Source organism: Leuciscus leuciscus (genome assembly GCF_965113295.1).
Source record: "Leuciscus leuciscus genome assembly, chromosome: 16".
NCBI classification, from domain to species: domain Eukaryota; kingdom Metazoa; phylum Chordata; class Actinopteri; order Cypriniformes; family Leuciscidae; genus Leuciscus; species Leuciscus leuciscus.
Genome location: NC_138740.1, coordinates 17,542,455 through 17,609,228, shown reverse-complemented (window position 1 = coordinate 17,609,228; position 66,774 = coordinate 17,542,455). Strand labels below are relative to the sequence as shown.

Here is a 66,774-nt window from a genome sequence, read left to right as displayed (position 1 = left end):
GCCGATGGTGTTTCGTGTGTAGTAAGAATGCCCACTGCCCAGTGCCCATCCCTACACATAAGCACAGCCTGTCACACAGGGCTCGCGCACATAAAACCGACTCAGATCGGTTGCGCTTCAAACATGGTGAACGTGCCCACTACCCAGTGCCCACTAACACCACGTTATGCATGTCTCACGGTTTCTGTAAAAACGAAACCAACGTGCACTCGCTTCACGCAAGCGAACGATGCTTTCAGTGTGATAAATGTGCCCGCTGTCCCGCGCCCACATCCACACATAGACATGACAGTTCCCGCGGGAACCGCCCAGCCCTCCCCCTCGCGGTTAACCACCGTAGAGGAGTCGAGCGCGGGCAATCTGCCCGCTGTCATCAGCGCGCCCCATGCCTCAAATGTCACGAGCGACACGCTTGTGTTACAGCACACCGAAGCTTCTCCATCGCTGAGCGAGCGGAGCGCGCTTCGTATTCGACCCCTAGCTATCCATGCAGACGCATGGGCAAAGCTACCCGGGGTTTCGAAGTGGGTGCTGAACATCATAGAAAGAGGCTATTCGCTGCAGTTTCGCCGACGCCCTCGCCGCTATGTGGCGCGCGTCGAGACCACGGTAAAAACAGAAGTAGCACATCTACTTCGAGCCGAAGTGACGAAACTATTGAGCAAAGGGGCCATAGAACCTCTCTCTCAAGATCAGAGCGAGGGAGGGCTATACAGCAGATACTTCCTGGTACCGAAAAAAGACGGGGGTCTCAGACCCATACTAGATCTAAGGCAGCTGAACAAAGTGCTTGTGAAGCGACAGTTCAGGATGCTCACGACCAGGCAAATCCTTGTGCAGATTCGCCAAGGAGATTGGTTTGTGTCAATAGATCTGAAAGACGCGTATTTTCAAATACAGATAGCGTCACGTCACAGGCGATATTTGAGATTCGCCTTCGAGGGCCAGGCATATCAGTACACAGTCCTGCCGTTCGGTTTGTCCCTAGCACCCCGTACATTTACGAAGTGCATGGACGCGGCGCTCGCACCCCTCAGAATGAGAGGTATGCGAGTGCTGAACTATTTGGACGATTGGCTGATTCTAGCGCAATCTCGCGCAGTGCTCATAGAACACACGACCATTTTACTCGATCACCTCGAGGATTTGGGTCTGAGTGTCAATTGGGCGAAGAGCTCCCTGTCACCCAGTCAGAAAATATCTTTCCTGGGCACAGAACTGGACTCACTGTCCATGATAGCGCGACTATCACAACAGCGCGCGGTAGACATTCGACGCACAGCGAACTCTTTTCGCTGCGGCGCGTCTGTCCCGCTCAAAAGATTTCAGAAGATGCTAGGTCTCATGGCCTCAGCATCGTCAGTGCTCCAGCTGGGTCTGCTACGCATGCGCCCGCTGCAGTTTTGGCTGAAAGCGCGAGTCCCACGCGAAGCGTGGGCACCCGGTTTGCTTCGCCTCAGGGTCAATCAGAAATGCGTTACAGCTCTGAAACCCTGGAAAGCGAACGACTGGTACCAATCAGGTGTAAGCCTGGGGACTTCCTCGAGGGTGAAAGTGGTGTCCACGGACGCGTCCACCTCGGGATGGGGAGCGCTGCTCGAGGGCAGACCGTTCTTCGGCCAGTGGTCAGAACGGGAGAAGCTCCTGCACATAAACTGCCTCGAAATGCTGGCAGTAGACAACGCGCTGACGCGTTTTTGTCCCCAAATAAAAGGTCACCACGTCTTGGTCCGTTCGGACAACATGTCTGTGGTGTCCTACATAAATCGCCAGGGCGGCATCAGATCCGAGAAACTGTACAGGCTGGCAGAACGCCTCCTGGTATGGGCTCAGTGCAACCTGCGCTCGCTCAGAGCAGCGCACGTGCCAGGGATCATGAATATAGGACCAGACAGACTGTCCAGGAACAATGTTCCGGCAGGCGAATGGTCCCTACACCCACAGACAGTCCAACTGCTGTGGAAGAAATTCGGCAGAGCGAAAGTGGACCTGTTTGCGTCTCAAGAAAACGCTCACTGTCAAGAATTTTTCTCCAAGAGCAGGAGCGCGCTGTCCCATGTGTGGCCCCGCCGCCCGCTCTATGCTTTTCCCCCCGTCTCTCTCCTGCCTCAGGTGATAGAACGGATCAGGGAAGAAGGATGCTCAGTACTGCTGGTAGCACCGTTCTGGAAAAACCAACCTTGGTTCCCAGCCGTGATGCAGTTAGCAAGTACTGCCCCGTGGCCAGTACCAGTGAGGAGAGATCTCCTCTCACAGGCCCGCGGCTCGATCTGGCATCCTCACCCGGAACTATGGTCCCTTCATGTCTGGGCCATCAACGGGTACATGTTGGACTCCCTAAAGGAGTATTAAACACGATCACGCAGGCTAGAGCTCCGTCTACAAGACGACTCTATTCTTCGAAATGGTCAGTGTTTTCGGGCTGGTGCACAGCCCGTGGTGTGTCACCCACAAACTGTGATGTGACGGAGGTGCTTTCCTTCCTACAAGAGCTGTTGGATGGGGGCAGGGCCCCCTCCACGCTCAAAGTTTATGTGGCGGCTATAGCAGCGTTCTCAGAAACAACGCTTGGTCAGTCAATAGGAAGGAACGATTTAGTCATCCGCTTCCTTAGAGGAGCTAAGAGACTGAATCCTCCCAGACCTCCCTCAGTCCCCGTATGGGACCTTTCTACGGTTCTGGAAGCCATGAAAGGTGCGCCATTTGAGCCTTTGCAGTCAATCGATTTAAAACACCTGTCTTTCAAAACAGTGTTTTTGCTGGCTCTCGCTTCAGTGAAGCGCATAGGGGATCTGCACGCGCTCTCTGTGAGCGCGGCGTGCATGGAGTTTGGGCCCAATGACTCAAAAGTTATACTCAAACCTAAGCACGGTTATGTTCCAAAATCCCTCAACACACCGTTTAGGGCGCAGATTATCTCTCTGTCAGCCCTACCGGTCCCTGATGAGGAAAGAGACGCGAGCCTCCTTTGCCCAGTCAGGGCATTACGAGCTTATGTGTCTCGCTCGTCTGTTTTCAGACAGACGGAACAGCTCTTTGTTTCGTTTAGCGGACGTTCTAAGGGACTAGCCGCGTCGAAACAGAGCCTATCCAGATGGATAGTTGATGCTATAGCGCTGGCATACGCCTCCAAGGGCATGCAGTGCCCTTTGGGTGTCAGAGCGCATTCCACGAGAGGCATGGCCTCTTCGTGGGCCTGGTCAAGTGGGATTGCCTTGCAAGATATTTGTATGGCGGCAGGCTGGGCCTCCCCGTCTACATTTATAAGGTTTTATAACCTAGAGGTTCCCGCCCTGCAGGCCAGGCTGCTGTCGGTCTAAACTACCAGTATTATCTGACCTGATGCGTTCAGCTCAGAATGCTGCGTTTGCTGAGCACAGCTCGATGTTCGACAGTTTAAAGCTGGGCAAACTGTGTAAGACCCACATTTTTTCCCATCAGTTCAGGCCGTACCCCGCCCTGTCTGTATGATGAAATTTGCGTCCCTTCGACGCTACTTTATGTGGAAAAGTGAGGCTGCACCCCTCCTTCTTCCCGGACTCTCTGTGAGTTCACTGAGTGATTGTGCACTATATGTACCCCGGGCTTTCGCCCTTGGGTCTTTGGTGTCAGATCTCAGCATGCACGGCGTTTTACATTGGGTCCCCTAGCGTAAGATATCTTACGCAGTACGAGAGACCTCTCGTAAGAGAACGTACTCGGTTACTAACGTAACCTCGGTTCTCTCTAGAAGAGGGAACGAGTACTGCGTATCTTGCCGTGCATGCACACGCTCTGGTTGCTTCGATGATGAAAAACCAGATAATAGCTGCCTGCGAGCGATATTTATAGGCCTAGACCACGCCCATTTCGGCGGGACGTGACGCAGCGGGCGCGAAGTGCCCTGATTGGGTCTGGCGTCACGCCAGGCCTCGCTCGATAGGCTGCTGCAGTTGCCGCAGAGCAGCCAATAGGCGCGCGAGCTGTCTCGCCTATGTCTGCATTGCTGCTGCAACGCGTTTTGCATTATTACAAAATTAAGGATAATTTTTGGCTTCAATATCTCGCGGAAAAGGATTTTCCCCTAGCGTAAGATATCTTACGCAGTACTCGTTCCCTCTTCTAGAGAGAACCGAGGTTACGTTAGTAACCGAGTACGTTTTTATGCTAGCATGCTAGCAGGCTGAGTAATGGCAGTTTAAAATGGCCGACCGTCAGGCCCTGTCACATCAGGCCCTGTCACATTCCTGTGTGACACGGCCTTACAAATTAATGTTATTGTTATTTTTCATTACATTTATTGCATATATTATGTATTTAACGCATGCAATAGTAAAATGAAGGCAGGTGCTTGATTTTTATACAACTGTAGCCATGGAAGTGATTGGAACACCTGAATTCAATTATTTGGAGGGCTGTCCCAATACTTTTGGCAATATTATGTATGTCCTTGGCTGAATTTTACCATAGTATAATATTACATTAACATTAAAATTATAATAATACTTTAAAAAAGAAATGCCAATCAAAACTTAAAATAAAGAACACAAAACATAACTTTTTCTGCATCATCAAAATCCATAAAGTCAATCCTGTCACAGTACCGTCAGTCCTGTCACGCCATGGTCAGTCCTGTCACACAGGAAATTATGACAAAAGTGTACTATTTGAGGAAATATTAATTAATTAATTAATCTCTTTAACTGTGTAGATGAAGGTGGGGGTATATATCCACTACTATGTTTTTGTAAAAATCTCCTATGTAAAGGTAGTTATTTTACAACTATATGGGTGCCTGGCGGGTATTCTGTGATTTTGTGTACTACAGTTGACGAAAAGTTACTTATATTTCTTAAAGGAATTATAAAACCATGTTAGATACAATCAGGGACATGTGATCAATAAGAAAATGCTATTTGTATCAAAGAAGTTCATTAGGAAACCATTCTAACATATACAAATTTGTCTGTGACAGGGCCTGACATTTTAGGGGTGAGATGCGTATAAAAATGTATTTTATTCAATCATAAAAACATGCTGAGATGGCATGATATGTGTTTCTCATAGTTTAACATGTCCTCCATATGACTCAACGTTCAGATTTAAGAAAAATATATATTTCCCCCCCAAGATTTTTAGAAGTGGAAATGTACGTTTCTGGTAGAATGTCCCTCAAACAGCTTGCCCTTTTGCAGCAGATAGTCACAAACAACTGACAGTCAGGCCTATGTAAATGTGATTTTACAATAATACAATAATAAATCCTAAAATTCTGCATAACTTACTTTTCGTGGCATCAGTTGAACGTTGAATATGAACAATACAAAAATGTTACAGTAGCCTAGTATTAATGCTGAAGTATACACATCAATAACTGAGACGCAGACTACCACCCACTGTGTTTGTATGAAATGAGAGAGAGAGAATTTGCGGTGTGATATGGGAGACATACGGCAGCTTCACATGCCACATACAGTCTGTTATCCACCTTATTTTTTACAAGAGCGGGAGCGGCCATTTGTAAATTTAATACCTATAGCTTTTCAGTGTCATCCACTCATAGGCGTAATTTGCGGGTGGGACGGGTGGGACATGTCCCCACCACTTTTTGCTAAGGTCGATATTGTCCCCACCACTTTTGAAACATCTCGCTCACTTTTTAAAACAAAGTTATGCCACTGCATTCACTGCAACAGCTCATTATGCTGCTTGATATTGCAAACTGTTATTTCTTAGTTAACATATTATTTTAATGTATTGTCTCTTAATTATAAACACTGGTTTGTAGCACAAAGTTTTACCGTTTACTGCACTATTCTTATCGGCTAATGAATCTGAAGACTGGCACATTCAGAAAATACGGTGGATACGGTGCTCATTATGAGGAATGATAAGACCTCGAATGTCATAACAAACCAATCACAATCAAGTATTCTAGAGAGCTGTGCAATAACTGAATATATACTATTTACTAACTAGAAATTAAAATAAATGTTAAACATTGTTAACTCATTCCCCACCAGCGACAGCGTTTAAAAACAAAAAGATAAAAGTTGCCAGCCCTGCCAGCGTTTTTCATCATTTTCACAAAAATGTCATGGCCCACAGAATATTTTGTTGAATGAATGTCTGAACATGCAATATATCAAAAGAAAGAACAAACCCTCTGCGTTTAAACAAAACAAAAACTTTCAGAAGATGCGTTATAGCGCCCCCTGGTGTATAACAGTGAAAACACGGAAAGCCAGAAATTCCGTCAATGGTAGTGAAAGACTAAAAGAGTTAAATGTGAAAATGGCTTGCCATAGAATATGAGCAGGGGGGTCAAAGCGGTCTGTCTATTTTCGAAGTGGCTGTCGGTGTCGGGCTATTTCTCTCAGGCCGGTGACAGGGCTATAGATTGCAGTGAGCACTCACTGAGGCACAGCATAAATCCCTGCATTTTCCTCTGATTTAACCCTCATCCTTCTCTCGCACTGTGTGACAAATCCTTCCCTCGCAGGTCAAAATGACTCGAAACCCTAAAATTATACTTATTTCTTTTGTCCAGAAAGCTTATTCCATTTCATTTTGATAATTTTATTTCTATTTTTAATGCAATTTTTTGGAGATATTTTTTTTTTTTTATTATTTACCTTTAAATGACTATATTTTATCAATAGATAATAATTTAAGCACACTCTTCACATTCTTTCAACTTAAATTCAAAATACAATTTCATGCATAACCATTTTAATTCAGCTCAAAATATCTTACATTGGGTGTCTCTGCTGACCTCTTGTGGAATAAAAAAAAAAAAAAAAAGATATTTCATGACTCTTGTCACTAGATGGCCTTATAGCTCTATAAGGAGCAAATGAACTGTTCTACTGGATCCCAAAGACAGTTTCATTCAGTTTTTTCCCAACAGTATGCATTCACATATCTATTTAGACATTATAAATTAATATTCGTTATTTTAATTCAGAATAAAAAAAATGCTGTTATAATTTCACCATTTATTTTGCGTGTGGGGTGGTGGGGTTGGGCTGGGGGTGTTCTGCATTGTAAATGTGTTAAAATATAACCACTTCATATCTGTGAGCAGTCTGCATTGCGACTAACTGATTTTTATTTGAAAAAAAAGGAAGAATAAAAAAACATTGTTTTTTGATGTACCCCCAATCACTTGAATGGAAACTCCTAGGTGTGTGTGTCAAGCATCTGTTGATTGAACTATGCTGCTTTAAATGCTTCAAATAATTGTATGTATCTTTTGACAGTTAAGTATTTTATATTAGCAGCGTCAGTATAAAATTGCTTAGTAACTAATTCCACAACTATTCCTATTATCATATAACAAATAAATTAATAAACAATAACCTTTTTTGTAATTTGTAATTGACAGAATCTTCACACTAGATTTCTAAATGTTGGACTAAATAAAAAATCTCGGTTGAATGAACTATGAAAGTAGTTGAGCAAACATATTTTAAAATTGAAGTCAATGGGCCAACAAAAAAATAATAGGCTATGTATTATTTTTGATAATATATTCAGTGTTGGAATTGACGATGATGAATGAATACAAACAAATAATATTTTATATTGACTACTAACAAATTATATTTTTATTTGTGCATAATTTGCATCATAGATAAAACAGCAGAATAAAAATATTGTATATGTGAAATTGGCCTGCTTTTTATGTTCACCTCATTTCATTTTGTTGGCTCTTTGGTAACTCACTGGAAAATAACTTTTGAAGAAATAATCTTCACTTGATAAATAGGCTATTAAAATGTTATATGTTTATTTATTTTCGGTGTATCATAGTTTTAAGAGGAATTGTCATAGTTTTAGATTGAAAGTCTAGAGCTGGCAGGGTAAATCAAAATCTCTATATAAAAGTCATTTAAAACATTTACACGTGATAAAAAAAAAAGAAAGAAATAAAAAGGTTTATCTAATTGTTTGAAGCAACAAATAGAACATAAATTCGCGACTTTAAATAAATAACTATTTCCATCCTCAGGAATTCTGACGCGGTGACGGCGCCGTTGTGACGTCTAGGCTATGTTCACACTCCGCCGGCGTCTTTTTCTGCAGCTCAGAGCGTCTTTTTAAGTTGAAAAAAGTTCAACTTTTCTGAAAAGAACGCCCTACGTCAAGCGCCTTTTTGACAGCTGACCAATGACAAGCGAGTAGCGAGACCTGTCGTTTCCATAACAACAAGAACAACTGTCTGTCGTGCACCCACAAACGTCTTTGTGAACCGACATTCTCCTCCCCGGTAACTTCAAAAGCCAACGCAAGAGCCAACTTTCTCTTTCTCGACATTTTTTGCATCACACAGCACTAGGCTACTGTTCCAGCTCTTGTTAACTTATAGCAACAAAAGACGCGCTCGGCTGCTATTTGTAACCGAATGCTGCCAGCGTTTTTTTTTTGCTAAAAAAACGCCGTTGTCAACTTTTTCTTGTCAAAAAAGACGCATGAGTTCGATGAGTGAAAGCAGTGTAGAGAAGTGAATCTGCTGCATCGCGCGACGTCAAAGGTAACTGTTTAGGCAAAACTATATTTACATTATTTCGCCATTAGATGGTGGCAAAGACAGACAGTAGTGAACACGGAAAAGCAAGACGCAAATGACTAGAGTGTCGGGGAACGGGAAACCCCATAATTGTTAAAAGTTCAATATATCGCAGCGGACATTCAAACAGATTTTTATTAGGAATATATGACTGAGCTGAAGGAAAATGCTATATCTACTGTAAATGCAGGTAAATTACTCTCGCTTACTTAATCTCTCACAATAATCTACTCTTTAAGCTTCAATGAACATTATAAATGAGAATATATGTTATAAGTTATGTTTACAGTTTACGTTGCTAAGAGTGGTTGCTAGGGTTGTTTTGTAGTGATACATAGAACCGTTGTGTGAAGCGATCATTGCCGTGTTTTATCGTAAATAAATATATATATATATATTATTATTATTATTATTATTTGCGTTATTTTTTTTATTTATTTTTTTGCGCACAAAAAGTATTCTCTTCGCTTTATAAACTTAAGATTGAGCCACTGTAGTCACTCGGACTATATTAACGATCTCTTTAATGCATTTTTCTTGGCCAGCAAGTTATAGTGTCTTAGAAGCCTATGGAGGAGTGAGACAGCTCTCAGATTTAATAAAAAATATCTTAATTTGTGTTCCGAAGATGAACGAAGGTCTTACGGGGTTGGAACAACATGAGGGTGAGTAACGTTAATTACTGACAGAATTTTCATTTTTGGGTGAACTAACCCTTTAATTTAATAGCAAACAGTGCAATATTCATGTTTCAAATCACCATCTTTTCTGAAATAAGTAACACAGGCTACAGTTGGCACTTAAGAAAATACATTTACATTAACGTTACCTAAATTACGTAACATAAAATCCATAATGTTTATCTATCATGTGTGTTATAAAAATATTTGATGAAGTTATGAAACTGCCATGAAGTCTTGTAGTCAGTTTGCTGCCAATACGGTATAATGTTCTCACTGTGCCATATAACTGAATCTATATCGTAGTTGACAGGCTGAGTTACAGTAATGTCTTTACCATGGTAATGTGTTTATGGTATCACATGGCATATTGTAATGAAAAATGCTGTGTTTGGTGACATCTGTCTCCCTTCTTCTGATGCATCTCTGATCAGTCTGATGTTATACACATTCATTGGCTGTTTCCTGTCCCTAGTCTATCCTGCTCTGTTCACAAATTGCTAATCTCTCTGACACACACACACACATACACAATGTAAAAATAAATAAAAAATTTGCCCAGTGATCATGTGAGAAAACACTTATACATAAATTGATCACAAAGAAATCAAAACTTAAGTTTATTTATTATATCTAAATAATTATTTTTTTTCCCCCTTGAATTTCTGTTTATAGTGTACCACACCATACCATCTTCTTCCGCTTATCCGGGACCGGGTCGCGGGGGCAGCAGTCTAAGCAGAGAGGAGCAGCGGCTCTACTCTGAGCTCCTCCCGAGTGACCGAGCTCCTCACCCTATCCCTAAGGGATCGCCCAGCCACCCTGCGGAGAAAGCTCATTTCAGCCGCCTGTATCCGGGATCTTGTCCTTTCGGTCATGACCCACAGCTCATGACCATAGGTGAGAGTAGGAACGTAGATTGACCGGTAAATCGAGAGCTTTGCCTTGCGGCTCAGCTCTTTCTTCACTACGACAGACCGGTACATCGACAGCATTACTGCAGAAGCTGCACCGATCCGTCTGTCAATCTACCGTTCCATCCTTCCCTCACTCGTGAACAAAACCCCAAGATACTTAAACTCCTCCACTTGTTTATAGTGTAAATATACCTAAATTGATAGCATAGGAATCAAGTCAATATTTTGAGAAACAAAAACATTTTCCACCGTTGCATTTGCTTGTGTAAAAAGTATTGAATGCATACAAGTCAAGTCACCTCTATTTCTAAAGCGAGATTGTTTCTAAGCAGCTTTACAATATAACAATTTCAAATTCTCCTGAAAAATGGCTCTAACAAGCCAATAGTGTCATTATTCAGCTCAAGTCAGATCAGTGTTGACTTGAAGTGTAAAGTTAATAACTGTAAAGTTCATCAGCTTGTTGTCAACATGTTTGTGTGAGTGCAATGACAAATTCACTGCACACTGAACAAGCAAAAGTGTTTTCAATTTTTCACATCCGTCTGTAGTTTGACGTGTAAATGGCTAAGCATTAGATTGTTTGTGTGTTGAGTTGCATGTTGTGTGCATGTTTTGTGTAGTTTAGAGAAAAGGAGACTGTTTCATAAATTGTGTGTAAGCTACGGTATTTAAAAAAAAAACTAGTAATAAGAGTTTTGAAAATGTAACACTTGCTTGTGGAAATTGTACCAAAGCAATTAAAAAAAACTATAATTGCATATTGGTTGTTTCTGGGGACTGGCGATGCTGATTGTTGTTATGCTTTTTTCAGTTTTTTTGTTTGTTTTGTTTAGCACTCACAATTGCAGATTGTTATACATGCTAGGCTATAATATTTTACAGACAGACAGACAGATCGATCATAGATGGATAGATCATAGATAGTCCTTCCAAGTTAAAGGGGTGGTGGTGGGCATAGATAGATAGATAGATAGATAGATAGATAGATAGATAGATAGATAGATAGATAGATAGATAGATAGATAGATAGATGGAGAGCGAGAGATATTTTACCATTTAGTAGCTTAGTGGAAATGGATTTGTTCGTATGGGTAAATTGTTTTTGGGAACTCCTAAGATACTGTTTTGAAGGTGTAGAGTTTAGCCATGGCTGAGGAAACACTTGAAAAGTGCACTAAAGAGCAGCTGTTACTGGTTGCTGCTCATTATGATATAGAGCTCACTAGTGCTGATAAAAAAAACTTGGAGTCGATCTTAAAAAGATTAAAGGGCAATTTAGAGAGAAAAAGGTTTTTGGTGCAAAATTACAGGAGCCAGGTATTGTTGTTGGCAGTGAAGTAAAGCTGAAAGAGATGACATTACAAGAAAAAGAGTTCGATTTGGATTTAGTGAAGTGTCGTCTAGAACAGGTGCACATAGCTTTGAAAGAAAAAGAGCTGCAGGGAGAACTTGAGTTGAGGAAATTGGAGGGACAGGAAAGGGAGCGCGAGCGTGCTTTTGTCCTTAAGAAAAATGGAGTTGGAGTTGGCAGGTAGGAGACCTGAGGGTCAACCGCCTGTTTCACCTTTTGTGGTTCCCTCCGAGTCTTCTCAAAGGGTAGAGCAAGTTTTTGATATTTTGAGGTTCTGTTTCAACCTCTCCCAGTAAGCATGATGCAGTTCCTGCTAGGGCAAATATTATGGGCAATATTAGGGCAAAAGTCAGGGCATAAGATATCTGAGTGCTTTGTTCTCAGTAAGAAAGCAAAATCTACCAAGCCAGTTGGGTTAACTACTGCATGCCAATTTCCCTTTTTGACAAGTGATGAGTGTTTTGAGCGCCATTCTCTGAAGTGTGAAAATTTGGAAAGTAGTGATAGTTCCACCAATTATACTCCTTTTTTTACAACTGGAGTCGTGTCTTTATCAGGGCAGGACGGTTGTGTTCCGGTGTGTATTCTCAGGGACGGGGGAGCTGCTCAATCGTTACTTCTTGAGGGGGATTTACCTCTGTCTGACCAGACTGATACAGGAGCTCAAGTGTTGGTAAGAGGGGTTGAAATGGGTTGTACCATTGTCCCTCTACATCGCATTGTGATAAAGTCACCCTTGGTCTCTGGTCAGGTAGTAGTAGGTGTAGGACCTTCTTTGTCAAGTGAAGGGGTTTCCTTCATTTTGGGCAACGATTTGGCTGGAGTCAAAGTCATACCTAGCCCTCAAGTTACGGAAGTGCCTATGTCAAGTGAGAGCTTTGATGGGCTGTCTTAGTCTTGTCCTAATGTTTTCTCAGTATGTGCAGTGACACGTGCTATGTCTAAACAGACTTCTAAATCCACAGATGAAAGGGGTAGGAATTTTAATTTGGCTGATACCTTTTTGAGGGAGTGTGATTGGAAGGATGTAGATAAAGATGTGCCGGTTGAACCTTGAATAGTGATAGGTAAGGAAGAGTTAGAAACATCTATATAGAAACATACATAGATAGATAGATAGATAGATAGATAGATTATTATAGACAGACAGACAGCTTTTTTTTCTTTCTTTTTTTTCTTCCATAATGTTTAGAATTTACAGTTGCAGATTGTCATTTCTAAAATTGTCAGATTGATTGACTGTTGTTATGCTATGCTTTTGTGTGTGTATACAATTTTGTGTGTTTTTACAATACAGGGTGTGTGTGAAGCGTCTAGTGCAATAGTAGCAGCTGTTGCCGCTGGCTAGCCTTCTTGATAGAGGGTGAAAAGAGGACCAGAGTGCGTAAGCCTCCTCCTGCCAGTACAGAGCCTCTCCCCCACCAACGCCCTGGCGCCCGTCAACCACTGTCCCAGCTATGGGCAAATAGCCCCACTGCCTTGTGGTTAGTCTGTTGAGACAAGTGCTCGCACAGGTGTAGATAGATAGACTCCTTCCAAGTGAAGGGGCTGGTGGTGTGCACAGACAGACAGACAGACAGACATCTAATTTTTGTTTTACTTTATTTTTTCATCATGTTTAGTATTTGCAGTTGCAGATTATTATGTGCTATAATATATATATATATATATAGATAGATAGATAGATAGATAGATATAAACTTATCATAAATAGACAGACGGACATTTTATTTTATTTTTACTTTTTTATTCATCATGTTTAGTATTTACAGTTGCAGATTGTTATGTGCTATAATAGATAGATAGATATAAACTTATAAATAATAGACAGACAGACTTTTTATTTTTGTTTTACTTTATTTTTATTCATAATTTTTAGTATTTACAGTTGCAGATTGTCATTTCTAAAATTGTCAGATAGATAGATAGATAGATACCTATCATAAATAGACACAGACATTTTATTTTTGAATTACTTTTTTTCTGTTAATTGTTTAGCATTAACAATTGCAAATTGTTGTGTGCTATTATAGATAGATAGATAGATAGATAGATAGATAGATAGATAGTTAGATAGATATAAACTTATCATAAATAGACAGACTTTTTTTTTTTTTTTTTTACTTTTTTTTTATTCATCATGTTTAGTATTTACAGTTGCAGATTGTTATGTGCTATAATAGATAGATAGATAGATAGATAGATAGATAGATAGATAGATAGATAGATAGATAGATAGATAGATAGTGTGTGTGTGTATTTACAATACAGGGTGTGTGTGAAGCGTCTAGTGCAATAGTAGCAGCTGTTGCCGCTGGCTAGCTGGCTAGAGGGTGAAAAGAGGAGCAGAGTGCGTAAGCCTCCTCCTGCCAGTACAGAGCCTCTCCACCACCAAGACTCCTGTAGTGCCTCCTCGGGGCCACACATGGAAACTGGGTATCATACGGTCCCAGGCTAAACTACAGGGGATCTCGGAGCAGCAGTGGGCCCAAGAGACGCGGTGCGCAGGCCCACCACTGCGTGGAAATGCCCTGGCGCCCGTCAACCACTGTCCCAGCTATGGGCAAATAGCCCCACTGCCTTGTGGTTAGTCTGTTGAGACAAGTGCTCGCACAGGTGTAGATAGATAGACTCCTTCCAAGTGAAGGTGCTGGTGGTGTGCACAGACAGACAGACGGACATTTTATTTTATTTGTACTTTTATTTTTTTCATCATGTTTAGTATTTGCAGTTGCAGATTGTCATTTCTAAAATTGTCAGATAGATAGATAGATATAAACTTATAAATAGACAGACAGACTTTTTATTTTTGTTTTACTTTATTTTTATTCATAATTTTTAGTATTTGCAGTTGCAGATTGTCATTTCTAAAATTGTTAGATAGATAGATAGATAGATAGATAGATAGATAGATAGATAGATAGATAGATACCTATCATAGATAGACAGACAGACTTTTTATTTTTGTTTTACTTTTTTATTCATCATGTTTAGAATTTATATCTATAGTATTTATAGATATAAACTTATAAATAGACAGACAGACTTTTTATTTTTGTTTTACTTTTTTATTCATCATGTTTAGTATTTACAGTTGCAGATTGTTATGTGCTATAATAGATAGATATATATAAACTTATAAATAGACAGACAGACTTTTTATTTTTGTTTTACTTTATTTTTATTCATAATTTTTTACTATTTGCAGTTGCAGATTGTCATTTCTAAAATTGTTAGATAGATAGATAGATAGATAGATAGATAGATACCTATCATAGACAGACTTTTTATTTTTGTTTTACTTTTTTATTCATCATGTTTAGTATTTATATCTATAGTATTTATAGATATAAACTTATAAATAGACAGACAGACTTTTTATTTTTGTTTTACTTTTTTATCCATCTTGTTTAGTATTTATATCTATAGTATTTATAGATATAAACTTATAAATAGACAGACAGACTTTTTATTTTTGTTTTACTTTATTTTTATTTATAATTTTTAGTATTTGCAGTTGCAGATTGTCATTTCTAAAATTGTTAGATAGATAGATAGATAGATAGATAGATAGATAGATACCTATCATAGACAGACTTTTTATTTTTGTTTTACTTTTTTATTCATCATGTTTAGTATTTATATCTATAGTATTTATAGATATAAACTTATAAATAGACAGACAGACTTTTTATTTTTGTTTTACTTTTTTATTCATCATGTTTAGTATTTATATCTATAGTATTTATAGATATAAACTTATAAATAGATAGACAGACTTTTTATTTTTGTTTTACTTTTTTATCCATCTTGTTTAGTATTTATATCTATAGTATTTATAGATATAAACTTATAAATAGACAGACAGACTTTTTATTTTTGTTTTACTTTATTTTTATTAATAATTTTTAGTATTTGCAGTTGCAGATTGTCATTTCTAAAATTGTTAGATAGATAGATAGATAGATAGATACCTATCATAGACAGACTTTTTATTTTTGTTTTACTTTTTTATTCATCATGTTTAGTATTTATATCTATAGTATTTATAGATATAAACTTATAAATAGACAGACAGACTTTTTATTTTTGTTTTACTTTTTTATTCATCATGTTTAGTATTTACAGTTGCAGATTGTTATGTGCTATAATAGATAGATAGATATAAACTTATAAATAGACAGACTTTTTATTTTTGTTTTACTTTATTTTTATTCATAATTTTTAGTATTTGCAGTTGCAGATTGTCATTTCTAAAATTGTTAGATAGATAGATAGATAGATAGATAGATAGATAGATAGATACCTATCATAGATAGACAGACAGACTTTTTATTTTTGTTTTACTTTTTTATTCATCATGTTTAGTATTTATATCTATAGTATTTATAGATATAAACTTATAAATAGACAGACAGACTTTTTATTTTTGTTTTACTTTATTTTTATTCATAATTTTTAGTATTTGCAGTTGCAGATTGTCATTTCTAAAATTGTCAGATAGATAGATAGATAGATAGATAGATACCTATCATAAATAGACAGACAGACATTTTATTTTTGTTTTACTTTTTTATTCATCATGTTTAGTATTTATATCTATAGTATTTATAGATATAAACTTATAAATGGACAGACAGACATTTTATTTTTGTTTTACTTTTTTTCATCACTGCTTCCTATTTACAGTTGCAGATTGTCATTTCTAAAATGGTCAGATTGATTGATTTCTAATTGTTATGCTTTTCTGTTAATTGTTTAGCATTAACAATTGCAAATTGTTGTGTGCTATTATAGATAGATAGATACTTATCATAGATAGACAGACATACTTTTTATTTTTGTTTTACTTTATTTTTATTCATAATGTTTAGTATTTACAGTTGCAGATTGTTATGTGCTATAAGAGATAGATAGATAGATAGATAGATAGATAGATAGATAGATAGATAGATAGATGATTGTTACATACACCTTGTGATGCACTCTTGGACACATCATCAGTGATAGTACCTGGGGTCATAGGGGTTTCGGGTCTTTCAACTTCAGACCCCCTCACCCAGGCGACCCGACCGGGAGTGATCAGTTCCCAGCCTGTGTCCAAGAAGCGTTCGCCCACTGTTTGTCCCTCCTGATCCACAGCCATCGTGAGGCTTTTTCTGCAGCCTCTGACGCTGCACTGATGGCTCTTCTTTTGTGTGCTCCTGTGATTCCCAGGAGGCTGTAGGCCCTGCAGAGAGACCTTCCTGCAAAGCCCCTCCCCCCCACCTCGATGGGCAAGCACTGTGCACGCCACCCCCGTCTCCGACACTCCTCCACCAGCTCCGCATATTTCTCCCTTTTCCTTTCACTCGCTTCCTCCATCCTCTCCTCCCAGGGCACTGTCAGCTCCATTAAAATAACCTGCTTCGATGTTACTGAAAGCAGAACCATGTCGGGTCTAAGGCTGGTCTCCACTATGTCTCGGGGGAACTTGAGTTGCTTTCCCAGGTCCACCCTTAGCTGCCAGTCATTCGCTGTTCCCAGCAGGCCTGTCTGAACTGTTGGTCGGGAAGGTAGGGGTTCTCCTGCTCTTAAGAATGAAATTTTGCGCCTTGGTGGTTGTAAACGCTTGCTCTGATTGATGGCAGTAGTGATGGACTCAGCAACCACCTTCAGCACCTGGTCATGGCGCCAGCAGTAGCGGCCTTCCCCAAGTGCTTTAGGACAGCTGCTGAGGATGTGTTCCAGCGATCCTCTTCCCTGGCACAAGGTACATGCCGGAGTCTCCACCTTGCCCCAACAAAAGAGATTGGATGGACTGGGCAAGGTGTCATAGACAGACTGAATGAGAAATTTGATGCGATAGGGCTCAGCCCTCCACAGCTCTACCCATAAAATCTTTCTCTCCATGGCATCTTCCCATCTGGTCCATGCGCCCTGTTGCCTCAATCCCACCATCTGACTTGCACGCTGCTCCTCGATCCCAGCCCTCACTTCTTTTTGAACCAGGTCCCGCCTTTCCTTACCCTTCAGTTTGTTATAATGGGTCATTGGGGTGCTTCCCAGTCCTGCACGGCCAATAGCCACGGGACCCACCAATTCCTTATGACGCAGCCGTGATTCTGCCTGGTCCACCGCCTCATGTGCCCTCCACTTTCTGCCAGTCCTGACCTCAATGCCAGCTTGAGATACTCTTGGGTCCTTGGAATCCCTGTACTGAAGCACCTCCCTTGCTCTGGTAACCATGAACTCCTCGCTGAGGCTGTTGATTGGTAGCGTTAGCTTGTTCTTCTTGCCATAGAGGGCGATGCTGCTCAGACTTCTTGGCAAGCCCAACCACCGTCGAAGGTAATTGCTCACCCTCCTCTCAAATCCTTCCACGGTGGAAATTGGAAATTCGTACACCAACAATGGCCACAATATCCTAGGTAGGATTCCATGTTGGTATAACCAAGCTTTGAATTTCCCCGGTAGGCCTGACTTGTCAACTGTCGTCAGCCAGCTCTCCAGTTGTTCATTTGTTGCCCTGATAGAAGCGGCATCCTTAAGAGAGCAGTCAAAGGTTTTCCCAAGGCTCTTCACAGGCTTCTCTGTGACTGATGGGATTTGGGTACTTCCTAGGGAGAAGTGGAAATGGTCTGTTACCTTCCCTCTCTTCAGTACCATCGACCTGGATTTTTCCGGCTTGAAACGCATCCTCGCCCAGGTGGTTAACCTCTCTAAGCCCTGGAGAATCCATCTGCATCCTGGGACTGCTACAGTTGTTACTGTTAGATCATCCATGAATGCTCTGATGGGGGGCTGACGGATTCCGGAATTGGTTTTGGGGCCTCTGCATTCCGGCTCAGCGGATTTGACCAGCATGTTCATGGCCAGGGAAAAGAGAATCACTGACACGGTGCATCCAGTGATGATCCCTTTTTCCAGACGATGCCGCTCAGATGTAACTTTGCCGGAAGTGAACCTCAGGTTAAAGTTGTTATAATAATCCATTATGAGGATCTTGATGCTGCTCGGAACATGATGTCTCCCCAATGCCACCTCCACTAGCTTGTGGGGTATGGAGCCATACGCATTGGCTAAGTCCAGCCATAGTACAGCCAGGTTTCCTTTCCCTTCACGAGCCTCTCTAATCAGTTGTGTCACCACTCCACTGTGTTCAAGGCACCCGGGAACCCCTGGGATCCCTCCCTTTTGCACAGAGGGGTCGATGTACTGGTTCTTTAGGAGGTAGTCTGACAGCCGTTGGGAAAGGATACTGAAGAATATCTTCCCCTCGACGTTTAGCAGCGAGATGGTCCTAAACTGCTCTATGGTGGTTGACTTCTCTTCCTTCGGAACCCACACCCCTTCTGCAGATCTCCATTGTTGGGCAACTTTCCCCCTCCTCCAGATGACCCTCAGGATCCTCCACAGATGATGCAAGAGCTTGGGGCACCTCTTATACACCAGATATGGCACACCATTAGGTCCTGGTGCTGAGCTGGTTCTGGCAGCTTTAACAACAGCTTGCATTTCTTTCCAACTGGGTACTTTGATGTTGAAGTCAATGGTTGGTGTAGGTGGAGTAATGAGGTGTTTGCATTCGCCAAGGTCCTCTTCCCGGGCTGCATCGCTATAGGTGTCATGCAAATAGGCGTCTATCTCCTCTTTTGAGCAAGTGAGTTGGCCACTGCACTTCTGGCCTAGCAGCTGCTTGGTAAACCCAAAGGGGTTAACAAGGAAGGCAGCTCGTCTTTTGGCTCTCTCCTTAGCCCGCCTCCTATGCCACTCTGCTCGGCGGAGGGTCAGCAGCTTCTTTCTGAGGATGCCCCGTAGTTCTGCCAGCCCTGGCTTCATATCCTCGGTTGCCCCCTTGAACTGCCTCTTCAAGAGTCGGAGTTCCTGTCTCAGCTGTGCAATCTTCTCTGCCCTGCGGTTCTTGGAGTACTGGTTTATAGCAGCGTGCTTCTCTACTAAGCCAAACCTTTCGGTGGCGATGCTGGTTATCATGGTTGTCATTGTTTGGAGTTTTCTGTCTGCTATTCCCTTCATCGTAGCTTCCAGGATACCATCCACATCATCATCAAATTGATGCCACTCACTCCCTTTGCTGGCTGGAGGCCACTTAACCCGCCGTTGGTGTTGTGGGATGCCTGGTGCTTGGGCTTCCAGAACATGGAGGTTCTGAGCGCTGTGGGGTGACTCCGGGCTCGGCTCCTCCTGCGTCTCACCAAGGTCCTCTGGAGTGTGGAGGTTCTGGGCACTTTGGGATGTCTGCCGGCATAGTCCCTCCTGCGTCACAACGAGGTAGTTCCTTGAGCGCTGCTCTGGTTGCACTTTCTTTGATTGTTACATACACCTTGTGATGCACTCTTGGACACATCATCAGTGATAGTACCTGGGGTCATAGGGGTTTCGGGTCTTTCAACTTCAGACCCCCTCACCCAGGCGACCCGACCGGGAGTGATCAGTTCCCGGCCTGTGTCCAAGAAGCGTTCGCCCACTGTTTCAGATAGATAGATAGATAGATAGATAGATAGATAGATAGATGGATATATATAAACTTATCATAAATAGACAGACAGACTTTTTATTTTTGTTTTATTTTATTTTTATTCATCATTTTTAGTATTTGCTGTTGCAGATTGTCATTTCTAAAATTGTCAGATTGATAGATAGATAGATATGCATGTGAGTGTGTTCTGCATTGGTAATGTATAGTCTCATGCCTGTTTGTGTGTTTTCTTTTTTGTTCTGGATTGTGCCAGATCTTTTATGTATATATATATATATATATATATATATATATATATATATATATATATATATATATATATAGACAAATAAAAAAAAATCCTCACATTCCATTCATTCCAATGGGGGTCAAATTGACCCGTGAGAGAAAGTTACTTTCTCAATTCTCATTCATGATTACTGGATAATGATTATTATTTTATAGAGACTGGAGAGAGCAATTTCTATTTGTATATTCATTACGAAAATTGTTTGAAAATTAATTTACCATGACATTTTAAGATGACATTTTTTTAGACATCAAAAAATAAAAAACTTTTTAAATAAAACTTGAAGTGTTCTGTTGTTTTTTTGTGTGTTTTTTTTTAGGACCGTGGGAACCTGGTCATAAAATACCCCCTCCCCCAAAATACCAAAAAATACTTTGTGAATTTGAAATCTTCTTTAATTGTCACAGTTTATGCACAATAAAAAGAGAAAATATTTTTCCAGTCTTACAACAAACAGAAAGACACATTTCAGTTTTCTTTCTTTTCTGCACTGTACAACAAAAACCCTTACAAGCAACTCTAAACACATACTCTGTGAGCATGCTTCCAGAATACAAACCACAGTTTAAAAAAAAAAGTAAAACAATAATAAAAAAGTGCATATTAAAATACCCCATGTCTCTTTTTTGTTGTCCCTTTAATAAAACAGAAAATGCTGAAGAAAGAAACTGCACTGAAAACAGACCAGAAATACACACACGCCCATGTTTAAGTATACATATCATACACATCCACAAAATATACATACGCACACTGAGGCCCATAAACTCTACATTCTACGAGTACCACAGAACTGATCCCATTCTCATTAAACCAACATGCATACACATATTAATCTCACATCTGTAATAATTTTACACTCACAATTACATGTCATTCTTTTCTGTATGTATTTAAACACACTCATCTATGGCTCTCCTTCAATCCCCAACACACACACATATACTCACACACACCTCCAGAATCCAATTCAGCAGAGAACATTGTGGTTTTCGTTCATAAACTGACAGGTAAAGGATGAAGTGGTAATGTACTACCATAGTACTGAAAGAGCGACCTGATAGACACTGTGCAAAAAGAATATCAGTCACAGCACTTCATTGTTCCAACAGAGCAGCAGTTTTTCTACTCAAATGATGGGTCAGGATTACACAATTCCTATTTTTTGAGCCATCAATCCCACCAAAAACATTCAAATCACATTGTGCTCTAAAATGTCCACATTTTGTTTGATTTCCGGTTGGATAAGGCCCACTGAGGTATGCGTGGCAAGTTAAATGGATAGTTCATCCAAAAAATTACAATTCTGTCATCCTTTACTCACCCTCATGTTGATCCAAAACTCTAAGACTGTTAATTCTGCGGAAAAATAAAAGAAGATATTTTGAAGAATGTTTTTATTCATACAATGAAAGTTGGTTGTTTTGGACCCCATTGACTTTCAATTAATGGTGAAAAAAGGCAACCAAAAAGTGGAATCTGTGGAACACAGTGGAATCATACAGAAGAAAGTCATACAGGTGTGGATTGACAGTAAATGTTGGCAGAATTATCATGTTTGGATGAACTATCCCTTTAAATCACAAATTCACTCTTGCACTCACAAACATACACTCACACATACAGAATAAAAGTCACATAGTGTGGTAAGGGTTAACAGTTCGTTTCTTCAGCCTCCGCAGGGGATGTGTCCTTCCATACTGTTGGCGTGTTGCCACGGGTATCGAGGCAGGAGCAGGTAACGGGGCGTAACCTGCCTCCTCCTGTGCATTATCCTCCCTCCAAAATTGATTGGAGGGTGAGGAGAGTGGCAGTGGCATGGGCATGACATCACAGTCACTATACTCCGCCTCTTCAGTCTCATCATTATTCTCTTCGTGTCCGGGCGAATGAGATCCAGTGGACGAAACAGGAGAGGCAGAGGAGGAAGGGAGAGCAGGAGTGCAACGGGGCAAAACACACTTCTTTTTTGAGGTATCGTCACTGTACGAGTGGGGCCGTGGCTTATTGGTGGGAGCAGGGAGTAAGGCGGGAATCAAGTCGAGCTCGTTCAGGTCAACGGTCGAGAGCTCCAACGACCCAAGCTTGGCCAACGAGGCCGAGCGCTTCATCATTGAGGGTGGGGTCAGTCCAGCCTGCCGGATCCGAGCCTCCACCTCTTTGGTCCTCTCTCGCGACGCCCGGCCCTTTCTATGCTCCCTCCTTGACCAAGGCTGGCTGAGCCTCTTGTCCGAGCAGCCACTCACCTGCCAGAGGAACGCCCCAAGCTCTTTCAGGGTCTCCCAGGTTTCTCTCATGTCCTTTGGACAGCGTACCAGGGGACAGTCAGAGTCAGTGTAACTCTCCTGCTCGGTGATTCCCTCAAGCTGGAGAACCACACCTGGAGAAGAGCTAGATGAATCGGAATGGCTTTGTCTGGAGTGTCTGAGGCCGGTGTTCCTGTGCTCTCCCTCCCCGAGTCGTCGCTCACTTTCACTTCCTGTTCGGTCCTCTTCAGCCGAAACACTCTCGTCTTTCTCCATCTTGTCCGTGTTGTTCTGAGGCTGGTGATGGTGTGTTGACACAGTGCTTGGATCAGGTGTGAGGTGTGTGTGGGTTGAGGTCTCCTCAGTTCTCTCTCTGCTGCTGGTGTTGACGGGGGAGTGTCGCGAGGGACATGCGGGGGCCGAGGACACCGGTGCCACTGACGAGACCACCTGCTTGATCTTCTGCTCAAGCTCCCTGGTGGCTCGCCGCACGGTGCCCTCTGGCCAATCTTTCCCATGCTCCGCCTTCTCAGTTTCAGCTTCTGCTGATGTGACTGGAGTGAACTCCTCTTCCTCACTGCTGCTACTGGAAACAGGTTGGCTGGTAGGAAGGGGGGGAGGGGTTACGCTGTGCTGTATGGACTCCATTTCTGAAACTATGTTATGGACTGAGACACTGCAGCTCTCCTGTAGCAGAAACACAGGGGCATGGGGTGGTCAGTTGTATCGAATATGTATGTCCATTACTTTGTGATTTAAAGGTGAAGTGTATAATTTTTGTGCCTCTAGTGTCACAAAGCAGAATTGCAAAAATAAGTAGATAAAATGTGAACAATGCTTGCCCGTACTAAACCTTCATACTAGGGTGTTGCCAGGGCATTACCAAGTAATTGCTATGGCATTCTGGGTGGTGGAATAAATTCATAGACTCATATAAAAAAAACATGTGACTTTTGTTTCAACTAGTCATGTGACTGAGGAGCTAGCTCCTCATAAACATGTTTCTCTGGTCATTCTAAAATGCGGGAGCCAAAACCTGACAGATGACTGGCTACTATTACTGAACAATCAAGTACATTTAATAAAAGAGCCACAGTGGCTTTCCAGTGATTCCAACTTTCATTTGCATTAAAATATTGCGGCAATTTTGTTCTTTTGAACACATCGGATGGAAACGCTGCTTTATTCCCAGTTGTTTTGGGGACTTTCAGATTTTTGGTATATATTCAATTTGCAACTGGGATGGAAACAGCTACTGTTAGAACTTTTCAGTTAGTCAATATACGATTGGTGTTCTTTTAGTGTAAACGGGAACATGGAACTGGAATGGGTAAAAGCATTTTAAATGCCACAAAATTACACAATTCACCTTTCACTCTACGTGTGCATAAAACTCAAATGCAACTTCAGCAGATTGATCAACACCATGACAGATGAATGATCCCATGCAACATTTCTCATCAACAGTGGGTGGCAGTGTGGGGCATGAGACTTCACTCAAACATGGTTATGGTGAGACACGATATGAGAACGGATCCTGATTTTAATAAAGTTTGACACTTACTCTCTGGAACGTTATTGCCTTGCTGCAGGACGATAACATAATATTAAGACAGATACATTCAAAGATTTCTCCAGCTATCTAAATAAACATTTTAAGTCATTCATAGAGATTTATTTATTTTATTGATGGTTAACACTGTGCTTTTGTTTTTTTCTGCAAGTAAGAAATTAATTAAACTTAAAATTATAGAAATTATAGAATGGTAGCACATTAATGCATCATTATACTTTAAGTTTTGCTGATTCTTTTAACAGAAAAGCCCCCACAAAATGAAAATTCAGTCATCATTTACAGGTGACTGAACCTGTTGTTCCAAACCTGTAAAACTTTCCCCACTGACTTTCATTTTATGGACAGTATTTAAAACATCTTTACTTGTGTCCCACAGAAGAAAGCAAGTAGTACAGGTTTGGAATGACATGAGGGTGAGTAAACGATGACAGAATTTTCAATACTAATACGGGAAGTTTCAAACACTCCACAATCCCACCATTCTTCATTACCCCTTACCTTTTTCTGTTCCTCCTCTTTAATAGGGTTGTCAGGAAGTAGCCGTTTGGTCTCTACGCTCGGACTTTTGTCCCGAGGTACCTGCTGCGACGCCTGCTCAGAAGTCCCGCGGATCTGACCCTCCTGAGAAAGGCCCTGGAACTTCTCTCTGGCACTGAAGAAGTCAATGCGGTCTGTGCTTAGAGTGGAGGGAGGGGTGGTACATGTGGCACTGGGGTGGTGGTCTTCATCACTGCTGTGACTTAACCCCGCACAGTCCGTCTCCGTGTTAGGCACTTGCTGGCTGATATCCTGCAGCCCTGAGGAGTCCGGGGCCTCTGTGCATGGCTCAGGAGTCCTACTCCTAACGTTTATAGATGAGAGGACCTTTGGACTAGACTTCTCCAAAGGCACAAGATTGGACATCTCAGGCTGCTCAGGCAGTACTTGATTGGCCTTTGCATCTGAGAGAAGCCTGGGGGACGAAGGTGGGTGATGTACAGCAGCGGGAGGATGAGGACGACATAGTGAGACCGCCTCTGTAACGGTCACAGAGGTGACATCAGACCTGGCCTCTGGGACCACAGTGGCAGCCCTGGGTCTCGGGATGAAGGGGGTCTCTGTGGGTTCATGGAGGTTGTCGTCTGGGTTCCCCAGGCCGTTGTAAATGTGAGTATCTGACCAGGGTGTGGTATCAGGCACCGCCTGCTCCTTAACTCCAGTGGGTGTGAGAGTCTGCAGTAGCTCCTGTATCGAGGGTGACGTCTGGCCGAAGGTCTGGTTACGGGAATTGGAGCGTCCGAGAGACTGTGCAGCAGTGGCTTTACAGAGCGGCTCGTGGTGGTCCGACAGATCACTATCCGAGTGGGAACGCCACAACTTATTGTGTCTCTGTTTGCTAGAATGGAGAAAAGAAAAAGCTCGAGTAAACAAAACATGCAGGGAGTGGCAACAACCAATACAATCAAAAAGGAGGCATGTTACGATGTTACATTGTGTTTGGGCTAGTTTTAAGTGAGATCATCTGCTGTAAGTAACAACATGCCATTTTCATATTCTGTGTGTTTCACACTGCACAAACAGTTGATTATTGGTCATTGTAGTAAGGCCAGTAATTTCAGTGCATATCAAACTTTTGCATCTCTAAGATAACAAGTTTAACATATTTAGCCGTTTTTGAAGCAAAATGCTAATGAATCATAACACAGTTCTGCAGAAGAGCAACGAGTCACTCGCAACACATTTGTCTTATTTCACACCCTCTGCTCTAATCAGCTGAGCGACTATTGACTGTGACAGCACATTATTTACAGACTTACAGTACACATGACAGCTTGCGGTATCAGACAAGTCATGAAGAAATGTCAACTATGGTATAAATAACTACAACAAAATTCTAATTTGTTCATCTCAAACCATGGAAAACAGTATTTCTCTGGCTCTGCTGAAATAAAAGAGTATGCATTAATAGACATATTACTGTTTAAAAGTTTGGGGTCGGTCGCTTTTGAATGCTTTTGAAATAAGTCTCTTGTGCTCACCAAAGATGCATTCATTTGATCAAAAACACAGTAGAATAATTATTTTTGTGAAATATTATTACAATTTAAAATAATTGTGTTCTATATTAATATATTTTAAAATGTAATTTATTCCTGTGATGCAAAGCTGAATTTTCAGCAGCCATTTCTAGAGTCTTCAATCAGTGTCACATGATACTTTTCATTTTAATATGCTTTCTTTCTTCTTCTTCTTAATTTTCAATGTTTAATACAGTTGTGCTTTTTAATATTTTTGTGGAAACCGTGATATGGGTTTATTCAGGATTCTTTGATTAATAAAATGTTCAAAAGAACAGCATTTATTCGAAATAGAAATCTTTTGTAACATTTTAAATGTCTTACTGTCATATTTTGATCAATTTATGGCATCCTTGCTGAATAAAATAATGTATTTCCTAGAAAACAACAACTCCAAACTTTTGAACGGAAGTGTACTTTAAGTTTCATAAACCCAGATAATTTATGAAAACTAAGCTGCAAAAATGGGTCAGTCTGAAATAGTCACGATTGTGTTTTTTTTAACATATTATTGTTATGATTTTAAAATAAACATATTACCACCTAGTCGCCTACATTTACACATTCAGTATTCAGCAACATGACCCGCCACCATTGTGTATGTGACAAATAAAAGTTTGAACTGTTTTAACTGAATGGAAAGAATGGAAAAAATGATGTAAATATAAACTCCAGGGGAAAAATGTTACGAATGTGTATAATATGGATCCATCTTTGGATTGAGTGGTTTTGTCAGACCTTAAAAAAAAATTTGAATAACCCCATTCAGTAATTTTACAGGAAGTGCAAAGTGCATTGTGTTGCAAATGCATACCCACCCACACCAAAGCCCACATGCACAAACCTACAATCTCTGAGACGCAAGCACACGATCAAAGACGCTCAAGTTACTAAGTGGAATGTGGTCGAACAGCCACTGTAACTTCTCAAAGAAAACAATCAGAGCCCTATAATCAACTGTGTAAAGAACAGTGTCATTAACATGGAGGTGAACATGTCTACAGTCATTTAAGTGAGTGGCATACTTTACATGTTTAAATATTTGAATGCACACAGACATTTACTACTATTCACACACTTTCAAATGACATATTTACCTTGCCACCAGGATTCCCTGATACTCTTCCAGCTGTCTCATGAACGATGGATTGGGTTTGGTGACGGCCCGCCGCTCTTTAACATACTCAAAGGCCTGCTGCAGGTCCCATCCGTACTCCTTCATGGCATATGCGATCACAGTGGAGGCTGAACGACTGACGCCCATCTTGCAATGCACCAGACACTTCGCCCCTGCTTTCCTGTAGGTATCAGATTAGTCATGTTTAAAAAAAAAATGGATGTAGTGCTGCTAGTACATGTTGGTAAAGAAAAACTAAAACATAGGTTAACAATTAATTTGAATTAAGACTTTATCTGAAACCTAGAAACCTTTCTTCTGAAAGAAGAGACTTTGAACCTAAAACTACCATTCATTTATACAAATGCTGTGCTCACATTATATCAGAATGACCGTAATTTCGAGTTTCTGACTGAAAACTGTTCATACCTTGTCAAACCTGAATCTGATGAAAATTTTGACTTTTGATTTCTAAGTTCTTATTCATTTGGATTGTGAGCATTTGTATTATTCATTTGTTTCCTTGTATAAAATTCAGTAAAAACAAATTGTTGAAAAGAATTCTGATTGTGTCGTCATTTAAAAAAAGTCAGCAATTGCAGCAGTAACAGCTAGTTAGACACCTCAACATATTTTAATATGCCATTTTATTATAGACAGTGTTACAAGGTGTGCCATTTTGTTCTATTTTTCAAGTGCATATAAAGGATGGTAATAAGGGTTGCACAATATACTGAAAAATGCTTGCTCAATGTTAATTTTTTTTATACTTTACAATGTTGTGATGCCTAAATTAACTTGTAGCATTTTAAGCAAATATTTTTAATTTCAATATTGTATTAATATTTAATATAATAATGATTATAATCTTTGTATTAGTTATCGGTTATATTTTATCAGTATCATCCAGGTTTTTAATAGAGTTATATCCCTAGAATAATGTAGTGATAAAGTATTTTTCTCCCATTAACAACAAAACCATAGATGGATCCATTATGAGCATTACTAAAATGATTCAAAGTAGAATCTCAGGGGTGTCAACTCACAATTGTGGTAATTCTGACATAACAAACGTAGCAGAAGTAGTTTGAAACAACTTTATAACAATGACAGCTAGAACAGCAGTGCATTTTACTCCAAAGTGAGCATTAGGAGGCTATTCCCACTCACTTGGCTCTAGAAATGAACTTGTAAGTGTCATTCCAGTAAGCCAGCAAGTCTGTGACCTCTTCATCGTAAACCCGGATATTGTGGTACTCGAATAGCCCTGGAAAGAAGTTATCGATCTCCCGCGTCACATTAAGGATGTATTGCACCCTGATGGTAAACACAAAGACATAACCGAAAATCTGTTTAATCATTAACGCCAGGAACAGATTTCAAAGAGAATATAAAAGATAACAGGTTTATGGCTAAAACATCAAAGTATCTTCTACTTGCAGGCATGAGAGTGTTTTCAGAGACGAGGATGTCAACAAAACTCACCCGCTGTTTTGTAGTTCTTCCAGATTAGATGCATTCCATTCAGAACCCTATAATTAGGTACAATTCAAAAATGACTGATGGTACAACGTAACTGAAATGTATGATTAAAATGTGTGGGTGACATCACTCTCACCAGGTAAACATGCTCAAAAATCTCTGTGGGTCTGTCCATCTGCCCCAAGATGACGATCATCTCATTATCAATGTACTCCTTAAACTCCCGTAGGTTACACACCATCTGCATCTCCAGCTCCGTGCGGATCTAAACAGGAGTGTGTGTGCAGGTACAGCGTGAGCTGAGTACACATGAGAAGATTCTACAGAATTAATAAAGTCATCCAGGAAGGGATTTTTAGGATGTGTATTTGCATCATACATCTTTTGAGGTGACGTTCTCAAGGTCCTTTTGCATCATGATCTCTCTCAAGCGATTCTTGATGAGTCTCTCTGTTCTTTCTCGCTCAGTTGGCCTGGAGACACACACAAAAAAAACTTTCACAATTCTGTTGAAGCTTCAAAACCACTCAAAAGAAATAAAAAATTAAATGTTTTGTTCAAATCTAACACGCATCCACTAGTACAACTTTGCAGGCCAAATATATGATTAATGAATGGTATTTAGAAAAAAGTGTCTTATTTTAAAGTGCCTCTATTATGCTATTATAAAGGTTCCTAATTTTGTTTTGAGGGTCTCCTCCAATAGGGTTTCATGCATCCAGGGTCAAAAAACACTTTCTTTGCAGCATCCCCTCTTTTCTCAGTGTCTGAAATTGAATCAATGATTCAGTCTCTCTAAACCCCTCCTTTTCAAGAGCCTGCTCTGCTCTGATTGGTCAGATGGCACAATCTGTTGTGATTGATCTACTGCTTACAGTGCGTGTCAGAAACAAAATACCCATTACTCTAAATTAAATTTCAGCTCCAGAGGCTTCCTCAGTACCTGATATGAACAGTAACAATGGGGTTGGTTTTAGCGTATCAATTCAAGCCCGAGTCCAATAATGAAACATTGTCAGGTGCTTTGATCTTTGAAACTTTGCAGACCTTTTACATTCACAATCAGCTATATTACACACTACATGAAAGGTAGTATTCGAAAAAGCATACCAGGGCACTATAAAATATATATGAAGTCCCATGATGCATCAAAACGCTTCAATTCGCTCAAATTGCAGGACCACTGACAAATTAGTACTCACACATCAGAGAAGAGCACAGGCGAGTCTGCGCGGTGGGACTGCACGTCCTGCATGGCGTTCCACTCGTTGATGCGGGACTGATCTGAGGACATCTGGCTCTGGTAGTAGCTCACCCAGGTCAGGAAGAGGCTGCCGGGGAAGTAGTTATGACAGCGGGCCACTTCACAGGCCTTATGAAGAGACTGCAGGGCTGACCTGAGAAAAAGAGGTGCTCTATATCAAAACATGCCACCATATCAAGGTTGGACTGATACCAAAATTCTTTCTTAGGTACAATAATAGCCCAGTTTTGATATTAATCAAAACCTTAAGTAACAAATGAGGGTCAAGTGATTCAATAAATCAAGTTTAATGTCAAAGCACTCATATTAATCATTTGAATTTTTTCAAAATATATCATAATCACATATTAAATTAGATGCATACAATTATTTATTATATGCAAAAACAAAATGTTACTAAACTCTATTTGTAGTGCGCCTTTCATCCAATAAACACAATAATCTTTGTGCTTTGTTACTTTTGATATGGAACAAAGTCTCTGCTTTCAAATTCTGTACATTTTATCAATAAATTCAAACAATAAACGTCTTTTTGGTGCTCTTTAATGTGACGTGACAGATCACTCTGTCCGCCTCAATTCAAGCAAACGTGAACTAATAATTTCTTCCTCTTTACAACTAGTTACAGCACAAAATAAATATGAAAGCCTTAATGTCAAAAACAAATTTCAGTGCATCACTACTTAAAACTATATTTAATGAATCTCAAGAAGAAAAGAAAAGCACCCACCACATGGCTTGGACTGAGACCGGCTTGAATATGTGTATCCTATTATCTGTAGACACACTGAAACCCCTGTGAAGAAAACAGAGGGGTGAAACACTATCTGAACAACCTACAGTACAGGAGAATCAGATGTGCATTTGTCAGTTTTTAACAGATATGCCACACCTACCCGTCACCATCCAGGTGGATCCGTGTGTCACTCCACAGAGGAAGCACCATGCCTATGGAAAAGGAACTGCAACACCCCCCAAAAAATTACTTATTTGCCGTTAAAACATTTGATTGGTTTAACTTAACAGTACAAGCAACAGCACACACACAGACCTGTCCGAAGGGCTGAAGTCCATGCCCAGCACCACGCTCTCTTCTGTGTCCTGTCTACCATTAGTGGAGACCACCACCATGTAGCGGGTGCACTGGGGGAAGGTGCTCTCCAACCGCACAGCCTGTAGGGAAGGCAGAGAGTCCATTCAGAAAAACATTGTATCAATATATGAGCCTTTTAGCTTTTTATGGAATTTTTTTAAATACTTTTATTAAAGGCACACTATGCAAGATTTGTACCGTAATATAACAGCTTCGAAATAATTTCGATGGTAAACGAACTCGTAGTAGGGCGAATCATCCCGATAGCAAAAAAGAGTGGCGCCCCGAGAATCATGACTTGCTTTACGGCACGACGTCACATACATCAACAACATATGAAGCAGCCTATATGGAAGACACTAGCACACATTTCAGACGTGAATCATGGCAGAGTCGAAGAAGGAAACGAAGAAAGCGCGGTCAGAAGAGTGCAGAGACGGCTCTGCGTGAGTGGTATTTACGACAGTAACGTTAAATCCAAGTACTCTACAGCGACTCTAGGGGTCGCTGTTTGAGAAAAACAGAAACTGCATAGTGTGCTTTTGAGCAAGGATGCATTAAATTGATGAAAAAAAGGACAGTAGACATTTATAATGTTACAAAACATTTAAATAAACAAAAACAATTTTCTTTTCACAACTTAGACACAGTTTAAACTAAAATAATAAGGATCATGTGACACTGAAGACTGGATATATGACTGCTGAAAATTCAGCTTTGCCACATCACAGGAATAAATGACATTCTAAAATACATTCAAATAGAAAACAGTTATTTTCAATTGCAATAATATGCCACTATATTACAGCTCTTACTGTATTTTTGTATAATAGAGTTATACAAAATGCATTAGAGACTTCATTAGATCTTACCGAACCCAAACTGTTGATAGTGTATATATTTTTTATTTTGCCTTTTATTACATTAATTATTTTAACCTATACTGTAATGTTTTGTAGTGTTGTCACTGTATGAAAGTTGTAAGCTGTAACATTTACAATGTCAACCGCACAGCCTGCATCTAAAACAATATTTTAGATAAGCCTTTTAGCTTTTTAAAATGATTTACATCTTCCCGTCTTAGAATTCACTAAGGTTGCTGCAATGCATTTTGGTATTTTATTATCTATGACGCATTCATGCAGTGTGGCTTGATTTTTTCCACAACTGTATTGCCTACATGGGCAGCTCACTAGGTTTTGGTAGAGAGCTAGTAACTGTGTGTGAGATTGTGTGTGGAGCTCACCAGACGGATGTTGTCCTCTGGTCGCAGTAAAGTGAACATGGTCTGCAGGTGCTGCTGAAGGTCCCCTGCACAAAGAGAGTAAAATCGTTCATTAATCATAAATGGTCATAAGCTTTTTATTTCCTTGTTTGCATGTGTTGTCTACTGGATGCCCATACCTGCATGTTTGCTGCGCTGTCCTGTAATTCTGGAGGAGCAGGATGAGGAAGAGGAGGAGCCATTCCCACGTGGAAGAAAAAGGGCAGCACCTTTCACTGTTAGAAAGCTCTCACTGATGCTGAGGTCAGAGAAAGAGACAGAAATAGAGATCATGTGTATTACTACATTACTGTTTAAAAGTTTGGGGTCAGTAAGATTTTTTTTAAATAAATAAATACTTTTATTCACCAAGCAAATGTTTCTTGAGCACCCAATCAGTATATGAAAATGATTTCTGAGTGAGTGTGTACTAAATAAGTTAATGAAAATGAAGAGTGAATTTGGACACTAATGGCCCAGGTATACTTCGTTTTCTACGTTACACTCCGTCTTGCGTACAGTTGAGTGCACGTGCCTCTGGCCGTGAGCACGGAAAGACATGTTCGGCGCGTGCGCACTATCTAGTCTTAGATTTCAAGTGCTCAAATCACTCGCACGTGTACTGTTGTTCGCACATGTGCTGTTGTTCGCGCACACCGTCCGCACAGACACTAAAATTGAGCTGAACGCGGACAGTGCGAACGGATGTCCACGGACCCTCCTGATGGTGAAAATTACGTCTCGGAAACAATGCGCGGACTGTAGCAGAACCCGGACAGCCGAAGTATACTTTTGCGCCTGAAGTGCTGCAGATGGGAGACCCTCTTCTAGTGAGATGTGGGGATTTATTAGGCCCAATTCTCAATTCGAATGGGTTTTCTCAAGTAGCTAGCCATTGAATTAACATTGTTTGTAAATTCATTATTTAGGTGCATTATGGGAATGAATGAGTACACTAAATCAGTAACATCCATTATGGTTTGGGACACCACTACAAATGGCTGTCCCCTTAAAATGTGCATTAATGGTTTAGGACACAGCCCTGGTCTCTAACTATGAATTAGTGCCTTTCTTCAATGTGATTTTTTTTTTCTTTCTCCCATTATTTCATCCATCAGGTGAAAATCATAAGTCTAACTGCATACTGCGTAATTTGTATATTTACATTTCTGAAATTCATTACTTGGACACAGTCGCCTGATAACAGATCACTCTAAACTGTAATATAGACACATGCATTTTCTGTAAAGCTGCTTTGAAACTATTTGTATTGTGAAAAGCGCTATACAAATAAATGAGAATTGAATTGAATTGAACTTCTTAAGTACTTAAGCGCTCCTGGGATGTGTGTCAAGACTTTTTGGGTGGAATACAATGGACTTATTGAACAATGTTTCTCTCTTTTTCATTTCCTTAAAAACGCAGAAAGCTTGTTTAGCTCTAATTAATCACAATGAATAGCAAAGAGCATTAAAACGGTCGGCAAAGTCACTCCAAAGGGAATTTCTCTCTATATCAGTAAGCACTGTTTCTGAACTCCCTAAAACACCTTGATTATAGTCTTGAGTTTTCTTCCGGAAGCATACATCACAATATTCCTCATGTAAATTATTCCTTCCCAAGGCATTCGGGAAAAAAAGAGGCCAGGCCTGGTTGAGTTGCGTTAGTCGTGAGTTGAAACTTGCGATTATGGTAAGGGGTGTGACATTTACAAAACACGCTCAAAGCAGTTGACCTATCACAACACCCTGGTCCAGCTGACCAATCAGAGCACACTGCGATTTTCGGAAGAAAGGGCTTCATAGAGAGAGAAACTAGTGTTACAGACAGACTGGGAGAAGTAAAAATGTTAAATATATGAAGAATAAGGTGTCTTTGAACATTCAAGCTTGAAAACCTATTGTAAACCCCAAAAACAAAATCAAGACTATGTAAAGGGCATAACATGGCCACTTTAAATAATGTGGGTGCACTTCCCAGAGGTTACTTTCAGACATTTTAAATACTATTTGCCGGCACTAAGAAATTAATTTCATTTTTAAATTAGCCATCTTAACTGTGTCTATCATGTGAAAGAAACACCGTTATTTCTATCTTTTCTATGAATGTCTCTGATGCGTTTTAAATCCTGAGTGGAACATGAGACACTGAGTTCAGTAGGGAATATGGGAGGACTCCTTTTTGAAAGCATTAGCTCACACATCGAACTCTCTGTCCAGGACGCAAACAAGAACACTCTGTTCCCCATCACTGCGACAGCTGGGGGATCTGTGTGTGCGAGTTTCTGTTCTTTGAATAATACCAAGCAACATATCTCCTTCCAATCAATGACATTCAGACTATGCAGACTGTAAAACAAGAGCGATTGTGAATCGCAGAGAGAGCAGAGAAGTGAGAGAAGCACAGATTCATTTGTGTGTGTGCGTCTGCTTTTGAGTCATGTGCATAACCATATGTCTTTTTACGAGGGTGTTATTGTGTGTCGGCTCAAAAAACGTGAGAATGAAGTATTATGGGAGTGTACATGTGACTTTGTGTGTGTCTATTGTCTAAAGTATGTTGTATCTCTTCAATGATCTGTTGTTAATCATGAACCTGTTACTTTATTTTTTTATTACTACTATAAAGGAGTGTTTCTAATAGGATTTTTTTTGCAGCATATTTGGGCTTAAGAGCTTTCTAAATAAAACTAACTCAATACATTCTGTGCTATAAATGTTTCTGTGCTACAAAAATGTATTTTAAACAAAAGTTTGTATGACTAGTCAGTAATTTGAATGATTAAAAGGGAAATTTTACACTTTACAATAAGGCTTCATTTGTTAACATTAGTTAACTACATCAGTTAACATGCTTTATAAACATATTGTTAGTTTATGTTAGTCAATGCATTAACTAATGTTAACAAGAATGTATTATTGTAATGTGTAACCGTTATTTACTATATCATTATTTATGCACCCACATGTCAGTTTATGATAGTTTTACGATACACTGCAAGTCATACAGTAATCCAGTGTGATGAACAGATCAAAATTAAAGTCGCTTTTCAAGTTCCCACCATTGTAGCTCTTAGATGTCATCTGCACTTCCACATATTCACACTTTTCTTTTTGTTCAAATACAATACAGGGATTACATGCGGACACCAGAGTGGAAAAAATGGAAGTTGAGACAGATCTTTTCTTACGTATTGTTAAGAGTGAAACAGATTATCATAGAGGAAACAAATGTAGGGAGGTCAAGAAGATCACCAGAAGATGAACTTAAGACATTTTGATTAAAAACTATGAGGTACAATTTTTTTTTACAAATAAATAAATGGATGAATCATTCACAATAAAATCATTTAGAAAATAAATGCCGACTTGATATTTCTGATTGTTCATCACACAAACATACCGTATGGCTTCTGAAAACTGGAATACATTTATTTTTTGTGATCCATAGACAAAAAGGTATACAGGTTTGGAACAACATGAGGGTGAGTTAATAATGACCGAATTTTCATTTCTAGGTGATTTATTTCTTCATTTTTTTAATATTGGTTTCAAAAAGTACACTAAAGCCCTATTCGGACAGGACTAGTTTGAATTACAATTTTTATCACCCGACATCTGTGATTCGGACTAAACTGACATCTCAGTGTTTATTACAGAGGTGGAAGTGTGTGTTTTCTAAACGTGGGCATTAGAGAAGATCATCTGCTGTGTTTGCATAAAGTATAGGATTTGTTTATGAATTATTTATCGATCTTTTATTTATTATTAAAACCCTCTTTAAATAAACTTCATATAAGTTTATAGAAGTGGCTGTTTATAATTAACCACATAAGTGAGCAGAGATGTCTAGACAAGTACCTGACGGTGATATTAAAACGGGCAGTCTTTGCAGCTTAATAAATCTATTTATTAATTTTATAATTCTATTTCGTTTGACACCATGTTGAAATGGAATGAAAGCATGCGGAAGATTGATGCACAAATGGTAGCTCAGGTAGGTAAAAAAAAAAACATGAGGGAAAGCGTTAGTATAATACCATATCGGCAATCACAGACATTCGTAATTCGGGCGGGATTTGATTTCTCAGAGGACCATTGAGTTTGCCGAAAAACAGTAGGTAATTTGCTCAGAAATTTTCACAGAGGTTGTGTGAGAAAAACAGACATGGCATATTCAGACGGGATTAAAGTCACAAAGTACGTTTGAGAAACACAAATTTCTCTAATGTCCCCCTCGAGCTGGACATAATAACCTACAGTTGAGAGCAATCTGAGTCGATTCAATAAGGAAGTTCCCAGTTAAATCCCAAAAATCCTTCTACTCTTGAAAACATTTTTCACAATGTACAACTATTCACTGAATACCCACCACAGTAACTAACAAACTCAAGAGAAGCATACAAATAAAGTGGCAGATTTACAGCGGTCAAGAACTGTCCAACCACACTTCAATCTACGGTTGACTGTCTCCTCGCACTGTACACTGAAATAATAACACACATGGTTTCATTCAAGCAGTGGTTTGTGTGTTACAGCAGAAAAAGGGGAAAGACAGAAAGAAGAGATGACAAACGTGTAGGCTAATGCAGAACCGAACACTTCATCAACGTCTCTATTGACAGCATCAAGTTTGAGTCATTATTGAAACCAGCTGCATGGGTGTTACTCTCCACGTACATTTCTGAATCCGTTGATTTATATAAATCGAGAGAGTCTGCATAATCAAAAGAATGTTTCTGAGAGAGTTTGTTTATTCTAAATGCTTTAAAGGGATAGTTCACTCAAAAATGAAAACACAAATGAAAATCTTTTTGATGAAATCAGAGCTTTCTGTCCCTCCATTGACAGCTACACAACTACCACTTTGATGCTTAGAAAAGTTTATAAACAGATCGTAAAACTAATCCATATGAATTGAGACGTTTAGTCCAAATTTTCTGAAGAGACACGATCGCTTTATATGATGAACAGATTGAATTTAGGCTTTTAATCACATAAACATTCATCGACTCACACATCAGTTGTGGTAAACAGAAGCTCAAGCATGTTCTCTTGACGTGCGAGAACCAATGAGATTCATTCTTGTGTTACGCAGCACGTTTGAGCTTCAGCAAGAACCAATGAGGTTCGTTCTCGCCTAAATTAAATATGTTTATCATATAAAGCAATCAAGTCTTTTCAGAAAATTTTGACTAAACTGCTCAATTCATATTGTTTAATTTTACGATCTCTTAACTTTTTGAAGCGTCAAAGTGGGACAGAAAGCTCTCAGATTTCATTAAAAAGATCTTCATTTGTGTTTCGAAGATGAACGAAAGTCTTACGGGTTTGGAACGACATGAGGGTGGAGTAAATGATGACAGAATTTTCATTTTTGTGTGAACTAACCCTTTAAAACATTCAAAACATGTCAATGTTGTACAGTATATGTAAAGACAAAAAAGGCCACATCTTAGATCACACTTTGTAATGATGCTTAATTTACACATAAATCACTGTTAAAATGTAATGATGCGTCTGCACTGGTACAGTACCATATTTTCACACTTAACGAGATTGTGTGGTCTGCAGCATGCTTGAATGGAACGTTCTGTTTCTGCATAATGATAAAAACGTGTGCGCGGCAAGGACTTCCTGTTTACTGAGGACAGGAAGATGGTGTGTGAGTGAGGTAAGGTGTAAAACTATACTTTGTTTTGACTCCCTCAATCGCCATGCGACACGAATACATGCATATTTACTAGTTAGATAAACTAAACAACAGTTTTCAGTCATGACATCAACGATAAAGAGCTCAATGGCAGGACTCCAGACAAAAAAATTAACTAAGGATCCATTGGCTCCAATTTTTTTTTAAGTGCCCCAAATTTTTTTTATTTTGTTATGTGTTGTCACATCTGCCCTCCTTTTACAGAATAATCATTTTCATCCATCTTGTGGATGTCCTGGGAACTAAGATTCACTTAAAGTAGGAACTGAATTGCTTTTCCAACTTGAGAACTACACGCAGCTAAAAAGAATTGTTCTTTGCACAGAATCAGTGTCACAGACTATAATAATGTCAGCATCACTTGGCCACTGAGTATAGTTTGGCCTCCTCCTAATGCATGTCTTGCACACACCCAATCTATTTTTCTTCATTAGTGATATCTGAGAGGTAAATTTGGTGAAAGGCAGCTCTTCACATGAAACTATATGGGTAGTGTTGAATGTGATTTTTAGCTCCTTGCATTCTTTCTCATGTAGACAACAGGTTACGTAAAAATATAAGGATGATGTGATATAGTGCATATATTTAGCAAAATGCCCCTTTCAATAGTTATTTTTCTAGTTGACTAACAAGTTTATGGCCATTGAATGGCTTTTCTGAGGTAAATTTGACATTACGTGACATGACTGTTCTCAAGCTGTTTAATACAAGCTCTTTCCAAGGTTGAAATGCTGATTGGGCGATCGGCCAGGCCACATTAAAGAGCACCAAAACGACATTTATTGCTTGTATTTCGTGATAAAATTGACAGAATTTGAAAGCTGAAATTTTGTTAATTGTTTACTAAAAGGTGCTAATTAAGTACAAATCTTACTGTGATTATGAATGACTGTGCTACAAATAATGTGAAGTTCAGGCAGTAACAGAAAACAGCAAAAATTAAAAGATAATCTCACTGAGGTTTTTTTCCACTGCAACTTTGCTGCGTGTCATCTCATTTTATTACGTCAACACAACAAGATGTTATGGGCCACTCATCACAGAACACGTAGGTAAAAAGCCATGACATTTTTAACCATAACATGTACATTTATATTGTCGCCAGTGGCGATCTCAGCAAAAAAAAATGTGCGCAAATTAATATTTTCAGTCTGGAGCCCTGAATGCTATTGTAATATAAATGAACTTTGGAATCTATGCATGAGAGAAAACAGAAAAAAATAGATTAAAATAAAATTAAAACGAAGAAAAAAAATGAAATAAAAAAAAGAAAAGGACCCCAAAATGTTCATAAAAAAAAAATGAAATAAAAAGAAAACAAAATAAATAAATAAATAAATCACAACATAGACCCATAAGGAAATAATTAAATTAAAGAAAAAATAAATTAAATTAATATATTAAAAAATAACTTAAAGAAATTAAATAAGAACAAAGAAAGAAAAAAGAGAGATGAAAACAGAAAACTTCTCCATAAACTTCAATGATAAAAACATATGCTGATCTTTTTCAAACTTACAATCGGTTGATGTTGTCCCTGTACATGAAGCCGCTTTGCAGCAGTATTTGTATTCCATCGTGAGCAGACAGGCATTCTGTGGAGCTGCTTAAAGCAGTCGCCAGACCACCTAAAGTCATCCTTTACGCCGGACAGTGGTGAGGCAACTAGAGTTCACTAGAGTTTTTCCATCCTTCTACCACATGCTGAAGAAACCATTAAAACACACCCGCAACTACTAGGTTCTTCTGAGCTTTAGAGTGACTGAACGGATAAACGTATTCAGAGCAAATTTAGCAAGTCATCCTTAAAAACATTTTTCCTTGTTGTGTAGTCTCTCTCAGTTCGGATCTCTAGTGTATCCATCTGCTCCACGAGTAAACAGGCAGACACTGAGACGGTGGGCGGAGTCAGAACACGTGCTCTAGTGGACAGAAGACTCCTTATCAACCGACAGAGTAAACACACATAAGCTGGATTTAGAGCTCTCTGGAAATGGATTCTAATATGTGTATACTAATCTTTTAAAGTCACAAGTCTTTTACAAGTAATAATAATCTGCCAAATGACTATTAATAAGGCTAACATAACTATTTTAGAAGTTGATACGCCCTGTGATACCAAAAATGATTTGATGAAACCATAAAATCTAGACAGTGTCTATACAGATTAAACTGTATCTGAATTAGTGTAAATAAATCCACGAGACTATAGGGACTATGGCATGTAATTATCTCAAGCAAAGCTATACAATAGGAGGAAGCTACAACAAAAGTGAGGAAATTGCAATAAGTGCTTATAAATAAACTATTATATGAATATGAGCGTGCTACAGCAGTGTTTGATCGAGGCTGTCCTATCTTCTGGTGAAGAAGGAAAGATGATGGAATTTCCTTTGGTAATCATAGCAATCATGAGAGCCCTTGGTAGGGGAAAGGATAGGTCTTTTCCCATGGGTCGCACTCGCCCTTTGTCCAACCCAGTTTCCCTTGTTGTGACTGACTGAGCTAATGAAATCCTAAACCAAAGGTGAAACACAAGGCCTGTGTAAACATTTAGGTTGCCCGTCATGTGACAGTGTGCTATGACAATGTATTTAAACCAGTCCAGGTCGCTAGGGCCATCAAAACACAAATAGCGCTCTTATCAGTGAAACTTGTAAAAACAGTGAAAATTACTAGCAAAGCATTGTTTGTTGTCCATTCTAGTGCAGCATTTACTACACAGTTCTGCTATGAATTTTGATCACAGAATAAGGTTGATAGTTTTGCCGCAAGAAATTCTAAGCTAATACACAGTTTTATTATCATCCAGATTTTTAACCATTGACTAATTTTGTTCTGTGCACTGCAAACGCACACTCGCTAAAATGCAAACCTGAACACATAAGCAGGGATATTGATTATCAGGATCTGTCTCACATCATCTGTACAGTATAATCAATGGGACCAAACAGGTCAAGGTATCTTTTGGCATAATTTACAAGGGGTTTTATGAACTGGTTTAATTAGGTAATGGCTCACATGGGTGAATGGAAAATGAGGACCAATCTGATACGATCTCAGAGAGCAACTGTTATATTGTTTGTCAAACACTTAATGGTTCATTAATTTTAGGGGTTGTAAAATCTATATTTTTTAAATCAGCTACACTAGTTTTGAGTCGTCTGAATGACTAACAAAGTGTCTATACCGGACACGACGGTTGTCGCATTGCGCTGCAACAGCTTCAGGCTGTCTACACAAGATGTGACAAAGCGACCGTTGAAAATCAATTTTGTTCTTTGTATCAGAAGTAGTCTTGTCACGGTACTGAAATTTCCAACTTCAATAAGATACCTTGAAAAATATAGATTTTAGATACCACGAGACATCCATTTACACAACATGCGTTTTCTCTCAACTATTACTTTCCAAAACTGATTGCATCTAACTGAATACTCGCCAAGACATTTTGTATGTATTTGAGCGTTTAAGCCCAATAAGCCACGGAAAAGAAGCTTGAAGTATGTCAGAAACAGAACAAGACATCAGTTAACTGTCGGAATTTGTCGTGTCACGCCACATCCAGTGTAGACAGCATCGCCGATTATAATGGGTTTTATTTGCTTTTGTCGCGTAGGGGCGCTAATGTGCGGTGTCTTAAGGAAACCATCAATAATTTGCTATTTTTGGGTTAATATGACCCTGATCAGACATACTTCTTCACAGGTGTTCACACAGTATGTGTTCTTACGTTTAAAGCAAATTATTCTTAATATTACGTATGGTACATGATGGTACAAAGGCGTCTGCTTGCATGTATGGTTTTAGCAGTGTTGTTTTAAAGGGGATGACAGTAGAGACATGACTTTTCCAAGAGGGTTTTATAGCGTAAAAAAACTAGATTTTTTTTTTTTTTCTTATAAAGGAATTAGTCTATTTATTTTGCATACAGCAGATAACACCTTTCTTAAAAAAAATTATCTAAATAAGCAACATGGATAACACTTGGACAACCAATTATTTTTTATAGATGTGAGAAAAGGATTGCTCAGAAATTGTGGGAATATTATCAGTAGTACATATAAAACACAGCTGTTCAAACATGAAAAACAGTCCAGTAGCACCTGCAGACCATCAAGAGGCTGTTCCACTAAAGGCCATCAGCACGTTATCAGAACACACGTGACTGACCCTGTGTCAATATTCATTTCACACAGAAGAAAGTTTATATTCATATATATGCCAAAAAAAAGAGAATTTAAAAATCTTTTTTAAATCTTCTATTCTATTCTATTCTATTCTATTCTATTGTAATTCTGCAATTCACCAAATGAGTGAAATTAAAAAAATAAAATATATGAATGACCACCATTCAAATGTTTGGGGTCGATAAGATTGTTAAAATGTTTTTAAAAGGATACTCTTATGCTCACAAAGTATTAAAAAAAAAGTATTAAAAAAAAACTGTAAAAACAGTAATATTCTATATTTTCAGCAGCCATTACTCCAGTCGTCAGTGTCACATGATCCTTCAGAAATCATTCTAATATGCTGATTTGCTGCTCAAGGAACATTTCTAAATATCAATGTTAAAAACTGTGGTTGCCAAAAATTCACCATAAAAAATACTGTGACAATGTGCAGTTTTACAGGATAGGCGACCTGTATTTTTTTAACTATATTTAAGTGATATAATGTTAACAAACTAACTACCAAAAACGGCCTTTTTACCCAAATGAACCAATAACCACCACAATAATACAGGAGGCACAATAGGAAGCCATGATAAATCAGAGACCAGCGTAAGCATCCTGTTCATAAAACATGGTCATCAATACTCATATAGGCGGTGCACAGGGTCATACACACAAACACAAAACACCATCAGAGTAACACACAACTTGCTTCAGACTTGCTCTATTTGTTTACCACTGCCACATGCTGATGACATTTTATTCTATACTAACTTGCGTTGAAGCCTACGATTCAATAGGTACCATCATCGTACAGTCTACATACATGTCCTACCCAAGTTTATTAGATCCACGTTGTGCAGTGTGATTTGTAATGATCTTATTAGGTTGCCGGAATCGCACAGTCTGTAGACGGCATAACACAGCCTATCAGAGTCTAATGGCTAGTTCACACTACAGGATTTTAAGCCCGATTTGCAAGTTAACGAGCTCGCCGACAGGTCGGGCTGTAATCGCGTGCAAATCTGCGCGTGATCCGCGCTCGCCAATCTTTAAGTGTGAAATACTTAACGACGCATCAAAAACGCTCGCTGACACATCGCCGACGCCAGACAAATATCTAGCATGCAAAATATCTGGAGCTGTCGGCCGACTCGATAGCCTGTGGTGTCACGTGTCGCGACGAGCAACAGCCAATGATCAGCTTGTTATGACATTACAAAAGCCTTTTGTATTTGTAACCATCGTTGCCAAACCACAACATGCAGCTGCTTTTTCATTATAATGTTTTACTCACCTCCAACTCTCTCTGACAGACAATCCCTGCTGCCCGCGTGTGCTTATCCATCCTTTCAACCCATATTCTTTTTTTTTTTTCGGGGTTCTAAACAGATCATTGCGCAAACAAAATATATATTAGGGGTGTACCGGTTTCAGAATTGGTGATGACGGTTATGACGTGAGTCAAATGACAAAACTCATCATTCGCACCAACGTTTTTTGACCAAATTTCAAAGCCGCACCCGCCCGCCATCCGCTGATTGTTTTGCGGTCTATGGACGATGCAATGCTCTGCTGATGCGAGCTGCAAGAAAGCCCTTGTCTGTTCTAGAAAGGATGCAGCAAAGATATTTAATGCTAATGTATGAGGCATTGGCCTACGCTGAGTTTCATTCATTCACGATGAGATGCGCTCAAGTTCACAATGCAATGAAGTGAATGCGGCGCGCCGGTGCCTCCATATCACGGTTATTATATTGTCTATTTGCTTTTTATTTATTATATACATGCAATTGGTTGATGAAACATTTATCAAAATTAAGATACAATTTGTACAAAACGAAATTCGCTTTAAAGAAAGGCTTTTAACAATGCAATGCAAGTGAACGCGGCGCACCGGCGCCTCAATGTCACGGTTATATATTGTCTGCTATATTTGCTTTTTATTTATTAAATTGGCAATTGGTTGATGAAACATTTATTAAAATTAAGATACAATTTGTACAAAAACGAAATTCGCTTTAAAGAAACTGAGAAGGGTCATAGCACTTACATAGGCCTATTGTTGTCCTACTGTTAGTTTAACTGCTTCTATTGTTCTCATTTGTAAGTCGCTTTGGATAAAAGCGTCTGCCAAATGAATAAGTGTAAAATGTAAATATATGTATATGTATGGCCCACCAATTTTGTCCCGCCGTCCATTTTCAAATAGACAATGCGCCATTTCCCATTCCACTTCTTGCGCATGTTTTCGTGACAAAATGTGGTTTTGGGACCGGATAGAGTCGTTGTGTGACAGAGTTGTTGTCAGCTCGTGTAGTGTGTAACCCCCTGTTGCAGATCATTTACGTAGTGTCACATAGTGTGAACACCACAACGACTTCAAGACTCCAGAGCAAGTCATGTAGTCTAAACAGCACAGCGATCTCCCGACGTTTAAAGTTGTGTAGTGTGAACTAGGCATAACCTGCTTAAACAAATCTTGTTTTTCTTTAGGTCCGTCTAACAATCACGGCTTAGAGACAAGTAAGTACAAGATTATTTTAACAAAGTAAATCTACAACAAAAAGTAAAACAATTAGTATGCTAGATCAGTCATGAAAGTACTTGCCTAATCTCTACAAAACCGCAAACACAACAATCTTGAATCAACCTGTCTCGTCTCATTTCCCTCCCTCCCGTGTTTTTACCAGCAGTGACTCCATCCCTGTTTTGACTTGTTTTAAATGCAGCTCTACTCACCCTTCTGGTGCCCTTCAGCATTGACTAACAAAACCACTCCAGTGGAAACCATTGCTTGCAGCTAGGGGTTAAACGTAGGGCTGGGCGATATGGGCCCAAAAAAATATCACGATATTTTTTTTGATATCAGTCGATATCGATAATTATCACGATAAATGTCAAATCTTTATTTCTTTCAAGTTTAAAGGCAGATTTTTGCTCCTAAGTGAAAGTTGTAGAAACCAGAGCGTTAATTGTGGTTTTAAACTACTCTTTATTGTCAGAACATATCATGACAAACACTTGCCGAACAGGAGAACATTTCACAAATCTGAGGTAGAACATTCAAACATTTGTCATTTTTCCTTAACAAAATAAATATCTTTATTGAACAATTAATTTCTTAGTTTCTGCATGTGCAAATTTTTATTTGGTAAAATGTAATATTCTGACTGTTTGAGTTTTATTAAAATTAAAACATTGGTCATCCAGTATCATGCATTTAGATCATGATAACAACAGATAAAACCAGGCATAGCCTACAGCACCTCACTATCATGGCAAAATGCAACTTTTTGGTTTCTATGGTATTTGTATGAAAAACAGTAGCCTAAATACATTATTAAATACTGTAATTATATTCCATTAGTCCTTTAATACATTGTCTACATTGTCTACATTAATAATATAATACAATTCAATATGTATATCCCACATTTCATGGTGCAGTTAATATTACTAGGCTAACATTACAGTAAATCCATGGTAAATGATGGGAATTTGTAGACGGAAAAGCCTTCTGACTGTATCGTTGTGCACAGTGCAAACAGGAGGTTTGTCAGCGCTGTTTCATCTGCCTTTAAACTGGTTTAAATCACTGAGACATTTGTGTTCTTCGCTGAATTCAAGCGCTTCTCACTGGATCTCGTGACGAGAGCAATCAGAGTAAACGCATCTGCTCTCAGCTCGCGCTGCGCTGCCGTTTGGACTTTGAGCCGAGCGGATAAATGGTCCGTGTGGCACGCGGTTCAAATGAGTTTCGTTCCGCTTTTGGCGCATAAACATTATCGAACATTTTTCGAACTCTTGATATCGTTTTATCGAGAAAAATTATATCGCGATAATTATCATTATCGTTTTATCGCCCAGCCCTAGTTAAACGGATCGCAGTTGATCCGTACGGACCAGGCTGTACGGTTCGGGACTAGGGGTGTAACGATACACTCATGTCACGATGCGATACTATTGCGATATTTTAAGCCAAAATAAAGAATGGCATATGACATTTTTTGGGTCTTTTAAGTTTTAGAGGAACAGATTTTAAAGTTCCATACAAAATATCTTCATTTGTGCATGGAAGTTGAACGAAAATCTTATAGGTTTGAAACGTCATGAGGGTGAGTACATGACAGAATTTACATTTTTGGGTGAATTATACCTTATAAATACAGTAAGCTGAGCCTTTATCAGTTAATCTAGTAGTTTTGCTGTGGTATTAAGTGTGCATTAAGCAATAAACGGAAAGCAAAGTCACATTTGCACTTTTTTAAATTTTTTTTGCTGATCCAAATGCATGCAGCCCTATTCTTCATAAATCAGAATATATTAGCCTTTATCAAGTACCTCAAGACAGAACAATATTTCTAAACGCCTTCTAAAAATCTACTGACGTTTACTGAAATTATAATGTTTAAAGAACCAACAACACACACAAAAAATACTGATTAATGCACATCAATTAGATACAATTTATTCTGCTGCTATATTAAGTATTATTATTAAGTGATATAAATATGCAAGCACACTAAAACTGTTAGGGTTAAATTATATATGTATAACTTATTTGATATTCTACTGTTGACGATGAAAGAAATGGGAAATATTGCTGGATGCAGAAGTTCTAAATTTACAACGATTTACGGAAACCCGAGGAAAGACAAAACTTGCTTGTTTGCCACTTAACTTGACGATATCACTATGATGTCACTGCTATCATGGTGTCCATAGAAATCAGAACTGCAGCTCAATGATCTGTCAATCTACCGCATATAGTGTGTGTGTGTGTGTGTGTTATTAAAGAGGTCTGATATCTGATGGCATATTCAATGACACTGATATATGAGAACTTTCCATCTCATTTGATACTCTCTCAAAAAAAATGGAAGTAAACTCTTAGTCTCTAACTAATCATCATTTAGGGATGTCTGATTAAAATGTCACCGCTTTGCAGAAGGAAAACAATATGATATGCGCATGAGACAAGACCAAGTGAGGTATCAGTTTAGTTAAGGACAGTGTGCTATTGATTTCTGACACAGCTCTAAAGATCTGAGATACCATAGAGCTTATAATATCTGTAGAGAAAATGATCTTGTAACATTGTTACATATTTTCAACTTTTCATCATGAAAGTGAGAGCTTTTTTTACTCTGAGTTAATCTATTAAATCAATGTATTGCCATTATGTCATAAATTAGGAGTCATTAGAGATAATTTGTGACGGTCCTTGTTTGTGTGACTGCGCAATGGACAACTTTTGTGACATGAAAGCAAGCCTTTTGTAACATCTTCACATGGGTACCTCAAAGATCTATCAATCTATCAATACATTCACTTGTCATTCCAGTTAAAACTGTATTTAAAACTACTGGATTAATATAAAGTATACATCAAGCAGTATGTGCATTTTTATGTACAACTATCTGTATTGTTAAAACTGTTCTGTACTGTTAAAACTCATGTAGCCAATAAGACACTCTCACATGTTTATTTTTTACCATTTTGGGAGAAGTATAATTAACATATGCGTTTATTTTTAACCATTTTGGGAGGAGTAAAATTTACATATGGTAAATTTACATATGTAAAATGTACATGTAAATGCATCTGGTTTCAACAACAAGATGCATATACACGTGTATAGTTTCGTTTGGAATGCGTCAGACAGAAGTGGTTTGGGTGATCGGATTTAAATCCATCTTGAAAGTGATTCAGAGGGCATTTACACATGGGGCAACAAACGTTGTGTACGCACAAAAAGGGCATTTCACACACATATCAGGATTTATAGGTAAAAGGTTTTGGCACTTGCTATGTAAAAAAAAAAAAAAAACATGATTCGAAAAGATTAAATGTTCCTGAAAAAAATTGTAACACTTGTGCTCCTCACGGTCAAAAATTACCGTATTGGAAATTAAATTAATGGAGATAAATTTCATCTAGTGAAAACTTTTGGTACTGTAGATCAATAAAATTGTACTGAAAGCTAATTTTTTGAGATATCAAACTCAAATTTGGAACACAACTTGTTTAGATTTATGCTTTGGTTTTCTTGCCGTTATTTTAAAGTATATATTTCATGTAAAAATTGAAAATAGTATTTCTGTGCATTTTTCATAACTATAAACTTAAAATTATGTAATTTTTTTAAGTTAACTTTTTTTAACTTTTTTTCCACTTCAGCAATAATTTGCCAAGTGTCGTCTTTGAAAAGAGAAACTTAAGTCTGTGCTCTAAAGCATTCAAGATTTATGACAGTTTAAGTTTTAAATTTCATTTTCAGGTCTATGCTTAAAAAGTGAATACATGGATTATAACTACAGCGTAAATATAATTTAGTACCATAAAATCCCTAAAAATACATATTAAGTAAAAAATATTATAGAACTAAAATATAGCCTAGTACATTAATTTCATTTTATATATATTAAATTTTTATTTATTTTTTTTGACCAACACGCGAAGAGCACCAGATGTGTGCACCATCCGCATACTCTAGACCGTGTGTAAAAAAAAAACATTTCTCACTGACGCGCACTTGACTGATATTATGGCAGACATTGCTTGGTAAAGCGGTCGATTGTCCGGTTTGAATATAGGTCCGATGACAATACTGTACAATCATTGTGTTAATGTTGTGTGCAGGCAGACAGTTTCCTAATGATCCTCCTCATCTGTGATCTTCCCAACATTATGAAAAATACCATTGTATTTTGAAGGATAGAATTTGAAGGAAATGGTAAGATTTGCATGTTTTGTTTTAAAAATGTTTTGTTAATGACCCACTGAGTCAGTCAGTTGTATTTAAAATGCAAAAAATAAGTAGGCCTATCAGTTTGCATTAAATGACGTAAGGCTTCATTGAGAATGAATTTTTCTTTTACCTTCTGGGCTGAGACCGGCGGTCATCTTCCCCACTGCCAGACTCCTTAAAAATAAAATAAAAAAGGAAACAAGATTTATTATTCTTATTAATCTGTAGTATGGCATATTACCTCTGGTCGTAAAATTAGCTGCTTTTCCATTACCCTTCAAATTGTGCAAATTGAAATTGTGAATTTAAAATACGCCCAATGGAAAACCAATATATCGCATGAAAGTTTGTATGCTTACATAAGGAGGTTTTTCAGGCAATTCAAAAAAAAGGAATATGTTGCAAAACTGCCATCCTTGCCAATAAACGGATAGGCCTAGTACACCCAAAAGTAAAAATGTTGTCATGGTTTACTCACTCAAATTGTTCCAACCCTGAAATGTCTTTGTTCTGCTGTACACAAAGGAAGATATTTGTAAGAATGTTTGTAACCAAGCAGATCTCAGGCCCCATTGACTACCAAAGTATTTATTTTTCCTACTATGGCCCCAGATCTGTCTGGTTTCCAACATTCTTCAAAATATCTTCCTTTGTGTACAGCAAAACATACAAGAAATTCATACAGGTTTGGAGTTGGACCAACTTGAGGGTGAGTAAATGACGACAGAATTTAGTGGGTGAACTATCCCTTTAATGTTTGAATAATACACCTAGCCTATGTCTTTGATTAAAAATAATAGCTAGTGCAGTGGCTGCGATATACGTAAACCAACATCCACTCCCATGGTTTTTGGAATGACTTGTAGCGAGATAATAAAAATGTTTTGGTCACATAACAATGGTTAATGGAAACGTAGTCATTTCACAATCAACATTTAGAAAATATTGCAAAGGTTTTGCGTAAATCCATAATGTAAACCCGGCTTCTGAGGCTAAACAATAAGATGAAAATGCAATGTAAAGATTAGCATCAAAATCAATCTTTAATACAGGGGTCTTTTAAAGATATCCGTTCATGCAGAGACAGATTAGTGACACCTACTAAAATTGAGTGTTTCATTTTATAAAGTTTCATAAGGTTAGATTTGGTTGAACTTAACTTAATATTGTATTGCACATATTTTCAATTTCCACAATTTATTTGAAAAAAAGTGTGGAGAGCCCTACTTTAATCCATACATAGTAATAATAATCATAATACCAATTTGGTTTTTGCATACACTGATTATTTTGTGCACAAAAAAGTACTGCTGAGGTTGGCATCTTGCATTGCTATCTATTAATTGGACATCACTGAAAAATCACTCATAACTTGAACAAGTGCAATAATTGGTTCCCACATTTTGTTTGGGGAATATCTAGTTCTGTACACCTACTCTGTCCAAGACTTCATGCAGCTTTCTTGCCAGTGATCAATAAATTCTATCCAACTTATATGGCTTATTAGACCTAATTTCAAATGCTGCACCATTTATTTGGGTCTAACACCAAGTTCGGATCAGTGCATAAACCTACATTATTATATTCCGAGCAGATGATCAAACGAAGAGATGGGGATTTCATGCTAAATGCATTTGAACGTTTTAAGAAGAGTTTGGAGTTTAAAGCCTAAAAGATTTTAAAATGAACAGTTCAGAGTAGCATGATGCAACTTTATTCCAGAACATAGACAGACAAAGCTAGAGGCATAATATTATATTAAGACAGAGTATGATCAAGGCTGACAGGACATTTAGAAACTTGTTTTGTTTTATACACATGGCACAACCAGCTCAGTAAACTCTGAAGAAACTTCCACCAGACCAATTGTGTGACAACAACAATTCTATTGCAAAAATACAGGCGGAACATTGTTGTTTTTAATGAAACAGAGCCACATCCGTATATGAAAAGCATTGCATCAATAAGCCTGAGATTTACCACGTTCAGAAATGCACTGAATGCACCAAAAAAGACGGGCTATCAGATAACCAATTCATCTCAAGTTACTCATGGTCAGACATTACCCAAGATGGGCATGATTTTACATAAACCCAAATGAAAACTCAGTGTTTTGCATTATGGAAATGTCTGACTCTATGAAATCTGTGTTTGAATGAATTATTTGGTTTTAAGCAGAAAATGACTGGCAATCTAGACTTCCAAAATATTTGACTATCCAATGCACACGTTCAAATAGTTTACAGTCATACACAGTTCACATTTGTGTATTAAAGCATTGTACAGCAAACTAAGACCGGATTTGTTGCATGTATAGTATTGGTACACCACAGACATCAAACTGCAGTCTCACAAGACGATACTCTTGCAGATGTCGTCACATGATTCAAGACCAAGAAAGACCAACGAAATTGCCTATAAGAATTAACATTTGTCCAATGGTTACCTAACAGATGATTTTTAACAAACAAGTTGGAAGGAAGTCTCTTTGAAGTAACCTGGGGTTAAGTGTACTGCTCAAGAAGATAATAGTGAAAGCACATATTGGTTCCTAGAACCTGAATCAATCCAACCTGGAACCAAACCTTCGAATTCTGTCATACTGACTCTTTACCAGCACCATCATGGCTGCTGTTTCAGTCACTAAATAGACAACAGTGAAATATCATATGACTATGTAGTGGTAAAAACGAATTGCTTCATCATAGCTCTTGGCCTTTTATATCTTTACATAAAAATTTACATTTCTCTAGGTCAAATGATGTCAAACAGGAGTATAAGGAAGGACCCAGAGAGGCTGTGTTAGGAAAATTTGAGACAAAAAATAGGCTAGTTTTTCTTGTAACAACTGTATTATTGCATGTAACACATTAGTATTTAACTTTATAATATTCATTCTGCTGCCTAAAGACTGGTGGAAATTATGATTTATCACACATTTTATTTATTTTATTGACAGCCTTGCTTTTAATAGTAATAACATAAAACCAATTCTTCACATTTTTCTAGGGAGTTTCTCCTTGAAATCATATTTATTTTGAATACTTGAACAGTCTAGTTTTAGACGTTAATAATCCTACATGTTTACTACTCTACAGACAGCCCGTTTACTACAACTGGCTCAGTTTTTAAGGGGGCAGCTGTGTTTACTTCCTGGTTCCAAGACGACTTTCGTTTGGAGACCTATCACATCGTCATAGTAACCTTTGCATATGAATATCACTATTTGATACATTGTCAAAGAGAAGCTTTAAGTCATTTGAGCAATTATCAACACTTCCTGTCTGTGACATGCCACTGCAAACAACCGGTAAATTTAGCAGAAAATCTCAACGGCTGAGATACAGTCCATGTCAAACGCTCGCCAGATATTTGATGAGCCATATGGACAACAATGTAATTCCGAGTCTATATCTCACGCATGCGTGTTTCTCTAGCGTCTGAGGACAAACGGACCGTAGGAAACAGCGGAAATGAACCCAAAACTACCGAGGCGGTGGAAGGTGTCGGAGGAAAAAAATAAAAGATGCGAGTCACTCACCGAAACGCACGGGCTGGATGTTGCGCTTGGAGTAGGCGACCGCTGCACAGTTACCAACGCCATTCAGGCTCCGGTAAACGGATACCTGAGAGAAACTGGTGGTGGCGAGACAGACATAATTGTGTCAGAGGAGATCAGCCGCTGCTCGCCCGTTGCTACTGCTCTGCTCTCTGTCGCGCTTCCTCTCTGCGACTCCTCTGCGCATGCGCCGGAACCGCCAGCTGTCAAGATTCAGTGGCCTCAAGCCATGGTTAACTGTGTGTACTGAACAGGCATGTGAAATAAAGAGTTAAACAGCATTTTCAAAAGGTCCAGGTTGGGTTTCTCTTAATAATTTAGTCTATCTCAAAAAAATACCACATTTATATAAACTGCTATGAAATGCCTTTAAAGATAATTTAATAGTCTACACAAAAATGAAAATTCTGTCATCATTTACTCACCATCATGACGTTCCAAACGTGTATTGCTCTCTTCTGTGGAACATAAAATTATATATTATGAAGAATATTGATAACCAAACAGTTTTGTTTCGCATTGACTTCCATCTTATGGACAAAAAATTACAATAGGAGTCAAAGGGAACCGGAGCACTTTGATAACAAACATTCTTCAAAATATTTTTTTTTCCTCACATTTTGGTGTGATCTATCCCTTTAAAGCTTCCAACTATGGTTAATTGGTTAATAATAGCTTTACATTTTCATGGTTAAAGTAATTAAATGACAGTAATTAATTACTTAGTAATGCATTACACTCAACAACACACACACACACACACACACATATCTCTCTCTGTTTTCTCAGATTATGTGCAGACAGGAAATGGGTTTACAGACAAGCTGTGACTTTTCTTTTCTTTTGCTCGTAACCTCCACTCCCACACTGCTGCTTCACACATGCCAAAGCAAATCCAACTCAGTTCTTTGTAGGTCATGTGATACTCTGAAAGATGAATAGATAATAGGCCTACAGTTTATTTTGCTTCATGACCAGTGTGAAGCCACCCAAAGCATTTGACACACACAACTTCATTTGTAGAGGAAACTTCCTCATACCTTATTTTGCTCTATTTGCCTCTGACCATTCAACCAAATCCAGAGTTTACCTACCGGTAAATCTCTCTGAATGGCATTAACAGTGAGAGTAGAGAGAGGAGAGAAAATGAGATTAGGATTACTGCAGGTGTAACTTAGTTTGGGTTAACGCTGAGATACAATACAAAGAATGCCATCCACTTTAACTAAATCATTTAACATTCAAATCAGGTATGGCACAGTAGGACACATTACAGAAAGAAAAACTAGTCTGTTCACATACAGTAATCGGCAAAAATGTTGGCAAAAATGTCGAAAATAATTTATGGATGTATAACTATACACATAATAGAAATAAAGAACTGCTTATACAAATATAATAGTAGCTACTGTACTGTCTGTTCTGTAAGAATGACTGCAACTTGCCAGGGGTGTGGTTCTTGATGATTTAGGGATTTATTAAAGAGATTGTCACCATCTAGTGGCAGCCTGTTCTGTATCTACTCGAACAGTTTTGTTCCTTTTTAGCATAGGCCTACAGATAGTGAAATGGTAAAACAAATGTCTATACCTTCAGTAGAAATTTGTTTTCACTAGGCTATCTGCATGTTCCTTATTACTTTGTAAATTCAGTTACTAAACATGATTAAACTCCATTAATGTACAATTATAATAACGTTTCTATTTATTTTCTATTTGTGAAACGTTTTATGGACACTCCCAAAAGAAATGGGTCAAGTTGATGGTAAAAACCATCCGTTCGATTCGTATACGGTACTTTCACAAAAACGTAAACGTAATCAATATGACTAATTTGTGATCACACATAGGGTATTTTAATTTATCGTTGTTTTTTTAAATAATTGTGATTAATTACAATTCGATTCTGCTTTGTTGCTTTAACGTCGTATTGATCTTAAAGTTATCGAATCTGCGAATCTGCTGTACGCCAGATAGTTTTGGAAGCAAGATGGCGACCTCTGGTAAACAGTAAGTGCCTTAATTCTAACTTACAGTTATTTCGTCCCTTTACACCAGACATATGAAGAAATTATAGTTTATAATAATGGAGATGGAATGATGATTGTGTGTGCATGTTGTTAAAGAGTATTTTGATAAGAACAAGCTAACGTTAATCAAAATAGTCCGAGCCTCTGAGCTAATGCTGCTATCCCCAAAACACACGTGAATACAATAATATTAACTTAGCCACATTATAAATCATAAATAAATTGTACCTACATGTTGCATTTGACTAAAATCTCTAATTCGCTCTTCGTAATATTATAGCTTTTTTGTGGCTAACTGTCCTTATATGAAATTGCGAGTGGTTTGCTTAGCTACGACTGCTGAGAAAAAAACAACTAAAACCAGCCTACGCTGTTTAGCTGGTCTTTGCTGGTTTAAACTGGACATAGCTGGTTTAAGATGGTCAAAACAAAACCAGAGTTTGGCTGCTTTTAGCTGGTCAAAACCCCAACCAGTTATGATCAGGCTGTGAGATCGACAGCCAACCAGCTTAAGCTGATTTTAGCTGGTTTATTTTTTCCCCCAGCAGCGACAATGGTTATTTGTAGCCTATATATATATATAAGATGAAAATGTTAAACTAAACTTAACCATTACTTACAATGGATACTAAGTCGTATTCATACTGTCTTGTGTGCATTTAAGGTATGGGCTCATTTTGCCTCAGAAGAGTGCATCAAAATCTGCCCTTCTCTCCCGCCCCTCTGTGTTTGGAGATGATTCTGATGATGAGGTGACAGCTTCTATGAATCCGAATATGACTTTCTCTACATTTAAATCAGTGAACTGTAATAAACCACAATCTCTTATATTGTAGACCTCTGTTGGGGAGAGCTTGAAGAAGGAGGCAGCCAAAAAGAAGATGATGAAGCAGGTGAGCATGGAATCCATGGCATCCCAACAACCGTTGGATAATTATTCCAGGTTAATGGTGTTGAAATTATTTTGTTATACATCCCACTTCAGACCCGTCTTGAGATGCAAAAGGCACTTCAAGAGGACAGCACTGTCTATGAATATGACAACGTGTATGATGATATTCAGAAAGAGAGACTGGAAAGCAATAAAAAATTGCTAGGTGGCACAGATAAAAAGGTATATTTTAACATTTTATAACAAAAAAAGTTGCTTTGTTCATTCAATAGACATTCTTAAGACCAATTCACACCTAGAATGATAACTATATAAGCAGCATCCACACTAATGGATGATATTGTTCTGTTTATTATAAGCATGTGTTACAGTTTTGTCGTCTGCTACTTTAAATGGTCGAGCTCTTTAAAGCAGGATGGATTCTGATTGGTTGTCTGTTTTTATCATTCAGTAGCTGGAAAAAAAATGGTTCTGAAAGGGATTTCAGTTAAATCTTTTCTCTTTGTTGTTATCGTCATAGTGTGGACTTCCCTATTCTCATAGAATTAGAACGATTATTAATATATTTATACTTTATTGTTCTAGTTATTGTTTTTGGTGTGAATGAACCTTGAGTTTAAATCAATATAAGTCTGTTGTATTACTATATAATGCTTTGAAATGATTTTTTAAAGTAGCACATGATCAATAGCTAATTGTTCACTTCAACATTTTCAGCCCAAGTATATTAACCAGCTGATCCGTGCAGTGGAGGAGAGAAAGAAGGAACAAGAACGTCGCGATGAGAGGAAAATTCAGAAGGAAAGAGAAGCAGAGGGCGAGATGTTTGCTGATAAAGAGGCTTTCGTCACCTCAGCTTATCGCCAGAAGCTTAAAGAAAGACAGGAAGAGTTGGAGAGAGAGAAGAGGGAAGCAGCGTTAGAAGGTGAGTTCTTGAAGTGTAATGCAGTGTTGTCATGAGTATTAAAATGGACATACTTAATAGTTTTCTTTTTCATTTTTAGCTGCACTGGATGTCAAGAAGCAGAAGGATCTCAGTGGATTTTATCGACATCTTCTCAATCAGACAGTCGGAGAAGAGGCAGTTCCTGATCGTAGTGCTCAAAGGTGAGGCATATCCACCTTATCTTGCAATGCGGAAGCAAGATATTTCTTTAATTGCGCTACACACCAGAGTTTATGACTATGATAATAATACCAGTGTTTATGATTATGATCAAGCTCTGTTTTTTGACTGCTAAAGTAACTGGAAGTGGCTGACACCAGAATCCTTGCAGATTATAAAAAAGTTCAAAATGGCTGCACCTGCTCTTACATTACTAATAAAGTGGATATGTTTATCATAGATAAGTGCAAAACAAGCAGGAACTTCAAGCATGAAGTGCATGAAAACACAATTACATACCCCAGGTTAACGTTAAATTGTTACAGGTAAATGGTCTTTCGTGCAGTTCTGCTCATAAGTTTACAAACCCCTTGTAAAACATGCAATATGCTTAACATAAAAAAACTGCAATTATATTAATAAAAAAATAAATTAAAAAAATTAAAAGCTTACATAAAAATAGAATAGTAAATACTAAGTATTTTGGATTAAGAACCTGACTGTAAATAAGGTTATTTTCTGAATGTTGATGACACATAAATGAACATTTAATTTCATTTAAATTCATGTAGTATGAGACACGAGTTCAGTTCAAAAGGCATCATATATCTGAAAAGGTTAAAGGGATAGTTCACAAAAATGAAACTTCTGTCATCATTTACTCACCTTCAAGTTGTACCAAACGTGTATGAGTTTCCTCCTTCTGCTGAACATAAAAGAAGATATTTGGAAGAATATGGGGAACAATACAATGGAAGTCAATGGGGTCCGTCAACTGTTTGGTTACTGAAATTCTTCAAAATAACTACTTTTTTTGTTCAGCAGAAGAAAAATTCAAATTGAGGGTGAGTAAATGATGACAGAATTTTCATTTTTGGGTGAACTATCCCTTTAACTACTCTTTTATTCTTTGTTACCTGTCGCATTTTAAATTGCTAACTATTTGAAAATTTGTGAAAGCTCTAATAAAATTATTAATCTTCAACTTGAAATTGTTTTAGAGAGGAAAAAGCCACAAGCTCTGCAGCAGCAGAAAGGTCACCGACCCCGGAGCCCACACCGAAACAAAGAGAGAGCGAGGCTGAATCCCACAGTGATGAGGACCAGAGCGATAACAGAGCAGTGTTCAATAAAACAACCACAAGCGGCAACCACTCAAAACGCCAATACAGACAAAAATCCCCTCATTCAGACAGTGGTGATGAGCAAGACCGGGAGAGGAAAGAGGTTAGAGACAGAAGTCTCAAAGATAGAGACAGGGATAGGACAAAGGAGAAAGAGAGGCCGAGAGACAGAGATAGAGAGGACAAGCACAGTCATAGAAAGGAGGACAGGGACCGCAGAAGAGAGAGGGAACGAGACAGGGACAGAGAAGAGGATAGAGGCCGAGACAGGAGGGAAAGGGACAGAGACGACAGACATGGTAAGAGGGACAGACGAAACAGCAGTCCAAAAGACAGAGAACGGGAGCGGAAAGGAGAGCAAGATCGAGACAGAAGAGACAACAGCCCAAAGGACAGAGAACGGGACCGCAAAGGAGAGCGAGATCTGAGGGACAGAGAAAGCCAGAAAGTGGATGGAGAAAGCCAGAAAATGGACAGCAAAGGGAAAATCGGGGATGAAGAAAAGATAAGCGAGGGGAAAACTGACATTGCTAAAGAAGAAGAAAAGATAATGGAAACTGAAGATAAAGGTGAAGCAAAACAGGAACCTAGTAAATTTGCAAAACGCAGCTGTGACCAGACTGTAAATTCAGCCAGAGAGAGATACCTGGCCCGGCAAATTACTCGTTTTGCGGCGAAGCCCTACATTGAAAAAGATGACGACTAGCAAATGGATTGACCATTATATCTCACTTTTGAAGACATTGTATGTTTCCCTCTTTGAAACAGGAAATATTGGTTTGGTAAAGGCAAATAATTGAAATAATTTATGGTTTAAGAACGTAGGGAGAATTGAGCTTGTTGGGTGCTTTTTTTGTGTGAATTTCACTTTAAATGTATAATTGTCCATTGGTGTTAATAAAACAAACTCAAATGGTACCAATTGTGGCAAAGCTTTTTAGGGGCCGTTTACATGACATCGTTTTGAATTAAAAACGGAAAATTTGTGCGTTCTGACCCAGCGGCAACGGTCTCTTGAATCCAACACGGAAGAAACTTAAACTGCAATTCATCGACTGGCCGCTAGAGACAGGCTCCAAAAGAGTCATTCCCATAGAACCCCCATGTTAAGATGCCCAACTTTACAGCAGAAAACGGTTAACAGCCTTGTACAAAAAGTGGTTTTGGAATGAATAATATTTCTTTATTATTTTCATGGCTGTGTTGAATAGGGATAGTTGACAACGTTGTTATCTGTATGCGAAAAATGCAAAAGGAAAAACACTTGTTTTTAGCACATCATTGTCGTTTAATCATACCACCAGCAAAAGCCATTTTGCACCGTTTTTTTGTGCTCTTCAAGGTATTGGACTTGCTTGAGGCTTTTAATCAACAGAAATGGGGAAGGGCAATTAATTAGCCACTTCACCTTTATTTAAAGGTGATATTTCCCCATTGTATACAACATGCACAGGTCACAATCTCCTTCCCCACCATTGACGGAAATTTCCGTCATTTGTGAGAAAATGCTTCCCCACCACTGACGGAATTTTTCGGCTTTGTTTTTTCATATATATATAAATGCAGTCCATTTACCTATATTTTGATCATTCTTCGGAATTCTCAGCTTTTTGCTCAATGTTGCTTTTATTAATGAAACCAACCCACATTCAAGTGTTGAATACATGAAGCTAGAATAGAACTGATTTTGTTGAAAAGCAGAGGATCTGTTCTTTCGATACATTGCATGTTCAGATATACAAAATATTGTGGGTGCCATGAAAATTGAGGGGGAAAAAAAAGGGGAAAAGAAAACACTGATGGTGAAAGTTAAAAAAGGGATAGTTAACCCAAAAATGAAAATAGTCTAATTTACTCACAAGTTGTTCCAAACCTGTAGAAATGTCTTTATGTACACAAAGGAAAATATTTTGAAGAATGCCAGTAACCAAACAGTTGATGGACCCCATTGACTTCCATAGTATGCCCCACAACTGCTTGGTTGCCCTTAGTCTTTAGAATATTTTCCTTTAAGCTAAATAATTTCATACAGGTTTGAACAACTGGAGTAAATCATTTTCATTTTTGGATGACATCCCTTCAAACGTCTGCATTGTAGGCAACAATTTCCCCTCACATAAACAATGTAGAAAACACAAAATATGTGAATAAACAACTTTTATTGGGTTGAGGTTTTTCTTAAAGTTACAATACAAAAAAAGTTCATAATACACAAAAGGAACTCAAAAAATCTAAAGCAGCAGTCGTCTCAATCCCCTTCGTTTGAAATCTGGTGGACAAAAAAACACAACTACTTAGATTTACATTTGCGGGCCATATTTCTGAAAAGCTTAACATTTTGTTTAGAGTCAGAAAACCGTTTATCACCACTGATCAATCTGACGGTAATTCCAGCTATCAGTTTAGGTTTCATCATTATAAAGAACTCAGGCAGTATTTAAATAACATTTCTGCAGAACTCACCAGAAATTTGTGAAGTCCTTGTACAATATCTGCAAAAGACAGACAGATTGTTAAGGAACAGATCTACATGTGGATGTAGTAAATACTTCCACATTTAGTATGCTCAGAAAACCGTTTATCACCACTGATCAATCTGACGGTAATTCCAGCTATCAGTTTAGGTTTCATCATTATAAAGAAATCGGGCAGTATTTAAATAACATTTCTGCAGAACTCACCAGAAATTTGTGAAGTCCTTGTACAATATCTGCAAAAGACAGACAGATTGTTAAGGAACAGATCATACATTTGTTAAGTAACTTTACTTCTTCCACATTAAGTGTGCTCAGAAAACCGATCATCACCACTGATCCATCTGACGGTAATTCCAGCTATTTTCAGTTTAGATTTCATCACAACACAGTATGAAAGAAAATTATTATTGTAAAATAGTGGGAACTGGGTCCATTGCGTCTTACCATAATCAGTCGTATATTTTTTCGAAGCTTCTCTGAACACACATTCATTGCGTCGCAACTTCAGAACAGAAAGAACTAACACGCGTGCGCCTCGTGACTTATATACTCGAGTCGCTTGATGACGTAGTCCTTCCTGTTCTTCTGGTATTGAAAACACTAAGCGCGATCTGCTCATTTCTGCCAACTACTGGATTCATTTATAACCTAGAATTCGTACCTCAGGTCATATTTTCGTTGAAAATCCTTTTCGTTTCGTCCCTTTTGGGGGCATTGATTTCCTTTTGAGGTGTGACTTAGTTTGTTACTTACTACTCACTGTAAATTGTCATCTTTTCATAGTCAGGTAGGCTATTATTACATCGGAAACTGATATAAGCACTATTTCATCCCACATGGTTGTTCTTTGTGGAATAATAAGTGTATCCTTATTAATAGGAAATCTGTTCTTTCAGGACTGGATGGATAAAGGTGTCTGGTCCATTGTACACATTATGGATGGGGAAGGAAATGTCCTTATAACTTATAACTATAGTTATGACAATTTTTGTGAAAAATACCATATTATTTGTACTCGGAAATTATGTCTTTGTTAAAAGCTGTTCCTGATGGTTTGGTTCAGCTTGTTAAAGGTGCATTGTGTTATTCACCTGTGATTCCAAGACTGAGTAATTAAATCATTTCTGGACTTAATTTTGTGAAGGAGAGCTGTAAGATTAAAGTTTTAAGAACATTTGTAAATACAGAGACTTTCTTACTAAAGTTAGAAAGAGAACCTCTTGTTTTTGATTTTCCTAAAAAATAAAGTGGTTCAAATTAGAACAAGATTTCTCACTTTCCAAAGGTAAAAGAGGTTCAGTTTAAAATTATGAATGTTATTTATCCTTATAATGAGTTCCTCAGACATATTTAATTTGGGCTGTAATGAGTGCACCTTTTGTGAAGCAGACAAAGAATCATTGGACCATTTATTTTATTTATGCAAATTCTCAAAATAATTCTGGGATGATCTTCATGTTTGGTTAAGTTTTAAATATCTAATAGACTATTATTTTAAATCTATAAAATATTTGTCTTTTTTAAATTATGATAGTGAATTATTTGGTTAACAATATTGGGATGTTGGCCATGCAGATTATTAAAGCGGTCATATAGGGATTGTCAAAGGTTTTTTTTTTTTTTTTTTTTTGTCATCTACTGAATTTTTCATCAACGATACCAGGGACACCGAAACACCGGGGAACATGAAATTTGGTGGCCATGTAGCCCCACTAGACTTTTACGGAAAAATTTCGTTTGGTCCCCGGGGGCCACACATGTACGCACGCATACATACACGCACAGACACACACACACACACACACACACACACACACACACACACACACACACACACACAGACACACACATACACAAACACACACACATACACACACACACAGACAGACATGCACATACTACTACTTTTTTTAGGTATATACATAAACACGCAATACAGCCAAATTGCTCCACGTCATTTATTTTTGTGGAAAGCCAGTGCAGGCCTGAGCGGCGGTCATATTTTGTACGTCTAGTTATACATCTAGTTTAAAGGAACATGCCGACTTTTTGGGACTTTAGCTTATTCACCGTATCCCCCAAAGTTAGATAAGTCCATACATACCCTTTTCATCTCCGTGCGTGCTGTAACTCTGTCTGACGCACCCACCGCTAGCCTAGCTTAGCACAAAGACTGGAGTTAAACGGCTCCAGCTAGCATACTGCTCCCAATAAGTGACAAAATAACGCCAACATTTTCCTGTTTACATGTTGTGATTTGTCAAAGCATGTTCAAATAACAAGGTCACATGAGACACAGCCATCTTCTAACTGTATACATACTGGGAACTATATTCTCAGAAGGCGAAGCACTGCTACTTGGGCGGAGTGATTTGCTCGCAGCACCTGAGAAGCCCCGTGATGAGGAGCAGAGAGTTTGCTCAGAGTTGGAGTAAATCACTCTGCAGAAGTAGCATTTTATCGTGAGATCCCACCCCCTATGGGCAGGTTGAAAACATGCAGAACTAGCTCCTACTACTAGCTGTAGTCTCTAGCCTCTGGCCAAAAAAGCCTCTGATGACGCAAAATTTTGCGTCATCTGAGGTTTTTTTTCCAGACACACAATACAGAAATCTCTCGTCTCAGGGGGACATGAGGGAGGGAAGCACGGTCATTCGAAAATACTACCGGGTTCTCTTACGAGAGGTCTCTCGTACTTGCGTAAGTATCTTACGCTAGGGGAAAACCTCTTTTCCTCGAGATATTGAAGCCAAAAATTATCCTTAATTTTGCAATAATGTAAAACGCATTGCAGCAGCATGCAGACATGGGCGAGACAGCTCGCGTGCCCATTGGCTGCTCTGCGGCAACTGCACCAGCCTATCGATAGAGGCCCCTCATGACGTCAGAACCAATGAGGGTGCTTTGCGCCCATTACGTCATGTCCCGCCGAAAACGGGTGGGGCTAGGGCTATAAATACGGCCCAGAGAGGCTGGTTTGGTCAGTTTTTCATCTCTTCAGCGGGCTTACGCATCGCTGGATCCTGAGAGGAAGCCGCGCCGTCTGAGTCAAGCACCCAGCGGGATTAGTCTGCATCTGAAGCTGCCGGTCGACAACTCGCCGCTTTCAGTCGCCGTTCCTGCTGACGCTTTCCGGCGTACATATATCCTTTTATTGCTGTGTGTGTGTTCGCCGCTGCGACACGCACACTTATTCCTCTAAAAGAGCACGAGCGTCTTTTTCAAGATGCCTCGTTCATCCTGCGGCTCATGCCGAGCTCCACTCAGCGATGGGGACCACCATGTCATCTGTTTCCTGCCTGGGTGAGGATCACGCAGTTATCGCGCTCGCTGAGGGCGGCTGCCCTCACTGCGAATTAATGTCTATGGTGACTCTGCGGACTCGCCGGGCATTTTTCCGCGAAGCTGCGTCCGCGCCTTCGCCCGCTGAGCTGCTGCGCCGTAAAAAGCGCCGTGCTCAGCGGGTCCCTGAACCTCCTCCATCCCGCGAAAGCTCGCCAGTGCGCCCGCTAGCTTCGCCGCCTGCTTCACCTCAGTCTCTCACCGCCGGTCAGCGGCCGCCGTCTGCCGCCGCTTCCGCCATTGAGGATTATGAGGAAGCTGTACGGGTGGAGGACGACAGTTGCTCTCTCCTAACGTCGGGCAGTGAGGACTGGTCGAGCTCCGCGGACCTCGCACCATCTTCTCACCGGCCTTCTGGGAAAAGAGCCAGCATCGAGGCGGAGCTTATGCGTTTGCTCGAGCAGGCCGTCGAGAGCCTCGGCCTTGAGCAGCCTGCACTCAACCACCTGGACGGCTGTTTTCTACAAAGGGACCGCGCTTCACAGCCTTCAAGACCAGCCCCCTTCCTTCCTGAGCTTCACGAAGAGGTAGCTAAGTCTTGGAGCGCCCCCTTTTCAGCCAGAGTGCGTGCTCCCGTGTCCGCAGCATTCTCCGTAGTCGACGGTGCTAAGGACAAAGGGTACCACTCTCTTCCTCCCGTCGAGGAAGCGGTAGCCGCCCATCTTTGCCCGCCCTCTGCTGAACGGCGTGCTAAGACGGCGCTGCCATCAAAAGCCTGCCGCACTACCTGAGCTCTGCACGGTCGCGCTTACACCGCCGCCGGGCAGGCTGTCTCGGCGCTTCATTCAATGGCCATACTCCAGATCTTCCAGGCCAACCTTCTCCGCAAAATGGACGAGGAAGGACCGGAAGCTGTGAATTTAACGGATTTGAGGAGCGCGACGGATCTCGCCCTTCGCGCAACTAAATCCGCCGCGCAGGCCATAGGGCGGAACATGGCTTCTCTCACCGTGGCTGAGAGGCACCTATGGTTAACGCTCTCGGAGATTCCGGACTCGGAGCGCTCCGCGTTTCTCAACGCCCCCGTCTCCCCCGCTGGCCTCTTCGGATCTTCTGTCAAGGATTTCGCAGACAGATTCGCCGAGGTTCAGAAAACATCGCAGGCCATGAAACATTTCCTGCCCAAGCGCTCGAGCTCCGCAGCAGGTCGCTCTAAACAGCCGTCTGCTCGCAGCTCCCAGCCGCAACCCTCAGCTGCCGCCGCCCCACAGCGCCGACAGACCAGGGATCAGAGACCGCGCTCTCGCTCCGCCGGCCGCCGCCCCCCGCCGCGTGGGCCACGGCCGAAGATTGAGTTAAAGCCCGAGGCCTCTAAGTCTTCCTAGCCAGTTTACGGAAGCGACGGTGTTCAAGTCCCGCTGCGGCCGGACTTCCACCAAAAATTTTCGCTCGCTCAGTTCCAGTAATTGCGACTGTTCCAGCGTATTCTGCAGTACAAGTTGGCAGTACAGCCCGCTTGCCTGCACACAAACGCCGTTTTTACGGCGACCCAGATAAATCCCAAAAAGAGTGTATTTTATGGTATTCCGGCCACGGCCGATGGTGTTATGAGTGTAGTAAAAATGCCCACTGCCCAGTGCCCATTCCTACACACAGACACGGCCCGCCACACACGGCCCGCACAAATAAAATCGACTCATGTCGGTTGTGCACCAAATGTAGTGATCGTGCCCACGTCCCAGTGCCCGCAAACACTACACGCTACATGTCTCACGGTTTCTGTAAAAACGAAACCAACGCACATACAGTCTGCACAAACAGACGGTGTTCTCAGCGTTATGCATGGGCCCGTTGTCCCGCGCCCTCATTCGCTCACAGACATATTAAACCCCACGGGGCTCACCACGCTCGCTCTCTCTCAGCACACAGCTGCAGGAGAACTGAGCGCGGGCAGGCTGCCCGCTGTGATCAGCGCGCCCCCAGTCTTGCACGCTGCAAACGCGGCGCTCATGTTACAGCACACTGTTGCTCTCCGCTCGCCACTTGGCCGCGACCAGAGCCCAGATATCATTCTACCCCTAGCCACTCACGCGAAAGCGTGGGCAGAGCTCCCCGGGGTATCGAAGTGGGTGCTGAGCATTATAGAAAGAGGCTATTCGCTACAGTTTGGTCGACGCCCGCAACGCAAAGCGGCGCGAATCGAAACTACGGTGAAAAAGGAAGTAGCACACCTACTTCGAGCCGAAATAGCGAAGTTACTGAGCAAAGGGGCTATAGAACCCTTATCACAAGCTCAGAGCGAAGGGGGCATGTACAGCAGATATTTTCTGGTCCCCAAGAAAGACGGGGGTCTCAGACCCATCCTAGATCTAAGACGACTAAACAAAGCACTTCTGAAACGACGGTTCAGAATGCTCACGACCAAGAAAATCCTCTCGCAAATTTGCCAAGGGGACTGGTTCATGTCGATAGATCTGAAAGACGCCTATTTTCAAATACAAATAACGTCACGTCGCAGGCGATTTTTGAGATTCGCCTTCGAGGGCCAGGCATATCAGTACACAGTCCTGCCATTTGGCCTTTCCCTGGCACCTCGCGCATTCACGATGTGCATGGATGCAGCGCTCGCACCCCTCAGGCTCCGAGGCATACGAGTGCTGAATTATTTGGACGATTGGCTGGTTCTAGCTCGATCACAGTCGGAGCTCATAGAACACAGGACCATATTACTCGATCACCTCGAGAATTTAGGTCTCTCATACTCCTTTTCCACCAACAAGAACCGGGTGCTGGTTCAGAGCTAGAGCTATTGCCAGTTCGGAGTTGGTTCGACTGACGAGCTTACTAAGAACCGGTTTGCGTTTCCACCGGCCAGAGAGCCACAACAGAGCTATATCTTACGTCACTGCATACGTATCACGTTGCCCAGCAACGCTAGTACGGCAGCGCCAAACACAAACACACCAGACTTGTTCGAGATGCATCGGCTTCTCGCAGAACGATCAGCACATGAAATCAAAGCGATCAAAAAAGCACAAGGAGTCGTATGATCTCCAAACACTCCCGCAGCTCTGATCGGTCCACGCTGCTCCGATGCATCTCGAACAAGGCATCAACAATAATAGACGTTGCGTTACTATGGATGCGCGGCATCCAAACACGGCGAATCCAACGCGTTCGTGCAGCTCGCCGTAACTTACATAGACGGATATTATAATCGAGCCGCTATTAGCTCGATTAGCTGCTATTTAAAAATGGCGGTCACAAGTTTCTCTTCAGTCTTGTTGGCCACGGTA

The 66,774-nt window shown here is 39.6% G+C and overlaps 2 protein-coding genes and 1 long non-coding RNA gene across 4 annotated transcripts; 1 reads left to right on the top strand and 2 right to left on the bottom strand.

Annotated features, from left to right (window-relative positions):
• Positions 1-20,643: 20,643 nt before the first annotated feature.
• ssh2b (slingshot protein phosphatase 2b) lies at positions 20,644-52,758 on the bottom strand. 2 transcript variants are annotated; one of them, XM_082142148.1, is made up of 15 exons: positions 52,552-52,758; positions 49,141-49,184; positions 32,510-32,628; positions 32,352-32,416; positions 31,064-31,185; positions 30,909-30,974; positions 30,743-30,808; positions 29,951-30,145; positions 29,128-29,221; positions 28,885-29,013; positions 28,752-28,798; positions 28,437-28,583; positions 27,247-27,447; positions 24,591-25,467; positions 20,644-23,203 (listed from the first exon to the last, which is right to left on the bottom strand). In XM_082142148.1, the coding sequence occupies exons 1-15, from the start codon at positions 52,612-52,614 to the stop codon at positions 21,905-21,907; spliced, it is 3,534 nt and encodes a 1,177-aa protein (XP_081998274.1). In that variant the 5' UTR covers positions 52,615-52,758; the 3' UTR covers positions 20,644-21,904. The 2 variants fall into 2 exon arrangements, with proteins under 2 accessions (XP_081998274.1, XP_081998273.1); XM_082142147.1 differs by lacking the exons at positions 49,141-49,184; positions 52,552-52,758 and adding an exon at positions 39,601-41,405.
• A 1,735-nt stretch (positions 52,759-54,493) lies between these two features.
• On the top strand, positions 54,494-58,637 carry nsrp1 (nuclear speckle splicing regulatory protein 1). The gene is made up of 7 exons (XM_082141870.1): positions 54,494-54,578; positions 55,263-55,350; positions 55,435-55,491; positions 55,584-55,712; positions 56,208-56,415; positions 56,495-56,597; positions 57,597-58,637. Exons 1-7 carry the CDS (start codon positions 54,559-54,561, stop codon positions 58,423-58,425), a joined length of 1,434 nt encoding a protein of 477 aa, XP_081997996.1. The 5' UTR covers positions 54,494-54,558; the 3' UTR covers positions 58,426-58,637.
• A 1,222-nt stretch (positions 58,638-59,859) lies between these two features.
• On the bottom strand, positions 59,860-60,728 carry LOC309478290. Its single transcript, XR_014198926.1, has 4 exons — positions 60,641-60,728; positions 60,401-60,429; positions 60,183-60,211; positions 59,860-59,988 (listed from the first exon to the last, which is right to left on the bottom strand). It is a non-coding gene; the product is annotated as an uncharacterized lncRNA (long non-coding RNA).
• Between the last annotated feature and the right edge of the window lie 6,046 nt (positions 60,729-66,774).

Bases quoted from the DNA above. Each gene is read 5' to 3' on its own strand.
- ssh2b (XM_082142147.1), bottom strand. From the start codon at position 39,719: ATGACTTTAGGTGGTCTGGCGACTGCTTTAAGCAGCTCCACAGAATGC. The intron at 31,186-32,351 runs GTGAGCTCCACA...CCTTCCCTACAG, and splicing joins CAGAGGACAACATCCGTCTG to GCTGTGCGGTTGGAGAGCAC. The intron at 30,975-31,063 runs GTCTGTGTGTGT...GGGGTGTTGCAG, and splicing joins GACTTCAGCCCTTCGGACAG to TTCCTTTTCCATAGGCATGG.
- nsrp1 (XM_082141870.1), top strand. From the start codon at position 54,559: ATGGCGACCTCTGGTAAACA. The intron at 55,713-56,207 runs GTATATTTTAAC...CAACATTTTCAG, and splicing joins TAGGTGGCACAGATAAAAAG to CCCAAGTATATTAACCAGCT. The intron at 56,416-56,494 runs GTGAGTTCTTGA...TTTCATTTTTAG, and splicing joins GAGGGAAGCAGCGTTAGAAG to CTGCACTGGATGTCAAGAAG.